The 72,089-nt window shown below is 38.9% G+C and overlaps 4 protein-coding genes across 4 annotated transcripts; 2 read left to right on the top strand and 2 right to left on the bottom strand.

The window, feature by feature from the left end:
* Nucleotides 1–10,171: 10,171 nt before the first annotated feature.
* Nucleotides 10,172–13,693, bottom strand: LOC141647237 (putative sarcosine oxidase). The gene is made up of 2 exons (XM_074455350.1): nt 13,527–13,693; nt 10,172–11,766 (listed from the first exon to the last, which is right to left on the bottom strand). The coding sequence occupies exon 2, from the start codon at nt 11,742–11,744 to the stop codon at nt 10,479–10,481; it is 1,266 nt and encodes a 421-aa protein (XP_074311451.1). The 5' UTR covers nt 11,745–11,766; nt 13,527–13,693; the 3' UTR covers nt 10,172–10,478.
* Nucleotides 13,694–29,871: 16,178 nt separating this feature from the next.
* LOC141645917 (uncharacterized) lies at nt 29,872–32,091 on the top strand. The gene is made up of 3 exons (XM_074454068.1): nt 29,872–30,185; nt 30,279–30,677; nt 31,565–32,091. Exons 1-3 carry the CDS (start codon nt 30,062–30,064, stop codon nt 31,606–31,608), a joined length of 567 nt encoding a protein of 188 aa, XP_074310169.1. The 5' UTR covers nt 29,872–30,061; the 3' UTR covers nt 31,609–32,091.
* A 6,810-nt stretch (nt 32,092–38,901) lies between these two features.
* On the bottom strand, nt 38,902–39,706 carry LOC141648687 (germin-like protein). The gene is made up of 2 exons (XM_074457409.1): nt 39,580–39,706; nt 38,902–39,460 (listed from the first exon to the last, which is right to left on the bottom strand). The coding sequence occupies exons 1-2, from the start codon at nt 39,704–39,706 to the stop codon at nt 38,904–38,906; spliced, it is 684 nt and encodes a 227-aa protein (XP_074313510.1). The 3' UTR covers nt 38,902–38,903.
* Nucleotides 39,707–62,480: 22,774 nt separating this feature from the next.
* On the top strand, nt 62,481–63,498 carry LOC141645918 (germin-like protein). Its single transcript, XM_074454069.1, has 2 exons — nt 62,481–62,632; nt 62,905–63,498. Exons 1-2 carry the CDS (start codon nt 62,509–62,511, stop codon nt 63,456–63,458), a joined length of 678 nt encoding a protein of 225 aa, XP_074310170.1. The 5' UTR covers nt 62,481–62,508; the 3' UTR covers nt 63,459–63,498.
* The last annotated feature ends 8,591 nt before the right edge of the window (nt 63,499–72,089 follow it).

Below are 72,089 nucleotides of genomic sequence, written 5' to 3' on the forward strand. Positions count from 1 at the left end.
AAAAGTGCTTTTCCACTAATTAAGCACAAGTTAGGCCAAACAATCAATTTTGAAGAAGTTTAAACTGCTTCTTTTAAACCCAAAAGTTTGAGAGCCAGAAGTAGAAGCACCAATTTATTTTAAAGATTTTTAATGCATAAATGACAAATTGTATGTTGCAAACATGTCAAAAATAAAATAAAATTAATACTTATTAATTCATATTTTTTCATTTTCTACAAATTGAGACCCATTTTGTTGTACTTTTCAACAAAAAATTTCATTTTTCATCCGTTTATGTAAAAAGTCTTGTTGAGAAGTCGTTTTTTTTGAAAATGTTAGGTCAAACACCAACAGTTTTATTAAGAAGTAACTTATTAAAAAAACTCATTTCTAAAAGCAAAAACACTTTTCCTATAACGAGGCCAAACACGCCCGTAGTATCTAATATCTCATTAATGACTCAACATTGTCAAACTTCCTTCCTGTTGCAATTAAAGAAGTATAATACTTTTCGTTTGTGGTTATTTGAATTTTCGATTTAATGTTATCTAATAAATTAACTATTGACTTAACATCCATAGGAAATTATTTTTTGTAAATGGCTCCACTCGACGTAAATGGTGGGATTTGAAATCACAACCATGTTACAGACTTACAGAAAAGGAGGCCTTATCTATCAAGTAGCGGCTTATCCTCCAATTTTACAATAAAATGAAAAATTTCTAACATAGAGTCATAGACCATTGACGAAAAATAGTTCAATTAGTCTTGCATAAGACTTAGATTATCCGTCTTATTAGTAAGACGGGTTATTTTGATACCATATTGTGTTATATGGGCCGTCTTCTAGAAAATGGATAGCATAGTGTCATTAGTTAGACAATTATAGGCTAGGCAGCACCAAAACGGACACAGACACGTGATACAACATTTCATGAAGTTTAGGACACGTGATACAACATTTCATGAAATCAAGGTGTAAACAAATTCCATGATTTTATCAAACTACTATAATTAATTTCTTTTTTGTCGCGAAATTAGTAATAACTGTTTATAGTTTAGTTTTGTACATAAGTAATAAGTATACATCAAATCATTCTCTCTTGAGATGTTCCGAGATGAAGGATGAGACCGTATACCAAGTCTGAGTTGGCAAGGATGGATATTATTGACTACAATCCTCTATTTACTAAAAGAACTAGTTTGAATGCCCGTGCGTTGCAACAGGGTAATTAACTTATTTATAATGCAAAAAAAAAAAACATTATAAGGGTTTAATGTTTACATTCTATGTCTAATGATTTGTTTAAATATTATTAAATTATCTCTTTCAAAAAAATAAAAGATTAATATATACGTGGGTTAACTCTTATTTATAATCATATAATCACCCAATCTTATACTAATTTTTCGATGTGGGACAATTCTACTATTTATAAGTAATATATTCACCAAACTTGGATTACTTTTCTGATGTGGGACAATTCTACTATTTATACGTAGTACTCCCTCCTATTCTAGATAAACCTCCCTATTCATGGGGGGCACTAGAATTAAGGAGATGGATTAAAATAAGGTAAAATATTATAGTGGGGTTAGGTAATTGGAGAGAGGAAAAGTATTGTGGGTTGATTAAAATAAGTATTGTTGTGGGGTAAATTGATTAAAATAAGTATTGTTGTTGGGTGATGTGGGATATTGTTGTGGGGCAAGGTGATTAAAATAAGTATAAAACTTTACTAAATAAGGAAATAAGGAAGGTATTGCGAATAGATGAAAAAGGAAAGAAGAAAGTATATGTAGAATAGGAGGGAGTATATATATTCATCAAACCTGCATTGTTTTTCAATGTGGGACAAATAACATTCTAATTACATCATCTTTTTTGCACTTAATTCGACATCCAACAAGATCCCGAATACCGAACACGGACAATTGCTAATCATTATATCTAATAGTTATTATATTTAAATTTAATAAAATGATCAAGTTCTCTCCATTAATATTTGTACGTTGTTTTTCTTCAATTTTTTTTTTATCATAATTGAGATACGAAAATTCCCCGTTGTACCCCTTAATTTTGTCAGTTTTTCCATGTTACCCATACTTTTAAGAATTTGCCTATGGTACCCTTGAGGTTCCATTTTTTTTGTCCATGGTACCCCATAATGTAAATGTTGTTAAATGGACGTTAAGTTTGATGGTGTGACAATAAAATAACAATTAAAAAATAATATTGTTTTATAATGTTTTATTATAATGTTGTTAAATGGTACCCCCTTTATTGTTTTATTGATACAGATATCTCTCTTTTAAATGAAAATTTAATTAACTATATCATTATAATATTGGAAATTTCTCATGGTAACTTTGATAGATTACACATGATAACCCTAATTTTAAGTTTCTACAAATGATACCCCTGTGTTCACTTTTTTCTTTCCCAGAATATCATTTGACAACTTCCGTCATAACGCCATTACTCCTATGACTTGTGACGCCTTTTTATTTTGTTATCTATTACACAAACACTTCATCAACTAATTCCTAAATTCATATTTTATTTAATAAACTAACATTTAATACCTAAATAACAAAACACAAATAACATGACATGCTAAATTACTCATCTAGTTACTCATAGGAGTAACGACGACCTTATGAAAAAAAGTAAACACAAGGGTATTATATGTAGAAACTTAAAATTAGGGGTATTATGTGTAATCTACCAAAATTCGAGGGTGCCAAGAAAAATTTCCGTTATAATATTGACCATTTTATCGCTCTTTCTCCCACCTAAAAAAATGTTACAACTTTAAAACTTAACATTTAATTCAACATTATGTTTAAAGTCTCTTATATAATAAGTATACTTTGAGAGATTCAATATATTTGGGGTAATACTAAGTTCCAAGGATAAATCCTATCTATAATCATGAGATCATCCCACCTTATGATAATCTTCTGATGTGAGACAATTCAACTATTTATACGTACTATATATTTATCACACCTACATCATTTTTCAATGTGAGACAAATAACATATTTAAAAGTACACCATATTTTTTGAACCTATTTCGACATCCAACCCGATTTAATAATAAGCAAATACTATATTATCTATTAATATTCATACATTTGTTTTCTATTTTTTTTATCATAATTAAAATATGTGCAAATGATATGAACTTATACTCTAATAATTTAATTTTTTTTAACGCAATTCTAATTATATTATTTAAACGTATTATATTTATTGTTCAATGTGGGCCATATAAAATCTATAGGTAGAAAATATAATGATATAAACTTTTAAGATTTTGGGTTGATGCCTAAGTTTCAAGGATGCCTCCTATGAAATACACCATCTTTAATATGTGTAAATTATATGAAATCTTTATATACTCTAATGATAGCATTTCTTACCATTAATCTAATAATATTATTTTCATAATTTTTTTACCGAGATTATTTTGCCAAATGAGATGTAAAAGTTTTTATATAAAAATTAGAAACATCACTTGAATATAAAATAAGAAATACAGATTATATATTATAATAAATAAAAGATTTCCAAAGGTTAACTTAGGTTAGAAATCATTATTGTAGAGACAGTAATACAAACTCTTTTAAGAGCTCTCTTTGACAATACTTAAGAGAATCAAAAGATTTTGGGTTATGACTTCTATTTATAATCATAAGATCACCCTGCCTTATGGTAATCTTCCTGGGACAATTTTAATATTTATACATAGTATTGATACCTGTCGATGTGAGTATCAAAAATAATATTTATAATTCCAAACTACAACTAGCAAGCGGTAGTAAGGGTCGATCCGCAGGGAGGTAGAGAGTTCTAATTGTCTTAATTTTAGTCTATGAATTTCTGGGGGGTTTTGGATTGGATTATAACTAAATCTAAATGCGAAAATAAATAAGCAAATAATGAAAATAAGTGTAAACTAATTATAAAAAGGAGCTAAGATGGTCGGTTCACTACAGCTACGATGACACATAATCCTAGGTAAGTCCGAAATACAGTCGTGTAGGATGGGTAAAACAAGTCCTCTCGGTCCAAGTTAACTAGTAGCTCCATTCGGCCTATACTACCAGTCCCTAAGTCTCACTAATACTAGCTCTCGCCCTGAAAAGTGATTCCTAAAGCCTAAATTACTTATCTTTCGATCTTAGCAATTTAGTCGTCTTAATTCATTAATTAATGCCCTTCCCTATATCTCGATCTACAGGTTGGTCAAAACTAAGCATCTAACAAATCTCCTCTCGGTCTCATTGTTAAATATTACACTTAACGAATCAAACGGTGCTAATCAGACACGAAGTCGGTCGATCGACCAGCTACCCCAATCGACCGACAAACCGGTTCAGTCGATCGACTAGATAAGTCAGTCGATCGACCAAACCCTAATGCGGGGTCACCAATTCTAATGCCATCTACGCCATAGATCCCCTACATCTTAGCAAAGGGTATTTAGCTACTCATAATAATTCTAACTACAACTACGAAAGCAATTAAAACAGTAAACGAAAGCATGATTAAAACGATTTAACAATAAATTCGCAATAAAGAAAATTCGGGCTTAAGGGAAGTAATCTAGCAATTCTAACTACGAGGATAATAAACTTAAAGACTGAAATTATGATTGAGAAATACCGAAACTGAAGGCAGAAAGGAAATCCAGATGCAAAAATAGCGAAATTTATTGAGAAACTAAAGTATTTGAATTGAATGTAAACTATGCTAAAATCGAGACCTAATGTCTCTGATATCCGATGCCTCAAACTGAATCATAGTCACGTTATATATAAGATACCACGCAACTCTTATTTCCTAAAAACCTAATTACATATGGGCTTCTTAGTCTCGTTGTAATTCTGCGCGTCAGGGTCGTGGAGTGGTCGATCGACCACTGGGACAAGTCGATCGACCACAGGCGCTGTACAGTAACGCATTCTGACAATTCCTGCAGCACGCACCAATCTTAAAACAGCCGCCACTTCTTCGTTACTTGGTCAAATCAGGCGTTCTACACGGCGTTGGGAAGCTAAGAGGATAAGCTTTCACCTCCAATTGGAATCACTCGATTATCAGCTCTATAACTCGAGATATAGTCATTTGAATAATGCTGCAATGTCGAGAAGTGCTTCTTTGCTTGTTAGACTCTTGTAACTCGTACGCACCCATGCTTTTGCTATCTTTAGGCCTTGAAACGCGCGCCAAAATCATTTCTCGAGTCAATACTTCATATAAATCCTATGCTAAACACTCGGGAACGGATTCGGCTCATTTTTCGCTAAAATCTTCACATTTCTGCAATAATACACAAAAACACGAAAGTAGACGGAAATAGGGAAAATAGTAGCATAACTACATAAATGAGCTCTGGAATGCGTGTAAAAGAGGGTGTAAAACATCATATTTTAGACACGCATCAAGTATATTCACCACACTTACATTATTTTTTAATGTAGGACAAATAACATACTTAGTACACCATTTTTTTCGCACCTACTTTGACATCAACCCGATTTAATAATAAGAAAATACAATACAATCTACACTCTAATGATAACATTTTTTTGTCACAATCTAATTATATAATTTTCATACGATACTTTTTTGTCAAATGAAATATAAAGTTTTTATATCAAAATTATAAACATCACTTTAATATAATATAGTATATATATGGGTCAGTTCTATTATTTATACATAATATATTTATCACACCTACAATATTTTTCAATGTGGGACATATAACATACTAAAGAGTACATATTTTTTATATCAAAAAATTTTGGGTTAATACCTAAGTTTCAAGGATGTCTCCTATTTATATTTATAGAATCACCCTACCGTATACTATTCTTTCGATGTGAGATACATAATTTAATTATTTAGACGTAGTATGTTCATCATGCCTACATTATTTTTCAATGTGAAAGATATAACATACCAAGAAATACATGTCTCTTCTTAAAAAAACCATTATTGTATAGTATTATTTTTCTTTGAAGGTAAAATCACTTAGTCTCGATCATTAGATATGGATCTCTATATCGTACATATAACGACTCATTAACGCTCTATTACTACATTCAGAAGACAACCGTTAGTAAAATATTTAGTTTTGTACTGTGTCAGGAGACTATCATTAGTAAAACCTTTAATTTTGTATTTTTTGATTTTCTTGGAAATATCACTTGAATATAATTTAGGAAATATATATTATAATAATTAAAAGATTTTCCACTTTATTTTTTACATCAAAAATTATTATTTATGATACTTTCCTAAATTAATTTTTGATATTGTGAACGCTCTCAGATCCTCGAAAAAACTCTCTTTTATATATATAAGATATAGATAGGTGAGTTTTTTTTCCCGCCTAAACCATATTTCCTAAAATGAAGTTTAGTATTTTTTAGCATATATTATAGGTATGGTAGGTGATTAATGACACAATCTTTTAAATTTAATATTTGAAACATTCCATATTTCACATTTTGCATAAATTTATCTCCATTCTCATATGATAAAAAAATTGTATACTTTTTTTTTTAAAATAATTGTACAATGAAAATTCATTGACTTTTATTGATAAGAAGTAGAGCTGGCCATCAGCACGGGCTGACCCGGCCCGGCCTAGCCCGTTATTTTATGCAACCTGGCCTGACCCGGCCCGGCCTGGCCTTAGCCCGTCGTCAACCCTGGCCTGGCCCGAGTCCTGAAATTTCAGCCCGGCCCGGCCTTGGCCTGCCATTTTAGCAAAATTAAAAAATAAAAAAATAAAATGGTAAGGTCCACCAGCCCGATCCACCCTTAGCACGCCTCTGGTCCTGGCCAGGCCAAGCATATCCCAGCCCGGCCCGGCCAAGCCTGCCCCTTCTCCCTGGCCTGGCCCGGGTTTGACCAGGAGAGCCCGACCGGCCCCCTGGCCAGTCCGGCCCGGTCCTAGCCCGGCCCGAGTACAGGTCTAATAAGAAGTTTCACAAAAATTGTTAATAGTAAAAAGATTCTAAAAATAGCATTATTAGTTTCTCGGTAAAAGAAGATGAAAAACATAAAAAATAACTAAGTTATCAATTTAAATCCATAAATAATATGTAGTACACTAAAAATTAAAATCTCCCTAACTACTAAGAGAATAAAAACTCTTAGTATTTTTCCCGCCAATGCTAAAAACTCGAAAATGGGCCACATCTAATTATTGGGCTATAATAATTTATTGGGCCATAATAAATAATTTTGACCCCACTAAAACTGATAAAACAACTTAGATTTGGTACTCAATTACATTTATTATATCATTACATATCAATATTAATATCATATCAAATTATCAATAAGTATAATTCCTATAAGGAAATAATATTTTCCATTATCTAATCGTGTGAAACCCTTCAATTTTCAACGCAAATCTGCAAATTTTATAAATCCTCCTTATACTAAGAGAATAAAATATTCTCTTATTTTTCCCGCCTAAACAATATTTACTCACAAATTATTGGGTTCCTTTCTAAATCCTAAACTATAAATAAATAATGAGCTACTTTGGTCTTCCACTATCCACACTTTTACAACTAGCCGACTATACATAAATTTTAGTCATATTATTAAATTATTAGCGTATATTTTTACACTTTTCCTTTATATTTGTTATTTCAAAAATTACAATAATAGTTATACACTTCACTGAAATATTTTATATGGATAAAAAAGAATCATGTGTTACTTATGTTAAGTTGACAATCTTAATTATAATAAATTTTTTTTTCATTAAAAAGTTTTAGTTCAAATATTTCTTAATTACATTCAACTATCAATTACATTCACTAAAAATGTATAATTTTATCTCTTCTACCTCTTATTACTACACATTATTAAAATTTGTTTTCATAATCAATTTAATTGTTAAATTCTCTATAAAAACACGATCTGAAAAACCGCGCTTTCACGCGGGATCTGCACTAGTTTTATAATACCGTGCATATATTGCACGTGATCTAAACTAGTAAAGTAACAAAAGAAGAGAGAAAAAAAAAAAAGAAAAAAGCCCGGATCGTGGAATAAGTGTTGTAAGATAGGCCCAATAAAAAAGACCGGCCCAGGTAATATGGGCGGCATAAGAAAACAACTTTCCATAAACCATTGACAGCTCGCATCAGTCCGTTATAATCCGAATTCCGAACACAAAATTACCGCGTTGCTCCGTTCATATAATTAGCTTTCTTAATCTCACACTTTCCTAATTTCAATCATCTTTCACTTGAATTTGTTTACACCTTGATCAACAAGTAAGTAGTAACCCTAATTTCCTATCTTCATCTTCTCTGATTCTCTTCCCTTCAATTTTCCCCAAATCCCATCTTCATTACAATTCATTATTACTCGAGTTATTATCACCACAATGACGAAATCAGCTGCCAAGTCAAAAGCCGGGTACATTGCTTACATCCCTGGGGAGCCTCTTAGAAAGGTTGCTCACCGTTCTGTTTCCACCTCCATGACGGTACTCCCACTCAAACGCCGTCGTTCTGTTGCAAGGAAATCTATACCGCCAAGAAAACTCAGTCTTAAAAAGAAACCAACATCAAGATGGTCTTCCAATTACTGTGTTTCGCTTTCTGTCTCTGACGAAGATCAATCTTCTGATTCTGACTCGGGTTCAAGTCCGATGAGTTGCTGTTCGTCAGAAGCTTCTAATGTTCCTACTTGGTCTTCCAGTTATTCTGTTTCGGTTTCGGAGGAAGAATACCACAATTATCAATGCTCTTCTCCTTTGTATGAGCAACCAACCGTCTATGTCCTCTGCAAACTTGTTAACGGTGTTCTTGTTAGGGTTTAATTAATTTCTTTGATATTATTATACATTTATGTAAATTGCTGAATTATGCCCTAATTTTTTGGGTTTACCCTTGTTTTTAGGATTTAAGCCCTAATTTTGTATGCGTATGCGATCAAGTGTAATAGCAGCGGCCTAATTGTGATTATTGTTATTGCTGCACACTGAAATTGGGAGTTATCTATGTTGATCCAAATTTTGTATTAATTGTCTGAATTATTGTATGATCATTAAATTTGTTACTAACTGAAATAATAAACTCATAATTAATCCGTATTTTATTGATGTTCGCCTAAATTATCTCATTGTCTAATTAAAACAATGTAAGAGTCGACAATGTAAAGCTGGGAAGTTCCATATGAACAACACCCACTTCCAAAGACAAAGATGGTAATAAAACAGATTCACTGCAAAGCCAACGGCAACGAGTTATAATAATATAATATTACCGAGAAATTTTATGGTTGGATCCTCAAAGAGACAATCACCAGTATAAATTGACGAGGAAAATGTTCCTGAATCGACCAACACACAGTGATCAGTTCACATTTGGGATCTTTGGAGTGTCTGTTGTGCAAGCACGCGTTCAAAAGTATACGTTTAAAGGAAATGCATATGTTATTCAATCCTATTCTGTACAACAGGAGCACCACAAAACTGACAGCGTATAGTCGCATACAAACATAGCATAAAGAAGAAGATGATCGATCACCTGTAACAAAATAAGCATTGTCATAATCTGATTTGAGAATGCCCAAAACATCATCCACCCTGGAAACCGACAATTCCTCTTTCTCTTTAGTCATCACCTTATCCATTCTAAATATTATCAACCCCGGAACAGAAGTTGTAGCAGAGGATAGTAGAATTACAGCGGGAACATGTCAGTTCCATTGAGTTTGGAGAGAAAGTTAAGGCAATGACTGCGAAAAAGCTGTCTATTACTGTGAGCATAGTTGATGAGCTGCACCGAATGTCTCAAGGTCTCCTTTCGGAAATTCAAGGCCTTCAATCACATACAGTTACAAGACCGTGATTCTGAAATTTCTTTTCTTAGGCAAGACGCCACCAGATGCACGAACGATGCTTTAGAAGCTTCAAAGATGTCTAAGGAGCAAAGTTATGCTGATCTTCACGAGTTTTTGACATGGTTAGATAAAACTGTCTCATGTTTTGATGCGTGACGCCCATGACCATGATGACGATGATATTTAGTAAGAATTATATATGCTGAATGCAAGGAGAACCTTGAAAAAGACATCACATCGATAATATCTCAATTGGAAGACTCACGTACGGATAGCAGCACAAAATAAGGATGCATTGTTACAAGCTGAAAGAAATAAGGTTGATGAGTTATCATGACGAAAAGTAGCCTGGAATTCACTTCAAGGTTCTGGGATTTCTGGGTTAGGAACCTCAGAAATCGTTTATTTGGTTCACTATTTTTCAGCCAATTATGAATTTATGCAAAACAAATAGTGACCAATGAACATATAAATAGTGACCAAGTTACCATAGCTATTGTTATTTACCCTGTGTAAACAGAAAAATGCAAGCACACGAATCAAACTCGGAAATATGAAACTGTCGACAATAGAAATGGGGTTTGTAGCGTGAACAGATCACACTAGTCACTATGCGCACGGGGTTGGGATGAAAGCCCAACTTGTTCTGCAAATCCCTTGACATTACCTTTAGGATTTTGGTCAAACCTGGCTAGCTTGAAGTAACCCATCTCTACTCCTTCGACATGCCCGTCAAGCACCAGCTCAGTCACAATTTTGCCTATCACTGGTCCCATCTTGAAGCCGTGTCCTGAAAACCCACCCGCAATCACCACATCCTCCCCAAACTCCTCTCCCAAGAAGTCTATCACGTAATCATCATCCAGAGTCATGGAGTACATGCATGACTGAGTTGACACAGGGCCGCCTTCATGCTCCACACGGCCCCCAAACCTTTCGCACACCCACTTCTTCAATAGATCCATCAACCCTGTTTCTGGTATCCAAGTCCGTTTATCAGGGTCACAGGGACGTCCCCCATGTACGGCTACCTTGATCAAGCCTGGATACTCTAAAGAAGGGGTGCCATATATGTAGGGTAATCCATACCCGGCAAATGAGGGAAAACCTCCATCAATGGAGTAGTCCTTCTCGTGGCCTTTTTTTATCTTCCAGTAACAAATGGTTGTCTCCAAGGGTTCTATGGGAATATCACGGCCGGTAACGTCCTTTACAAGTTTTTTCATCCATGACCCAGCAGTGACCACACATTTTTTACAGTAAAACATCTCCCCCGATTCTGTAGACACCACTAAACCTCCATCAGTGCGGTTTCTTTCAATGCCCGTAACTTTTATGTTGTCTTTCAGGACAACCCCATTACGAAAGGCAAGGGTTTGGAACATAGAGACGGCTTTAGTAGGCTTAATAACACCTGCTCCCTCGCTCACCACCCCAATCCAGTCCTCTGGCAGGACCACCCCACCACCGAACTCCTGTGCCATCTCAGAAGAGTTTAGTACTCGAAACTCGACAGAAGTAGAACGGCAGCTACTGATGATAGCCTGGAGAGCCATGTGAGTGGAGTGCCCAAAGTCGAGCTGTTGGGTGGGGTACAAGACCTTGTAGCCAACCTGGGACTGGGCTTCCTCCCAAAGGCGAGAGGATTGGAGGGCCATGGAGGAGTAGTAAGGCTCCGGGTAGGTTATTCGGATGGTGCGGGACTCGCCATGGGAGGAACCCCTATTGTGAAGAAAGTCGAACTGGTCGAGGAGGAGGGTGGAACAACCCCTTTTGGATGCCTCGTATGCAGTACAACTCCCCATGATTCCGGCCCCTATCACTATTACCTCAAACTCATTATCAGGCCTCGTCGGGTTTCCCATCATTTCTCTACCTCTTCTGATTTACCTAATAATATAAAAGTATCAACACTTTAGTCTCAGGCAATTCAGTACAAAATGATACGGAGTAGTATACAATTGTAGCTGGTAGTACAGTAGACATACAGCAGCAGGTAATGGAATAAGAAAAGAGAATTGTGTCTGTGTGTGCATACTACAGTATTTTATAAGGACATCAGCTAAGTAGAATTGTTTCAAAGTTCACACATATTTGCACACGTAATCAACCTCACTTACCAGTTAACACTTTGTTTCCAAGAATCTAAGTCAGTAACTAATTCATTACTCTCATCGCTCCACTAGATAGTTTACACTTGTTTTAAACAACAACTTGAAATAAGGAAGAAAAGTAATGATCCTCGCCCACATGGATTGATTTATTTACTAAAAAAATCCAATATTCTATATATTAAAGCAACCACAATGACAAAGTTAAGGTGTCGCTCTGTGGTTGAATGCGGACTTTTCACATAACAAAACAATTTTTTTGGCAAAATAAAGCTACCCACGTTCTATAGTGGATTTAATTTGTTTGATATATGCTAATTGCTACACTGCTATTTCATTAACATGCTTGGTTCATTAAATTAAAAATAACTCAATTATAATATACAAATTTTTATGTCATTCATCAATTAATTAATCACAAATTCTCACTCTAGACGGACACTGTTATAGACAGGTCAAATATCACACAACTTTAATAATAAGACAAACAACAAGTAAAATGTCACCACTTTGTCTTATTATGTAAGTGGTGACATTTTGACCCCGTCTACACTTTAGACAGATATACTCGTCTAAAGTGAGACTAATTGTTAATTAATTACCAATATATCATAAAATTAAATTATCTGGAATATCAATATCAATTTTATGATTATATAATTTGATATTGGGAATTAAATGAGGTAGATTTGAGAATAGAAATATACTTACAAAAAATATTAAATCTGGACCTTCTAAAAAACCACAGGGAAACTAAATAAGGCGGCGAAAAAAATTTGGAGTTGGAAAATTATGGAGGACTGAATAAGGCGGCGAGGGAAGGCAATTGATAAGACTGTGTAAAATCATACCGGGTGGTTCTTGAATTTATGTCAGGACCCGAGTGGCACACCATGTAATGTCAGAATCCAAATCTTGACATGAATAGTACAGGACTTATTACTCGTGCTTACTAAGACTAATGGACTACATAAAAGCAGTCCAAACAGGTATATGACATTACTGTTGGTGGTAATAAATACAATGAATTGATCAACATTGTGGAAAGGAATTTGCTTTAAGCTTCCATTACACCAATTTAATCTCACAAGTACACTCAAAAGAGCATTCCTAGTAATTTGTAACATTCTCAAAAATTAAAGCTAAAGCAATAAAGATTAGGGATGAGTAAGAGAAGGGGGAGAGCAATGTACTTTTGACATTAAACTACTCTTATATCATTTTTTCATAATTCATAGTTTCGAAAGAAGTTGGACAAACTTTATATGTATGTATCAAACTACCAAGTAAGTCATAGATCCAAAGTATAGAAAATTGAACTCAAATAACTGTTCTACAAACTGAAATTAATTGTAAGTAAGGGTGTGATTTAGGGTTTGAGAAAAATGATATAATTAACCACTCATTCAATCTAAACTAATACAAATCTACAATTATACAAATAGATTAACAAACTAATAATAGCAATTTAAAAATTAACCAATTAATATTCAATCAATCAAATTCTCAATAATCGAATTTGGAGAAAATTTAGCTTACCAATAGCGGCAGGTAGACCATAGACGTCAGGTGCACGGAGGAGGAGACCGGCGGACCGTGGACGGCAGACGACGGGGGAGTGAGGCGGCAGGTGGGAGTGGATGGTTGTATTTAGGGATTTGAAGCGTTTGGTTTTATTTTGTGTAGTTGTAAATTTGTAATTTTTTTTACTGTATCGCGTCTTTTTTTTTTTTTTTTTTTTTTTTTTTTTTTTTTCAGATTTTCGAATTTTTGTTTGTCTTAGTCCAACCCAAGCCCCCATGAGCCTAGCCCATAATCACTTGTATAAGAACACAAATTCTAATTTAAAACAGACATTAGCCGTCTTAAACTTACCACCAAATGGTAGTATTTGACCCATGTTAAGATTTTAAGACAAAAACTCTTTCTTAAGCAAGACTCCCCCAAAACAAGCGTTAAACTTAATGAAAACATCTTAAAATACCCAAACTTCTCTAATTCGCCTCTTTTAAATGTTTAGTTTATACATTTTTAATTGATTTTTCGACTATAATTTGTCATGTCATTAACATAAACCTGGTTTACTCAATCGTAACATATTTTCATTACAAATTTTAACTGAATAAAAACGTAATTTTTAGTAATTTGGGTATTTTAGAAACATTTTAATAACTTTAAGGATACCACTAATGTTTTCAAAAACGCAGGGACATCACGTAGAATTCGAAAAATACACGGGTATCACGTAAAAAAATCCAAAAAAAAAAAATACATGTAGTAGAGTATTAGCTCAATTGCAAATAAGCAAGTATATCAAAACTTGGAGCGAGAATTTTAGTGACTATAAAAACAGGCCCAACAAAAAAAGGTCGGCCCACTAAATAACAAAAAACATTCCATAAATCATTGACATCGCATCAATCCATTATAATCTGCACACAAAATTACCGTGTTGTTATGTTCGTATAATTTACCGCCTTAATCTCACTCTTTAATTTGTTTACAGCTTGATCAATAAGTAACCATAATCTTCATCTTCTCTTCCCTTTAATTTTCCCCAAATCCAATCTTCATTGCAATCTTACTTGAGTTATTATCACCACAATGACGAAATCAGCTACGAAATCGAAAGCCGGGTACATTGATTACTTCCTTGGGGTGCCTCTTAGAAAGGTTGCTCACCGCTCTGTTTCCGCCTCCAAGACGGTGGTCCTACTCAAACGCCACCGTGTTGTTGCAAGGAAATCTCCAAATAAATCAAGTAATTAGAAGTGCATCACGTTGTTGAAGGAAAATGTTGAAATGAAAAACAATGGTTGTTGTGAGTGTTGCTTGTTTGTCTTAGCAAATGAGGTTTAGGCTACAGACCATAAGTAACAGTGTTAGATCGCACACGGGTCTGGGCCGCACCCGTCGAGAAGGAGAGAGTGTCCAGTTTACAAGTCCAAGGAGGTTCCATCCCAAAACCAATTGGCAATGGGAGGAATAACCCCTTGGATTATAAACTAGATCACTCTTCTCTATTTCTCCGATGTGGGAGGCCTACATGTGATTCTTCACACGCCCCCTCACATGTAAGGTCTCCTCTTCGGTCGATCGACAGGAACGCCGTAGTTTTTCGAACCTGTTTCGTCAGGCGGGAACGTCGTCGCTTTTCGGACCCGCTAAATAGTGGCCCAGTTTTTCGTCAGACGGGAACGTCGTCGCTTTTCGGACCCGTCTTCGCCTCACAACCCAGGACTAAACCTTGGGCTCTGATACCATGTTAGATCGCACACGGGCCTGGGCCGCACCCGTCGAGAAGGAGAGAGTGTCCAGTTTACAAGTCCAAGGAGGTTCCATCTCAAAACCAATTGCCAATGGGATGAATAGCCGCGCCCCTTGGATTATAAACTAGATCACTCTTCTCTATTTCTCCGATGTGGGAGGCCTACATGTGATTCTTCACAAACAGTATTCAGGACCATTGTTAAAGGAAAACGCAAATGAAGTACAAGTAAAATAATTGCAGCGAAATCAAAAGTAACGAGAGATCAACACAATGATTTTTGAATTGGTTCAGCCAACGCTCTAAGGGCCTACGTCCAATCTTCTTTTTATTGATTAGTTAAGTGATCTACTCCGACTACTTAAAACCCTTACAATAAAAAGGACCAACAACCTACTCTGGTTGCGACAAGAGTTTAAAGACTACTCTGTCTAAGAACTCGGCACTCTAACTTAGAATGTTTACAAGATCAAGTTTCCTCAAACTGATTCAAGAAAAATTGATAAGGACAACATATTGATCAAACGATTCTAGGTAAGAGAACATGATACTTAAAGAAACGGTAGTAAAGACTGTTGTCACTTGAAGACTTAGAAAGATTTTGCAAATCAAAGAAATGCCTTGAGTTCTTTGAAAACAATTCTGCAAAACACTTTGAAATTCTCAGAAAAAAGTCTTAGTGAATGAAGGGAAGGAGTGCTCCTTTTATAGAGAGGCAAACTAGGGTTTTGAAGGTCAAACCTTTTGGTAGAGAACAAATATTTTGACCTTTTCAAGTTTGCACAAAAGGGAGCATTCTTCCAATTTCCAAAGGTGAAAGAAGAAAAGATGCTTTGTTATTATCCTAAAAGGTCTTTGTAAATCAGTCACAGAGTAAAGTTGACAATCAAGTGAGGACATTTTAGAAAAACAATTTTGGAAAGAAATAAGTTCTACTTCCCCAAAAGCCATGATAAAATGAATTGCCAATTTGAGTAAAGCCATTTTAAAAGATACCATTGAGATATTCTTTTCTTAATAAAAAACATTTCATTAAATTCAAAATATCATAAATGAACATTTCACAAATAGAAGTTTGTATTTGAAAGCTTGAATAATTTGAAACCAAAGACTCTCTTCAAGTGACACGAGCTAGAGCAACAGCCTTCCTTACTGTTGCCTCGATAAGCAGACCATTGTTGAACAACAATCTTGTTTATTGTTGCACCAGTAAGTAGACCGTTGCTTATGATAGTTGCTGTCTTGCTGATGCGAATACAAGGCATACTTGAAGCGACTAAAAATTAAATGGGTCATTATACAACTGGAGATATAAGATTAAACTAAGAGTTAAACAATTATGGCGGTTCCGACAATATGTTCGATTTTTTTGGGTCGTATATGAAGATTACCTTAAATATTTAAAGGTCTTTCAAAACTGAGGAGAACAATTATTCTTTGAGTTCTAACTCCACTAGGTATATTTTATGGCGCATAAGATGCAGAGTTATTTCCAAGGCAACACATTTCATTTTCACTAAAAACAGAAGGCTTAATCAATTGAGTTAATGTTTGTAACTCATGAAGTCTAAGTATCTCGCAAGTTTATTGGAAATAAACAAAGTACCTTTATTTAATGTAATAAGTGGTGTGCATTTTCATGTTTACGTACATTCATTTCCTAAATCACTATAAATAAGTGATTTTGTAATTCATTTGATGATCACATTTTTAATATAAATTACACATTGAAGTTCTTGTTGAATTTGAATATAAGAGTTGAGAAGTAATTCAATTCTATTTTGGTTTTCTAGTTGCGGTTGTTGAAATCAATCCTTTAATTATTAGGCAAGGTCGTCTAATATTAAGCACCCCAGTTTGTATAAATTCAAGATCGAATTTGTGCAATCATATCTTTAGTTTTTATTTTCTATTTAATTATAAACATAAAACCCACAAAAAAGTGCTTTATTTATATATTTCCACTTTGTGGAAACCATATTCTATTTAACTCTTCCGCTAACATATCATCTAGTATCAGAGTTTCGGCTCTTGATTTTATGAAATCACAGCGATCATGGGTGACAAACTGGCATTATTAGAAGATGCTTTTCGAAGAATGGAGCTTGCCAAACTGGAGCTATCATTTGCCAAAATGGAAATAATCAGAAATCGTTTAAAGGAGTTAAGTTGTAAGCCTCTTTCGACCGTGAGCTATTTTGATTGCAAATTTGATGCTAAGGAGGAAAGTCCTGATCCTAAAAATGAAAATTTGAAAGCTGTAGTGGTTGAATCAAATTATTTAAGCCAAGAATTAAATTTGGAGATTGTGGACGAAAAAGTTGAGAGTATTTCTATGCATTCTACTGTGGAAATTGTTATTCCTATTTTTCCAAAGTTAGATATTGAAAATTTTGAAACTAAAAATTTGTCAGAACTTATAGAGCACTGTGACACCCCCATACTCCAAGTGCCTTACCAGGACCACTCAGGTATAAGAACGTCACCATCTCGGTTTCCCGAGGCAATGATAATCAAATGACAATAACGAAACATAATTTAAATAGTAATAAAGTTTAAGTGATTACAATTCCAAATCCAAACTGATGAAAATACGATACATGTTCTCTTAAACCAAATGTCTCAAAACTACTAAAAAAGGACAGCGGAAGACTCTAATCAGCTCGTGGTGACACATCCCAGCTAGCCCATATGCCTCTAATCAAACCTGCTCAACAACTACTCACCATCCCCGAATGGATCACCACAGTTTTACAAAACAAAGACGGGGTCAGTACTAATCACACAATACAATCACAATAAGACAAGTAACAAAACAGCTCAACCATCACATCAACCCAAACTCCATAATCAACTCCTCATCACTGACTACACACTAAAGTGTGTAGCCCCCTGCAGTACCCATCGCAACAGGTACTCCACACCGCCAGTGGGGGACCGCAGCCGTTCCCACCTAAGCCCCGCTCATCTCCATCGAACGATAAACCCAAGTCCATTAATGTGCACATCTCTTCTGTGGCGGGTTCCACAGAAGGCGAATCATGGGCGTGAAGCCACTCCCGCAAGTGACTCCACTCAGCCAGGGACGTACCCCGAAGATCACAGACAGATACAATCAACAACAATCAATAATGATAAAATCCAACAACCGTCACAATACCAACATTATACTTATCAACAATCATAATCAAATCACCAATCCACATCATGTGACTAATACTGAGTAGGGAAACCCTACCTGGAATGCAACACACACACAATGAGACGATCTTAGCAATTTGTCTCAAAACCTCTCCTCTACGAATCCTCCTCCTATCAAATAATCATACAATTACTACATACACAACTAATCATAAAACCCCCAATCCCATAAATTAGGGTTTAAACAATCTTAACCAAATGCTATAAAATTGGTATGTAGGACTTACCCTTGACGCAAGGATCACAAAGACACAAAGAACAATGAAATCCGACCTCTCAAGCTCCAGGATTTTCCAATAATGCGGATGAGGAGAACAACGTAGTTTCAATCTCATTTATGAGTGTATTAGGTTTATAAAAGTGTTTAATAAAGATGACGACATAATATATATACTAATCCGCATTATTAACAAAACCCGTCAAAACATAACCCGTCAACTGAGCTACTCGATCGAGTAACTAACGTACTCGATCGAGTGCCAGTTACTCGATCGAGTACCAAGGCTACTCGATCGAGTACCCTACAGGCAGAATACTGTTTCGTAAATCAAAACACCCTTACTCGACAGATTAAGGCCCACTCGATAGAGTACCCAGAGACTCATAAAACCGTAGTATTACAGTCTTCCCTCTTTAAAAAGAACTTCGTCCCCGAAGTTCAAACCACAACAAACTAAAAACATGCTAACATAATCCCGACGCAACAACAAAAACAAAACTCAATATAAAAACTCCAACACATACTACTAACCCACTGTCAACCCGACTCAAGCCACTACTAACTATACCAAAGACAACATAAAAAGATGCAAAAACTCTTCGCGATCATCTTCTACCCCCCTAAAAGAAACAAGGTTACGTCCCCATAACCATACATACTTGATAAAAAAGAAACGGATAGCGCTCTCTCATGGCCTCCTCGGCCTCCGATGTAGCTTCCTCAACCTCATAATTAGACCAAAGAATCTTAAGCAAGACTGTCTCACCATGTCTAGTCTTCTTAACCTTCCGGTCAAGGATTTGCTTAGGCACCTCAAGATAAGATAAGGACTCATCTAGCTCTATGTTCTCCGCTTCTAACATATGTGACGGATCACTCACATACTTCCACAGCTGAGACATATGAAACACATTATGTACCCTATCCAAAGCAGATGGTAAGGCCAAATGATAAGCAACCTCTCCAACCCGGTCTAAGATCTCATATAGTCCTATGAACTTCTGACCCAGCTTGCCTTTCTTCCCAAATCTCATAACCCCACGCATAAGAGACACTTTCGGAAGAACCTTGTCCCTAACCTGAAACTCTATATCCCGGCGATGTAGATCTGCATAACTCTTTTGTCTATCCTAAGCCGTTCTCATCCTCTCCCTGATCAGCTTGATCTGCTCAACCATCTCGTGTACCATCTCTGGTCCTAAAACCACTGCCTCAACACTGTCGTCCCAACAGATCGGACTCCTACATCTCCTCCCATATAAAGCCTCAAATGGCGCCATGCCAATACTGGTGTGATAGCTGTTGTTGTAAGAAAACTCAATCAAATCTAACCTCTGTTCCCAGCTACCACCAAAATCCATTACACAAGCTCGTAACATATCCTCAAGAGTCTTGATTGTCCTCTCGATCGACCATCGTCGCTTGAGAATGAAATCTTTGTACTCATCTTCAATGTAGTTCCCAAGGATTCCTGCAACTCTTTCCAAAACCTTGAGATAAATCTCGAATCTCTGTCGGATACTATGTCTTTAGGCACTCCATGCAATCTCAACACATTCTTCCGATAAGCCATAGCTAATTGTGCCTTAGTCCATGTATCTTTCATTGGCACAAAATGAGCTGACTTGGTCAGTCGATCCACTATAACCCATATCATGTTGTTACCCTGCTGACTCTTTGGCAAACCCACGATAAAATCCATAGAAATGGACTCCCACTTCCACTCAGGTACCTCTAAAGACTGAATCTTACCTTGTGGTCGTCGCTGCTCCCCTTTAACTCTCTGACATGTCAAACAACGGGCCACAAACTCAGTTGTTTGTTTCTTCATCCCAGGTCACCATAAAGTCTTCTTTAAATCCTTGTACAGCTTGTCACCCCCTGGATGTACCGAATATGGTGTACAATGTGCCTCTATCATGATTGTCTTTTTCAGTTCCTCATCATTAGGGACACACCACCTCCCATCAAACCTCAAACTATCATCTGTATGGATAGAGAATCTAGACACTGTCCCTTTCTCTACTCCAGCTCTCCACTCCACCATCTTGGGATCCAACTCCTGTTTACCGTGAATATCATCATAAAGATCAGGCTGCACTGTCAAATCTCCCATGACATCCCCTTTCTGGATCATATGTATCCCAAACCTCCCAACCTCATCTCTCAATATCATCAACGATATAAAACTGTGCACAAAGAATGTACACTCTTCCTGCTCAAAGCACCTGCAACTACATTGGCCTTCCCTTCATGGTAGATAATATCCATGTCATAATCGTTAATCAACTCCATCCACCTCCTCTGTCTCATGTTCAACTCCTTTTGAGTGAAGATGTACTTGAGAGTTGAGACTCTTGTGATCTGAAAATACCTTAAAGGTCGCCCCAAATAGGTAATGTCTCCAAATCTTGAGAGCAAACACAACTGCACCCAACTCCAGATCGTGTGTAGGATAATTCTCCTCATAAGGCTTCAATTACCTAGAAGCATAGGCAATTACTTTACCGTTTTGCATCAACACACATCCCAACCCATTCTTTGAAGCATCTGTATACACTTCAAAGTTCTCACTCCCTTCAGGCAATGCTAATATTGGAGCTGTGGCCACACGCTCCTTTAGTGTTTGGAACGCCGTCTCACAACTCTCATCCCAACGAAACCTGTTCTCTTTCCTCATCAAAGCCGTCATAGGTCTGGCAATCTTGGAGAAATCTTTCACGAACCGTCTGTAATACCCAACTAAACCCAAGAAACTCCTGATCTCAGCTACATTCTTTGGTGCTTCCCACTTGGTAACTGCCTCAATCTTTGCAGGATCCACAGCTACCCCTTCCTTAGAAATCACATGCCCCAGAAAGGCAACTTTCTCCAACCAGAACTCACACTTTGACAACTTGGCATACAACTCATGCTCCCTCAAGGTCTGCAACACTATCCTGAGATGCTCCTCATGTTCCTCCTTAGTCTTAGAAAAGACTAAGATGTCATCTATGAAAACCACCACAAACTTGTCCAAAAACTGACTGAAGACTCTGTTCATCAAATCCATAAACATAGCTGGTGCATTAGATAACCCAAACGGCATCACCACATACTCATAATGGCCATACCTCGACGTGAAAGTTGTCTTTGGTATGTCCTCCTCCCTAATTTTCACCTGATGGTACCCCGACCTCAAATCAATCTTAGAAAAGACTGTTGCACCACTCAACTGATCAAACAGGTCATCTATCCTTGGTAAAGGATACTTGTTCTTCACCGTCATTCTGTTCAGCTCCCTGTAATCTATGCACAACCTCAAGCTCCCATCCTTCTTTTTCACAAACAGAATTGGTGCTCCCCATGCTGATACACTAGGTCTAATATATCCCCTCTCAATCATATCATCTAACTGCTTCCTGAGCTCCTCCAACTCCTTAGGACCTATCCGGTACGGTGCCTTAGAGATTGGCCCCGTCCCCGGTTTCAGCTCAACACTGAAATCTATCTCCCTCTTCGGTGGCAACCCCGGAATCTCCTCTGGAAAGACATCTGGAAACTCCCCCACAACTGGTATCTGCTCAACTGTCGGACTCTCCATCCTGTCATCTCTCACATGGCACAAGATCATTGGGCACGCATTTCTCAGATAAGACTTCAAGGTCACAGCTGCAATCAACTTAAGTTTGGGTTTGACAACAAACCCACGATAAGACACACTAATGCCCTTAGGACCTCTCAGAGACACTTTCTTTTGATGACAGTCTATCTTAACTTTGTACTTTCCTAACCAATCCATCCCGACTATCATCTCTAAACCGTCTAAAGGAAACTCTAGCAAGTCTACAGGTAGATCGACTTGCCCAACTATCATGGATACATCTCTATACAACCTCCCACACGATACAGACTCACCCGAAGGTATAAAGACTTCCTCCCTTACAGACTCATACACTCTCAAACCCAACTGTTTAGCATGACTCGAAGATACAAACGACTGAGATGCCCCCGAATCAAACAAAATGAAGGTATATACACCATTAACAAGAAAAGTACAAGTGATAACATGAGCATTGTCCTCAGTTGCTTTCTTCTCCATCATAAACATCTTTCCACTGGTCTTCTGCCCACCTCCTTGGACAGTACTGGCTGAGGTAGTCGGCTTAGCACCCGACCCCTGGTTATTGTTGGTGTTCGTAGTTGGCTTCTGATAAGAATTACCGCCATTGTGGTTACCCCCACCGTTGTTGCTCTGTCCTCCCCTGTTGTTCCATGACCCAGCCGGTTTGTTGCTCGCATAACTCTGTGCCGGTCCCTGTGAAAAACTTCCCTGTCCCGGCCTCTGGAAACCCCAACTCACCGAAGTGGTGTACTCATGTCTCTTGTGGCCTACACCGCCACAGTTAAAACAGGCCATCCCCCAGCTACTACTACTATTCCCATGGCCACGCCCATAGGAAGCCCCAACACTAAACCCCGAGCTAGATGAATATACTCTAGCCTGAGTGTGGTTGCCCTTCTTGTAGTTAGATTGGCCTCCACCCTCGCTCTCAGCCTTTCTTTTCTCAGCACCTCTCTCTCGGGTCATCTCCACCAACCTCTCAGCTCTCCCCGCTCTCTCATAAGCTTCCTTAACATCTGTAAGGACTCCCACAGGTAGCTTCTCTATTATCTTGGGGGTCAACCCCTTCTCAAACCTCAACGCCAGGTTCTCCTCACTCAACCCCATATCCTCAGCGTACCTAACCTTCTCATTAAACTGTCGGTAGTACTCAGTCACCGTCATATCAGATGCCATCTTAAACCCATCAAACTCCTCTCTCACCTTACTCCTCACATGCTCCGGTACAAACTCTCGCCTCATAGCCTTTCTAAACTCTTCCCAAGGAATAGCAGGTAACCCCTGCTTCGCATACATATCTCTAGCATTCACCTTTACCTTATCCCACCACTCTCCTGCCGCCTCCCTCAAGTAGAACGCAGCTTGTTCCACTTTCATCTCATCCGGGTAGTGCACCAACTCCAGAATGTTCTCCATCTCTCCGTGCCAATTATCTAGAAGAATTGGCTCCCCGGTCCCCTTGTACTCTTTCGGGTTAAACCTCGCTATGTAAAGACTAATCTTTGAATGTTCAACCTCCTTATCCTTCCCCACTCTCTTCAACGCATCTGTGAAAGCATTTTGGTGCTCCAACATCTTTACTATGTCATCGACTGACATACTCTCAGCTCTAGCATAAAGGGCGTTTCTCTTTGGCGGCATCTTGTAACTATATAAGAAAAGGTAGATATAAACACGCATACTATAACCCAAAACACGTATATAGCCTGCACAGACCCCACTCAATTGAGTACCAGAACCCACTCGATCGAGTTGAGGCTGCTCAATCGAGTGCCCAACCTACTCGATCGAGTGCCTCGACTCCAGAACCTAATCAGACCTCCTGATCATAAACATACTCGACCGAGCTGACCAGCCGCTCGATCGAGCGTCTCCTACTCGATCGAGTGCCCCTATGTACTCGATCGAGTACCCAAAAACACGATTCTGACCAGAAAAATATCAAACTACCTACTCGACCGAGTTACACCCACTCGATCGAGCACCTCACCTACTCGATCGAGTGTCCCCCCCCCCCTACTCGATCGAGTCATGCAGACTCGCATACACTACCCGCATGTTTATCTCACTTTCCCAACATAATATACAAGTTTTATAATTTCAACAAAATAACCATAACTACGCATGCATTTCTACACAACTCCTTAAAAATCAACAAATCAATCTACTTCATATTATCAAAATGCCATATTATAACATACATCAAGCTTTTCATCCATTTTAACATACGAATCACACATCTTTCATCTTCTACTCCATATTTCCAATTTTCCACATTCAACATCCAACGATTCATTACACATGCCACTATGTACACATACAAACCAAAAGACAACACATACGACCCTGACACATACCCCATGTGACCGGTTCAAAATTGCAGGGCGAGTTCGCGGCTTTAGGACGTCTCCCAAGCCTTTGAATTAGCTCCTACAACTTCTACCCCGGGTTCATTTTAGTTGACTCCCTATGTTCGTTAGATTCATTAGTTATAGGTTTCAGGATCGTCGTTCTGATACCACTTTGTGACACCCCCATACTCCAAGTGCCTTACCAGTACCACTCAGGTATAAGAACGTCACCATCTCGGTTTCCCGAGGCAATGATAATCAAATGACAATAACGAAACATAATTTAAATAGTAATAAAGTTTAAGTGATTACAATTCCAAATCCAAACTGATGAAAATACGATACATGTTCTCTTAAACCAAATGTCTCAAAACTACTAAAAAAGGACAGCGGAAGACTCTAATCAGCTCGTGGTGACACATCCCAGCTAGCCCATATGCCTCTAATCAAACCTGCTCAACAACTGCTCACCATCCCCGAATGGATCACCAAAGTTTTACAAAACAAAGACGGGGTCAGTACTAATCACACAATACAATCACAATAAGACAAGTAACAAAACAACTCAACCATCACATCAACCCAAACTCCATAATCAACTCCTCATCACTGACTACACACTAAAGTGTGTAGCCCTGCCAGAGTACCCATCGCAACAGGTACTCCACACCGCCAGTGGGGGACCGCAGCCGTTCCCACCTAAGCCCCGCTCATCTCCATCGAGCGATAAACCCAAGTCCATTAATGTGCACATCTCTTCTGTGGTGGGTTCCACAGAAGGCGAATCATGGGCGTGAAGCCACTCCCACAAGTAACTCCACTCAGCCAGGGACGTACCCCGAAGATCACAGACAGATACAATCAACAACAATCAATAATGATAAAATCCAACAACCGTCACAATACCAATATTATACTTATCAACAATCATAATCAAATCACCAATCCACATCATGTGACTAATACTGAGTAGGGAAACCCTACCTGGAATGCAAACACACACAACAGACGATCTTAGCAGCTGTCTCAAAACCTCTCCTCTACGAATCCTCCTATTATCAAATAATCATACAATTACTAAATACACAACTAATCATAAAACCCCCAATCCCATAAATTAGGGTTTAAACAATCTTAACCAAATGCTATAAAATTGGTATGTTGGACTTACCCTTGACTCAAGGATCACAAAGACACAAAGAACAACGAAATCCGACCTCTCAAGCTCCAGGATTTGACAATAATGCGGATGAAGAGAACAACGTAGTTTCAATCTCCTTTATGAGTGTATTAGGTTTATAAAAGTGTTTAATAAAGATGACGACATAATATATATACTAATCCGCATTATTAACAAAACCCGTCAAAACATAACCTGTCAACCGAGCTACTCGATCGAGTAACTAACGTACTCGATCGAGTGCCACTTACTCGATCGAGTACCAAGGCTACTCGATCGAGTACCCTACAGGCAGAATACTGTTTCGTAAATCAAAACACCCTTACTCGATAAAGTAAGGCCCACTCGATAGAGTACCCAGAGACTCATAAAACCGTAGTATTACAAGCACGGGGAGAATGACAAGAGTTTAATGTGTTTTCAAGACATAAAGATTCAAGTCCAAAGCAAGATTAATATATCTTTGGGTTATTTCATGGGAATAATCCATCTTATGCCCAATATTCTCATACTAATATATCCTCGTGTTTAACTGAGAATAATCTTATCTTTGACGTCATTTAACTTCTAGTAGACTCAAGCCATTATTTACCTCTTATGACCGGTTTCTCAACAGGTCATTTTTTTTCTTTGTTTTTATTCCTGATTTTTATATCTTCTTTCTCTTTTATTTTATCATTATTCATTCTCTCCTAAATCCTGATTCTTCATTTTTCTTAATCATTCTTTTATCATCATCATCATCATCATCTAATCACAAACCAAAACACTGTGTATTATCCTCTTTTTACTCAATTTACTACTCAATTATTATCAACCCCACCCTATTACTCTCCTTTCTTTCAAACTCAAAATCACCAACCCAGAATCACCACCATCACTTGCCTTACCCTAAATCCTAATTACTCAAAAACCTGGTATTATGTTGCCAGTGGCTGTTAATCGTTCTCTATTTGGACAAGGAGAAATATAGTGTAGATGGATATTTAGGTCTACCCAGTCATTGTTGTATAACCTAATTCAAGTACTGCTTCACTATCAGCGGCGTCACATTCTTCAAGCAGACCATGAATCAAACACTATAATCTCAAAATTTAGCAAAACCCCAGAAAAATCCACACTAATCTCACATTTAATCACAAACCTAGAAACATTATAATAAAAAACCCAGAAAAAACTAATTAAACAATTAACAAGGGGGAAAGTCATCAAATCGTTGGATTGGTTTTACCAATCGGTGGATGAGTGTGGCGGCGACGACATTTGAGGGTTTGTTCATGTTGGTCATTAGATGGTGGTAGGGGGAATTTGGTGAGCCTAACAAGCAAAAACTGATGATGATGATGAAATATGAGTAGCAGGTGTTCTAATCTATTCATTACGAGCCCAATTTGTTACGATTTATCTTTGATTAATCTTTTTTGATGATTTTTATTATGGGAAATAAAATTAGGGTTTTGATTACGAGCCCAATTTTGATTTAGTTGATGATGATGATGAAAGATGAGTGGAGTTGGTAAGAGTTTTGGGAAATAAAATTAGAGTTTTTCTTTTAAGAATAAATGAAGAGAGTTGAAAAGTTAATTAGGTTGATATATAAGGAAAACCGGTTGTCTAGGTAACCGGTCTATTGGTCTAATACAAGTTAAATGACGTCAAAGATGAGATTATTCTCAGTTAAACACGAGGATAGATTAATACGAGAAGATGAGACATAGGATGGATTATTCCCATTAAATAACCCTATATCTTTATTCAATGCCTTGATGTACGCACCAAATTTGTATGACCCCCGATTCGAGAATTATAAAACTAATCAAACGTTCTATATGGTTAAAAAATTCTGGTATGCATCATTCGTTTTTGATCCCGGAGGATTTATATAAGCTCTAAGAATTGGGACAATTCTTTTCTAAGAAGAGGAGTATGATGCGAATACTAGGCGTACTTGAAGCGACTAAAAATTAAATGGGTCATTATACAACTGGAAATATGAGATTAAACTAAGAGTTAAACAATTGTGGCGGTTCCGACAATATGTTCGATTTTTTTGGGTCGTATGTGAAGATTACCTTAAATATTTAAAGGTCTTTCAAAACTGAGGAGAACAACCATTCTTTGAGTTCTAACTCCACTAGGTATATTTAATGGCGCATGAGATGCAGAGTTATTTTCAAGGCAACACATTTCATTTTCACTGAAAACAGAAGGCTTAATCAATTGAGTTAATGTTTGTAAGTCATGAAGTTTAAGTATCTCGCAAGTTTATTGGAAATAAACAAAGTACCTTTATTTAATGTAATAAGTTGTGTGCATTTTCATGTTTACCTACATTCGTTTCCTAAATCACTATAAATAAGTGATTTTGTAATTCATTTGATGATCACATTTTTAATATAAATTACACATTGAAGTTCTCGTTGAATTTTAATACAAGAGTTGAGAAGTAATTCAATTCTATTTTGGTTTTCTAGCTGCGGTTGTTGAAATCAATCGTTTAATTATTAGGCAAGGTCGTCTAATATTAAGCACCCCAGTTTGTATAAATTCAAGGTCGAATTTGAGCAATCATATCTTTAATTTTTATTTTCTATTTAATTATAAACATAAAACCCACAAAAAAATGCTTTATTTATATATTTCCACTTTGTGGAAACCATATTCTATTTAACGCTTCCGCTAACGTATTAGTTGCTTAGTACCATATTTCCTTACCCTTACATACGTGACTCTATTTCAACACAAGTCTTGGGTAGCTTCATCAACACTTCTTGACTTTGAACATTGGTTAATTCTTGATTAGGGAAATGAGCTTAATCCTGAAATGGAACACTTTGAATCACAATTAAGGCATATCATCATCAACAATTAGGTTCTAACATGGGTACTGTATAATATATATAAAACTCGATCACAAATTCACATAATCGATCAATTACTCTAATATACGACCATACGAGCTGATTACAAGATAGCGTTTAACCAATAAATTTAATTTAATAGGGATGGGGAAGATGTTAGTCTCTTTGATGATACACAAATTCTCATTTGTGACGGATGTTATCCGTCACAAACTAGAGACAGAGTGGATAGTAGCATTTTCTAACAATAAGGGCCGGATACACCGAGCAAGTGTTTATTGTTTATTGTTTGTGTAATTGTAGGGAGTATAATAGAGTAATATTATATCATGTAGGGAACAAGTAGCCCTTGCATTAAAAACACCACTACATCACAATCTTTCATTCTTTTGATGTGATCTATCATCTTCCTCCCTACATCCATGCTCCAAAATTCAAATCTTTACCTTCCAAATCTTTATATTTTTCGTAAAATCTTCATCTAAAATTGAATCATCAACAACACCAACAAACATAGATACAATTCTCAACTAAAGTGGTCACCTTTTCTACACTAACACATATGTCACCATGTTGAGCAATTTATGTTAATATGTTAAGATTTCATAAAGTATTATGGTAATACAATTAAGCATATGTACATTTTTAATAAAGGTGATCACACTTGAAACACAATCACATGTCACCATATTTACTAAAATATGTTAACATGTAAAGATTTATTTAAACCTCAATTTAATTAAGGTACATTCTAAATATAGTCATATTACTCTGATAAGGTAGTCACATTTCAACATAAATAAATATGTCACTATTAGATGTTATCATGTTAAGTTAAGGTCATTACATTTTCTAATGTTCAACAAATATAGGTACAATTCTCAATTAAGGTGGTCACATTTTCTACATTAACACATATGTCACCATGTTAAGTAATTTATGTTAACATGTTAAGATTTCATAAGGTATTATGACAATACAATTAACCATAGGTACATTTCAATTAAGGTGGTCACACTTAAAACACTAACACATGTCACCATGTTTACCAAAATATGTTAACATGTAAAGATCTATTTAAACCTCAATTTAAGGTAAATTCTAAATATGGTCGAGCTAGTAGGAGATGGAGATCATTCGTAGGAGATGAAAATTGTATTTTGCAAAATAGAAATAACAAAAAGGGGAGTATTATTGTCAGTCAGGGGTAGACAATTGCATGGGGAAAATCCCCCCCCCTCTTTTTAATTGTCTAGCTATCAAATCTCCTTTTTGTTTAATTAATACACAATATGGGCCACTTTTACCTTATTAACACAATGTGGTATGTATCCGTTCCGTCACTAGCTTGTGACGGATAACATCTGTCACAAGGGAGACAGATTGTTGATGATATGTGTTCTCTTAATTACGCCTATGTACGGATTAGGAAATCTTACAATCATTACTGGCATGGTATTATGTAACGCGTGCAAAGACGGGGTGGTTTCTGTGTATGACTACCCTCTCTCAGGTACGCGTCTTCTTCTCGTAACCCCCTATCTAGCTAGTTACATCCATATTTCGTACCTACTTTAATTTATCTTGGAAATATTCATTGGTGTAGGGATCAATGTCACAATGGTCTGCCCTGGCGTAGATTTACCAACACATTTCAAGACAGACGATTTTGGGATTTATGGCATTGCGTTTGAAGGCACGCCTGAAATGGGAAAATGCAACGCTCATATATCGCCGAGGAAGAATGCAACCGCTTCAAACAACTTTTGTATGGCATCTACTGGCCCGAATAGATTTCCAAAACTATTAACTCTCATTACATCCGAGTTGGGTACATCCATATATGATTTTGATCCTTTAATCACTCAACCTATGAAACCATTATCTACTTGTGCTGGCTCTTCATCTCCTCAACCGCTGCCACCGACTCCATCTCTTGCCAGGTTGATTCTTGGAGTACCTCCATTTCCTAGTATGCAAAAACCCCGATCTTTTGAAAGAGCGAGTATGTCCATTCAACTAAGTTTAATTTCTCTATTATTCTTACTCTTTTTTATAAGGATTTATTTTATATGCTTGGGCAATTGGTAATTACATGCAATGTTATGCGTTTCATCAATTCCTTTTTTGATTATTTTAACTAACTTTATATGCTTGTAGGGCCGGATATGAGAACATAGAGTCCGGGGTGTAAAAAATCTGAGGCCCTTTTCATTAGGAAAAAACCTTTTATGTCTAAGCATAAAACTTAAAAAAATAAAATAAAAAAATCATCATTATCTTCAGAGACAAAATCATCATTATCTCCAGCATTTATAATTCTCACTATATATTCTTTTAATTTTAACCTTGCTAACCATTCAATCTATCTTAAATGATTGTTGTCCGCAAATAAAAATATTGATACTTCAACTTTGAGAAACTTTTTTAAGTTCAATTTATTATGTAACTCAAATGTTTTCAATGAAATAAAAATACATACTTTGAAAATTTTATTATTTTTATAGAAGTATAATGATAAAAAAATAAAAAAATCGACAACAACAATAGCAAAAATAACAATAACCGTGGAAAAACACTAATAAATGTAACATTAATCATAGCAAAACACTAATAAATATACAATAGTCGTTGCAAAATACTAATTTAGTAAATTGTGGCAATATATACACAATATAAATAGACGTTGACAATATATTGTAATAATATACATATTGATTATTGAAAACTTTTTTACGAGCCCCTTTTGATTACGGGATCAGTGCGATCGCACTTGCTACATTGGGTCAGATCCGGTCTTGCCTCCTAGAGTTTAATTATTTACCTTTATAACTTATATAATTGAGGTGGATGTTTACAATTTTGGTTTGAACATAAATGTTGGCATGACAGATACTGGAAAAAGCCAGAATACCATTGTTACTGGAATATCCTGAAACCAAACATGATTGTTGGTTATGTCTTTGGTCCGCCGGCCGTGATCAACGATGTAACATTGCTCCGGGCATTTTGAACTCGTACAACTTCTGTGATCCCGCTACAGTTTGACAATACATTGGTAGGGCCCAATCAAACCGTCATGCTTACCCCTAAGCGGTTTAAAGAAGCCAACTCTGCTAAATGCAACATCATCAAGCTCTGCTTTCCTGCCTGCTAAAACCTGTACTAACATTATTTCTTTAAATTAAATAAGCTCCATTCCAATAATTTGTAGGTGTTGTTTGGCCCGGCTTTTAAAAGTGCTTTTCCACTAATTAAGCACAAGTTAGGCCAAATAATCAATTTTGAAGAAGTTTAAACTGCTTCTTTTAAATCCAAAAGTTTGAGAGCCAGAAGTAGAAGCACCAATTTATTTTAAAGATTTTTAATGCATAAATGACAAATTGTATGTTGTAAACATGTCCAAAAATAAAATAAAATTAATACTTATTAATTCATATTTTTTTCATTTTCTACAAATTGAGACCCATTTTGTTGTACTTTTCAACAAAAAATTTCATTTTTTATCCGCTTATGTATAAAGTCTTGTTGAGAAGTCGTTTTTTTTTTTTTTTTTGAAAATGTTAGGTCAAACACCAACAGTTTTATTAAGAACTAACTTATTAAAAAAACCCATTTCTAAAAGCAAAAACAGTTTTCCTATAATGAGGCCAAACATGCCCGTAGTATCTAATATCTCATTAATGACTCAACATTGTCAAACTTCCTTCCCGTTGCAATTAAAGAAGTATAATACTCTTCGTTTGTGGTTATTTGAATTTTCGATTTAATGTTATCTAATAAATTAACTATCGACTTAACATCCATAGGAAATTATTTTTTGTAAATGGCTCCACTCAACGTAAATGGTGGGATTTGAAATCACAACCATGTTACAGACTTACAGAAAAGCAGGCCTTATCGATCAAGTAGCGGCTTATCCTCCAATTTTACAATAAAATGAAAAATTTCTGACATAGAGTCATAGACCATTGACGAAAAATAGTTCAATTAGTCTTGCTTAAGACTTAGATTATCCGTCTTATTAGTAAGACGGGTTATTTTGATACCATATTGTGCTATATGGGCCGTCTTCTAGAAAATGGATAACATAGTGTCATTAGTTAGATAATTATAGGCTAGGCAGCACCAAAACGGACACAGACACGTGATACAACATTCCATGAAATTTAGGACACGTGATACAACATTCCATTAAATCAAGGTGTAAACAAATTCCATGATTTTATCAAACTACTATAATTAATTTTTTTTTTGTCAAGAAATTAGTAATAACTGTTTATAGTTTAGTTTTGTACATAAGTAATAAGTATACATCAAATCATTCTCTCTTGAGATGTTCCGAGATGAAGGATGAGACCGTATACCAAGTCTGAGTTGGCAAGGATGGATATTATTGATTACAATCCTCTATTTACTAAAAGAACTAGTTTGAATGCCCGTGCGTTGCAACAGGGTAATTAACTTATTTATAATGCAAAAAAAAAAACGTTATAAGGGTTTAATGTTTACATTGTTTAATGATTTGTTTACATGTTATTAAATTATCTTTTTCAAAAAAATAAAAGATTAATATATACGTGGGTTAACTCTTATTTATAATCATATAATCACCCCATCTTATACTAATTTTTCGATGTGGGACAATTCTACTATTTATAAGTAATATATTCACCAAACTTGGATTATTTTTCTGATGTGGGACAATTCTACTATTTATACGTAGTATATATTCATCAAATCTGCATTGTTTTTCAATGTGGGACAAATAACATTCTCAGAATTACACCATCTTTTTTGCACTTAATTCGACATCCAACAAGATCCCGAATACCGAACACGGACAATTGCTACTCATTATATCTAATAGTTATTATATTTAAATTTAAGAATATGATCAAGTTCTCTCCATTAATATTTGTACGTTGTTTTTCTTCAATTTTTTTTTATCATAATTGAGATACGAAAATTTCCCGTTGTACCCCTTAATTTTGTCAGTTTTTCATGTTACCCCTACTTTTAAGAATCTGCCTATGGTACCCTTGAGGTTCCATTTTTTTGCCCATGGTACCCCATAATGTAAATGTTGTTAAATGGACGTTAAGTTTGATGATGTGACAATAAAATAACAATTAAAAAATAATACCCCCTTTATTGTTTTATTGATACGGATATCTCCCTCTTTTAAATGAAAATTTAATTAACTATATCATTATAATATTGGAAATTTCTCATGGTAACTTTGATAGATTACACATGATACCCCTAATTTTAAGTTTCTACAAATGGTACCCATGTGTTCACTTTTTTCTTTCCTAGAATACCATTTGACAACTTCCGTCATAACGCCATTACTCCTATGACTTGTGACGCCTTTTTCTTTTGTTATCTATTACACAAACACTTCATCATCTAATTCCTAAATCCATATTTTATTTAATAAACTAACATTTAATACCTAAATAACAAAACACAAATAACATGGCATGCTCAATTACTCATCTAGTTACTCATAGGAGTAACGACCTTATGGAAAAAGTAAACACAAGGGTATTATATGTAGAAACTTAAAATTAAGGGTATTATGTGTAATCTACCAAAATTCGAGGGTGCCAAGAAAAATTTCCGTTACAATATTGACCATTTTATCGCTCTTTCTCCCACCTAAAAAAATGTTACAACTTTAAAACTTAACATTTAATTCAACATTATGTTTAAAGTCTCTTATATAATAAGTATACTTTGAGAGATTCAATATATTTGGGGTAATAATACCTAAGTTCCAAGGATAAATCCTATCTATAATCATGGGATCATCCCACCTTATGATAATATTCTGATGTGAGACAATTCAACTATTTATACGTACTATATATTTATCACACCTACATTATTTTTCAATGTGAGACAAATAACATATTTAAAAATACACCATATTTTTTGAACCTAATTCGACATCTAACCCAATTTAATAATAAGCAAATACTATATTATCTATTAATATTCATACGTTTGTTTTCTATTTTTTTTTTATCATAATTAAAATATGTGCAAATGATATGAACCTATACTCTAATAATTTAATTTTTTTTAACGCAATTCTAATTATATTATTTAAACGTATTATATTTATTGTTCAATGTGGGCCATATAAAATCTATAGGTAGAAAATATAATGATATAAACTTTTAAGATTTTGGGTTAATGCCTAAGTTTCAAGGATGCCTCCTATTTATAATCATAGAATCACCCACCTTATACTATATTTCGATGTGGGAAAATTCTATTTTTTATATGTAGTATATTTGTCACACCTATATTATTTTTCAATGTGGGACATATAACATACTATGAAATACACCATCTTTAATATGTGCAAATTATATGAAATCTATATATACTCTAATGATAGCATTTCTTACCATGAATCTAATAATATTATTTTCATAATTTTTTTACCGAGATTATTTTGCCAAATGAAATGTAAAAGTTTTTATATAAAAATTAGAAACACCACTTGAATATAAAATAAGAAATACAGAATATATATTATAATAACTAAAAGATTTCCAAAGATTAACTTAGGTTAGAAATCATTATTGTAGAGACAGTAATACAAACTCTTTTAAGAGCTCTCTCTAACAATATTTAAGAGAATCAAAAGATTTTGGGTTATGACTTCTATTTATAATCATAAGATCACCCTGCCTTATGGTAATCTTTCTGGGACAATTCTAATATTTATACATAGTATATTCACCATACTTACATTATTTTTTAATGTAGGACAAATAACATACTAATTACACCATTTTTTTCGCACCTGCTTTGACATCAACCCGATTTAATAATAAGAAAATACAATACAATCTACACTCTAATGATAACATTTTTTTGTCACAATCTAATTATATAATTTTCATACGATACTTTTTTGTCAAATGAAATATAAAGTTTTTATATCAAAATTATAAACATCATTTTAATATAATATAGAAAATGTATATATATGGGACAGTTCTATTATTTATACATAATATATTCATCACACCTACAATATTTTTCAATGTGGGACATATAACATACTAAAGAGTACATATTTTTTATATCAAAAAATTTTGGGTTAATACCTAAGTTTCAAGAATGTCTCCTATTTATATTTATAGAATCACCCTACCGTATACTATTCTTTCTATGTGAGATACATAATTTAATTATTTAGACGTAGTATGTTCATCATGCCTACATTATTTTTCAATGTGAAAGATATAACATACCAAGAAGTACATGTCTCTTCTTAAAAAAACCATTATTGTATAGTATTATTTTTTTTGAAGGTAAAACCACTTAGTCTCGATCATTAGATATGGATTTCTACATCGTACATATAACGACTCATTAACGCTCTATTACTACATTCAGAAGACAACCGTTAGTAAAATATTTAGTTTTGTACTGTGTCAGGAGACTATCATTAGTAAAACCTTTAATTTTGTATTTTTTTATTTTCTTGTTCATGTTCTTAACTCTTTCTCGGGTAGTTCCCACCGATTTCCACTTTAATTTTTTACATCAGATCATATCGTAGATAATGATAGAAAATCTTAAGTGCTCTTTAAAACAATATTTATGAGACTCAAAAAATTTTGGGTGAATACATAAGTTCCAAATATGCCTCTTATTTATAATCATAAGATCACATCACCTTAAACTAATCTTTCGATGTGGACAATTCTACTATTTATATGTAGTATATTCACCACACCTACGTTATTTTCCAATGTGGGACAAAACATACTAAAAATTACACAATTTTACATAATAAGAAGTTTTAATATGTGCAAATAATATGAAATCTATACTCTAATGATAACATTATTTACCATGAAGCTAATTATATTATTTTAATAATTTTTTTAACGATACTTTTTTGCCAAGTGAAATGTAAAAGTTTGATATAAAAATTGGAAATATCACTTGAATATAATTTAGGAAATATATATATTATAATAATTAAAAGATTTTCCACTTTATTTTTTACATCAAAAATTATTATTTATGATACTTTCCTAAATTGATTTTTGATATTGTGAACGCTCTCAGATCGCTCGAAAAAACTCTCTCTTATATATATATAATATATAGATAGGTGAATTTTTTTTTCCCGCCTAAACCATATTTCCTAAAATGAAGTTTAGTATTTTTAGCATATATTATAGGTGTGGTAGGTTATTAATGACACAATCTTTTAAATTTAATATTTGAAACATTCCATATTTCACATTTTGCATAAATATTTTACATTTTGCATAAATTTATCTCCATTCTCATATGATAAAAAAATTGTATACTTTTTTTTTTTAAAATAATTGTACGATGAAAATTCATTGACTTTTATTGATAAGAAGTAGAGCTGGCCATCAGGACGGGCTGACCCGGCCCGACCCTGGCCCGGCCTAGCCCGTTATTTTATGCTACCTGGCCTGACCCGGCCCGGCCCGGCCTTAGCCCGCCGTTAACCCTGGCCTGTCCCGAGTCCTGAAATTTCAGCCCGGCCCGCTCTTAGCCTGCCTCTGGTCCTGGCCCGGGCCAAGCATATCCCAGCTCGGCCCGGCCAAGCCTGCCTCTTCTCCCTGGCCTGGGCCGGGTTTGACCCGGAGAGCCCGACCCACCCCCTAGCCAGCCCGGCCCGATCCTAGCCCGGCTCGAGTACAGGTCTAATAAGAAGTTGCACAAAAATTGTTAATAATAAAAAGATTCTAAAAATAACATTATTAGTTTCTCGGTAAAAGAAGATGAAAAACATAAAAAATAACTAAGTTATCAATTTAAATCCATAAATAATACGTAGTGCACTAAAAATTAAAATTTTATAAATACCGTGCATATATTGCACGTGATCTAAACTAGTAAAGTAAGAGAAGAAGAGAGAAAAAAAAAAGAAAAAAGCCCGGACTGTGGAATAAGTGTTGTAAGATAGGCCCAATAAAAAAGACCGGCCCAGGTAATATGGGCGGCATAAGAAAACAACTTTCCATAAACCATTGACAGCTCGCATCAGTCCGTTATAATCCGAATTCCGAACACAAAATTACCGCGTTGTTCCGTTCATATAATTACCTTTCTTAATCTCCCACTTTCCTAATTTCATTCATCTTTCACTTGAATTTGTTTACACCTTGATCAACAAGTAAGTAGTAACCCTAATTTCCTACCTTCATCTTCTCTGATTCTCTTCCCTTCAATTTTCCCCAAATCCAATCTTCATTACAATACATTATTACTTGAGTAGTTATATTATCACCACAATGACGAAATCAGCTGCGAAATCGAAAGCCGGGTACATTGATTACTTCCCTGGGGAGCCTCTAAGAAAGGTTGCTCACCGTTCTGTTTGCTCCTCCAAGACTGTGCTCCCACTCAAACGCCAGCGTGCTGTTGCAAGGAAATCTATACCGCCGAGAAAACTCAGTCTTAAGAAGAAACCAACAGCAAGATGGTCTTCCAATTACTTTGTTTCGCTTTCTGTCTCTGACGAAGATCAATCTTCTGCTTCTGAGTCGGATTCCAGTGCGATGAGTTGCTGTTCGTCAGAGGCTTCTAATGTTCCTAATTGGTCTTCCAGTTATTCTGTTTCAGTTTCGGACGAAGACTACCACAATTATCAATGCTCTTCTCCTTTGTATGAGCAACCGACTGTCTATGTCCTCTGCAAACTTGTTAACGGTGTTCTTGTTAGGGTTTAATTAATTTCATGGATATTATTATACATTTATGTAAATTGCTGAATTATGCCCTAATTGAATACGATTATGCCCTAATTGTTTGGGTTTACCCTTGTTTTTAGGATTTATGCCCTAATTTTGTATGTGTATGCAATCTAGTGTAATAGCAGCAGCCTAATTGTGATTATTGTTATTGCTACACACTGAAATTAAATTCCATTTACTTTAATTGGGCGTTGTCTATGTTGTTCGATCCAGATTTTGTATTAATTAATTGTCTGAATTGTATGATCATTTAATTTGTTGCTAATTGAAATAATAAACTCATATTAATCCGAATTTCATTGATGTTTGCCTAAATAATCTTAGTCTAATTAAAACAATACAATCAATTGCATTAGAATGTGAAAGAAATAATTTTAACATGAATTACAAATCGGTATCATACATTAAATAATAGTAGAGTTAAACATATGCTAAGTAGTCGAGTCATCAGTCTTCGTTAATTAGGCCGCCATGAAGAACTTGGATTGAAGATACTTAACAAGGCCAGCGTCAAGCTGGAAAGCCTTGGACAGAACATCAACAGAAATAAGTGGGTCGGAACCAAACACCGCGTTAGGAATAGTTACCACACCCGGGTTTTGGCTACTCAACCCAGAGAAGGCAACTGCAGGGGTTTTGCCAATGTTAAGCTGAAAGTGAATAAGGCCTTGTGGGAAGACAAACACGTCACCCTTGTTAAGCACCTTTGTGAACAACTTGTTGCCTCCATTGGCCTGGTTTGAGGTGACAAAACCCACGTAGATAGTACCCTCCATGACCGTGAAAACCTCTGTGGCGCGAGGGTGAGTGTGGGGTGAAATGAGCCCGTATGGTGCAAAGTCAAGCCTAGCAATGGATATGCCAAGGGTGTTGAGTCCGGCGAGGTTCATTGGGTTTACTAGAGTCACGCCGGATCCAAGCCTGTTGTTAGTGTTGGCCGGAACGTCTAGCCCTTTGAACAAAAAGTCATCGGCTGTCGCCTCATTTGGGTTCTTGCATAAGAGTCCATTTACAATCACTAGAAAAAGTAAACAACAATGTCAGTTATATTATCGACACAAATATTTGGAAATAAGATTATTTGGAATCAGTAAACACAAATTCAACCGATATAAATATTTGAAGATAGATTATTACCTGCTTTATTCGGGTCATTTGTTGCGACACAAAAGTCTTGTAGTTGAGTGGGATCAGTAGCACAAGCAAGTGATATAAGTGCAACGAGACAAGTAAATGCTGAAATTATACGATTTTGAGGTGCCATTCTTCCCAAATTAAATTATACGGTAGTTGTTTTGGTAGTGTTTATGTAAGTTGTTATATTATCGAAATTTGAGAGTTGATACTACTGTAAGAAGTTGAATAATCTGTATTTATAGTTTGAGATGTTAACTATTGAGGAATTGAACTGGTCGCAAAGTGATTAAAGTCGAATTACCGTGTGAAAAAACGTATACGGAGTACTTCGTTCATTATTTTTTGGTCTTTGATGACGAAGTGAATTGATTTACTTATAGTAGGTAATGACTAATGACTATACGGAATGAAGAAAATGTTAATTAATTAACACATGACTTGACTAATTCTTCTACGTACATTATTTTTTTTTTTTGATTTGGACATTATTGTTACTATGGTATATGATCCTCATTCCTCTCTCGTGGATTTGAGGACTTGTTCTACAAGAAAGAAAAATAAGTCTACTCACCTCCATTTCGGTCAATAGTTTACACTTTTCTCTTTAAGGTATGTTTAATGTTGTTCCGGGTGTAATTCCAGAGCAAGTATTGTTACCACCCGTGGTTTGTAGAATGATGTCTTGAGTTGAATCCTTCTTGCCTTAATCGTTCCTCTCGGCCTCTCCTGCAACAATAAACGAACTGAGGGCTTGACTTTGTGCCAAGCGTACTCACTCCGACGCTCAAGTCAGTAAACTTAAAGGATTAAGTTGTGTTACTTGGCTAAGTATGTATTGTAGAGAGATAAGGAAGATATTACCAGATGAATAGTGTATTTAGGTTAAGTTGTGGATCCTTTCCTCAATGAGGATTGAGGAGTATTTATAGGCTTTCACCTTTTGTCACGTAGTGGCCAAGTGGCCAAGTGGCTAGCAGGTGGAAAGACCGTTATACCCTCGGCCGATGGAACCATGGCAGGCCGGCCGAGGGGCTTTGGATATGAGTACGCGGATATGTGTCCCGGCTGGCTAGTTGCCTGGCCGAGACCCAAGAGACAGGCCGATGGGCTGCATCGGCTAGGCTGTCTAAGTCGTTGACTTGCTGTGGATATCTTTGACCTTGCTCGATATGTTGACTTGGTCAGCGGTGCAGAATATGCCCCATCAATTTGCCCCCAGCGTAGTCTATGCCGTGGTATGGGCTCCGATGTATGTTTGAGCGTATATTCTGCGCAAGTAATTTTGCAAAATTTTGTTCCATCGGCTTCTTCTATTGCTCCGGCCTCTTCTACCTTGGCTCGATTCTGCTTAGGCCGTACCATATCCCCCCTCCACATGGATGTGTAAAGGGCATCCGATGTGGAAAAGAAGGTGACGCTGGCCGAGACCAGGGTATAGAGTGCCGGTTGTTTTTGATTGCCCCCGGCCGGTGCTACCTAGCTTGGTTGATTATGTGGCCGGCGGAGAACAGGTGCTTGGGAATTCGTTGAGGAAGGTGAATAGGCAAGGAGGTATGAATAAGCGTGTTGAAGACGCTTGGTCACTGTTGCATTGATTGACGTTCGACTGTTGCAACGATTGACATTCCATGGTTGCATGTCCGACACGTGTCTGCCCGCTAATTGGCTGACGCTTCATGGGCTGTGCCCTGATTGGTCCTTTTTCATGGGCTTTTCCCTATAAATAGGGCAGTTAGTCCGTGAAATTGGCCACCAATTTCATTCTCTCCAAAATTTTCTTCTCTCTAAACTTTTAAGGGCTTCTTTGTCTTCTAATTTTCAGAGTTGTAACTCCGGCGAGTGTTTTTTTTCAAGGTAAACAAACAAACTTTCCAACTTTTTAACTTTGTAAGTTTTTGCTGTAAACATGTCTTCTGCTGGTGCCGGTACTAGTCAACCGACGCCGGGGGGCCCTAGGTCTCCTTCTCCTGAAGTTGATCCTCAAATTTTGGAGGAATGGGAGGATGAAGATGATGTTGATGATGACTTTGGTGATGATGCTGAAAAGGCTCGTCCTAATGAGGGGAGGCAGTACGTTATGGATCACGGCGACGCCTGTAAGGTCCGCCTTGACCGTGCTTGGACCCATAAGCTCGCCAGTTGTTCCGGCGAGACATTTTTCGAGGGCCATTTCTTCTTTGGCAGGGAATACAAAATTGTTATCCCTGAGGAGGGTCAGGCCGTCTGTTGCCCTCCACCGGGCTACACCGGCGTATACATGCGGCACTTGGAGTACGGGCTCCGGTTTTCGCTGAATGAGTACGTTATGGCTATCATTAGAGCCATGAACGTTGCCCTTGCCCAATTGCACCCGTTGGCAATGAGGACCATAGTCGGTTTTGTCTGGCTGTGTCTCTTCAAGGGAGAGGCCCCAACGGTGAATTTATTCCGCCGGCTTCATCATCTCCGGCCATCAATATCTGGCCGTGTCGGATGGTACAGTGTGCAAATGGAGCAGGGTTATGTCTCTGTTGACAAACTTACTTCTTGCAAGGATTGGAGAGATCGGTGGGTGTACGTTAAGGTGCCGGATGACTATCCGCTGCCCCGCTCCTTCCAGCACCAAGTTAATTTGCGGTGTGAGACTAAGGCGGAGCGTGACAGATGGGTCTCATACAAAAAGCCCAAGATGGATGCCAGCAGGGTCTACCTTAAGGAGGATGAGAAGCTGGCGATGAGGCTTTTTGAGGCGGATAAGAGTGGGGTGCCGAGAAGATGGATTCCCCCAACGCAGATCATTCTTCAGGATGAGCCGCTCTGCTATGTCGGCCTCATACCGGCCCTGGCACAGGGTGAGTGGGGTCGGTGTGAGGCCCATCACCGCTCTCAAAGTTCCTGTTTGAACTTCGATTTATTTCTTCTACTTAAATTTTGCTTTGTTTCCTTCGCAGACTACTTTGGACCGGACCTGTCTGAGGATATCCTCCGGCGAATGGGGCTGCACAAAGATAAAACCGTTGCTAACTTGCATCCCAAGGCTCTAACCCATGACCGCAGGACGTCGCCGAATGATCTCATGGATCAGCAGCTGAAAAGCTTGAATGTGGTGGAGTCCCAGGCGAAGGTTGTTAGTAACATGCCGCGCCGTACGCGAAAAACAAAGTCTTCGGCGACGGTGGCGTCGACATCAGCTCCACCTTCCATCCCCCCTGTTCAGAAGGAGACGGTGGAGATCGTCGATATCACCGATGGAGGGGACTCTGATGAGGAGGGATCTCCCCTTGTCCGTAAGAGAAAGGAGACAGCCTCTACTGCTGCGGTTTCTTCTGCTGCCGGCAAGGAAATGCGTCCTCCGGCCAAGAAGGCCAAGCACGGTACGGATCTATCCTGTGGCTCAGATTTTAGCCGGTTCATTATGCTTTTGATGACAGGCTTTTTGGTATGTCTATACATGTTGACACTGATGCTTTCATTAACTTTTGTAGATCAGCCGCTGTCGGCCGCCGCTCTTATTGGGCAGCAAGTGGGGGAGAACCCCGTGCAGGCTGGTGATCAAAACGTCATCATTGAGCCTTCATCCCAGAAGGCTTCTCCCTCCCAGCTACAGGCTGGTGATCAAAACGTCACCACGGACTCCTCATCCCAGAAGGTTTCCCCCTCCCAGCTTGTAGCGGAAAGCGCGAGGTTGATCAAGAGGCTGGCGAGGTGGAACGAGCTGGCCGGTGCTCATATTATAGAGCAGGAGAAAGCCGTGGCTCAATCCGCTTTTGAGCTTAATGCCACTAAGAAGGTGGCCGTGAAGGCGAAGCTGGATCTCCTCAATGAGCAGAGGCTTAGGGGGATCGAGAAAGCGCTCTTGGCCGAGAGAAAACTCGGGGAGGACCGAAAAGGAGGTCCTTGCCGAGAGAGCCAAGGCGAGGAGCTGCTTTGTGGCCGAAGTTGCAAAGTCTTTGGCGAAGTGTGACCTTGTTCGAGGCACGCCGACCTTTATTTCCAAGCAGAGGAATGAATTCGGGGGACCGGTTTCGAGATCCGGGGAAGGTGATTCGGAGCAAGGAGGCCATCATCGACAAAAGGAGGAGGACATTGAGATGCTCCAAACCGTCATGCTCCCTAACATGTGCGCCGAATTCGGGATCCGGCCGAGATCCGCCGGGGAAGTGATTGGGAGCTCTTCCCTCTTGATGGTTCCTTCCGTGGGGCAAATTTAATGAGCTGTTTGACGACAAGCTCGAAACTAAGGAGGCGGCCGTGGCGGAGAAGGCCAAAGAGGCGGTGAGGGTGAAGGTAGAGAAAGAGGCGGCCGCGGAGGAAGCAGCTCTTGCTGAGAAGGCTAAGGCGGCCAAGGAGGAAGCCGAGAGGGCAGGGGGCATTTGAGGCCGCCGAGGCTAAGGCCGAGGCCGCTGAAGCCGAGGCCGCTAGGAAAAGCTATTTGGGTTGCCCATCGAAGAAGATCTTGCTACCGCCGCCGATGGCAAGCAAACAACGAGACATAGGGAGACGGGCGGTTGTCACCGGGCTCACCCGGCGTTTCGGATGGCTTCAGCTGTTCGGGAGCCAACTATTAAGCCCCTCCTCCCTGCCATCTTTTGGTGCTCCAAATGACATACTTGTAACTTTTTGCTTTTCTTTTCCCTGTACTTGTATAACTTTGGTAGGTTGTGTTTTGGCTTATCCCTATGGGGACGGCCGTCGTCTGCATTCTCCTCGCTTGTAACCTGTTATTTCTTTTAATAAGAGTTCGTTTCTTCCGCCTCCGGCTTTGGCCGAGGTCTTTACCTTATTTCTTTTTCTTGCACTAATAGTTGAGCGTCTCAGCTGTATTTAGCGTTTTTACTTTGCCTCTGGTTTGGCCGAGGTCTTTTCTCGTCTTCGTCTGAGTTGTCTTCTTACGCTATTAATTGAGCGTCTCTTTTGCTCCCGCCTCGGCCTGGCCGAGGCAGTCTAGAGTGCGTACCTCAATTGTGTTTAACGCTTCCAAGGCATTTTGATCGTTTCAGTGAGTATCAGCTGCGCGGGTCGTGACCGTCGCGGTGTCTGCTTCCTGAGGGTGACTGCCGCTCTTGTCGGTATGACAGTGTGAGCCGGCGTCCGCTTGCTGACAGAGACTGCCGTGGCGTCTACCACTTGGAGTGACTGCGACGGCGTCACACCTCTTGGGGTGACTGCCGTGGCGTCTACTACTTGGGGTGACTGCGACGGCGCCTGCTTCTTGATGGAGACTGCCGTGACGTCTACCACTTGGAGTGACTGCGACGGCGTCACACCTCTTGGGGTGACTGCCGTGGCGTCTACTACTTGGGGTGACTGCGACGGCGCCTGCTTCTTGATGGAGACTACCGCTCTTGTCGGTATGACAGTGTGAGCCGGCGTCTGCTTGCTGATAGAGACTGCCGCTCTTGTCGGTATGACAGTGTGAGCCGGCGTCCGCTTGCTGACAGAGACTGCCGTGTGTGGACAGCGGGCCGCCCACGGGGGCGCTTGGTGAGAAACGAAACACAAGCGTTTGCATTTTGTATGGAGTCGCCACCAATTTTTATGGGAAATTGGAACCGTTCGAATACCTCGTGTCATGTCAAGACACAAAGTAGTGACATGAACACTAAGCAATCGTTACCCTTAGCATTCTATGTCTAGAATGACTCTCGTGGATGCCAATGAACACGGGTGCTCACGGAGATCTGGAGTAAGGGGTGAGGGTACGTATTAGGAAGCTCTTTTGATCGAACACCTAATCCCGCCCGCCTCGATAGCGGCCTCTACTAATGATTAGGGAAGTTATTCGTACTTGATATATCGTCGGCTATATGCATGCAATGCAACATCCATAGATTAATCCTAGCATGTGAGAATTTAACTAAGTCGGTGAACAATTAATTAGCATGCAATTAATGTCGAAGTTGGATTTAAGTTCAATTATATGTGAAAACATACAAGAAATAGGATAAATACAATAAAAGAAAATTACAATAATTACATTGGAATAGGCGATTTATGTCGAAAATACCTTTAAAACGGATAATTTGATAAAAAAGGAATACAAGAATAAAAATAAAAAGAATCAAATAAATTAACGAACAGGAATTAGCGTGATAATACGGATATTAGTTAATTAATACGTAGCCTAATTAATTACGTCAAGGCAGAAAAGGAGTTCAGAGGCGTAACCCATCTCGAACAGCGCAGCAGATCGCGCCCTCGGAAGAGGCGCGACAGACGCGCGTCTGTTTCCAAGGGTGAGTTCTGGCCGTAGAAGCCGAATCGCAAACCGTTAATGTCGATTGGTAAATTTAATGATTGATTGATAATATTTACTCGGATGAAAGTGATTAATAGGTTATTTGACATATGAATGGGTCATAAAAGCAGTAAAGCATGAATGAGACGGATGCAAACGAATTAATTACATGATGGAACGATGTTAATGAATGAGTCCTCTATTGAAATCGATTAACTAGTCTAAACATGATGATATATGACGAATATAATAATAAACGGATGAAAACTATATCAAAGACGAATTCCAGAAACTCAATATGAACAAATTGAATCTCTACAACCCGGAATTGAATTTAATGACGAAAACCCGCAAATATTGGATTATTTGGGATTTAAGTCGGATTTATGATGATAAAAACATATTAATGAATGATGAATTATAAGATACAATATACATGTGAATTATCAGTGATGATTATATCAAAGAATTAACGGACAAACAAATAACAAATAAAAAGAAGCGAATTACAGAGGACGAGGAAGAAGAAAAGAAGCGAGAATCGCGGCAGCCTCACGAAGAGGCGCAGCAGAAGCGCGCTCCTTCGAAGAGGCGCAGCAGTTGCTGCGTCTTTTCTCGACGGTCAGTCTTCTGAAAATCCGTAAAAAGGGTTTTTAAGACGGTTTTAGAAATCGGTTTTAATGGTGTTTTCGACGTAAATCTTACAATGATGATACAATAATAAAATACAATAAATAAAAGAGAGATTATACACCCTCAGACTTACATGTTGACGAAACGAGAAGGACTAAGATATCGATTAGTGATGCTCGACGCGAATGCAAAGAGAGTGCCCTCGTGAGAGGAAAACGATTGATTAATTAAGGTTGATTATTGGTGTAGTTGGTCAAATTGGTCGGTCATGCAACGGAGAGGCTGGTACCCGGAAGATCCGAGCTTACGTGGTCGGAAGTCCAAGCACGTAGGCGCCAATTAGTAAGAACGAAGTCTAGAATGCAAAGGGAGAAGAGAAGGGCGGACACTCGCGTGAGAAATATGAGGAGCGAAGGCTCCTATTTATACTAATCACGCGACGGAATATGGTAAGACTAGGATACGGAAGGAAAGATCCGGAAATAACCGACTTAGGTTAAAACACGGAAACTTGGACAAAAAGAAAGCCCTGGGAAAAGGCGCAGCAGGTGCTGCGTCCCTTGGAAGAGGCGCAAAGACTTCCGCGTCCTTTCCCGGGTAGGTTCCTCTGCGCGTAGAAAACGCGTTTGACAGCCTGTCGTATTTTAGGCATAACTTTCTCTACAAGACTCGGATTAAGGTGATTTCGGTGGCGTTGGAAAGCTAAAAGAAAGATCTAGAACTTTCTATGAAATAGGCCTGACCCAAAAAATCCGTTATGACCTCGTAAAACGGGCCTAAAGTTTGGGTTGTCATTTTAGCTAAATGAAATGCACATTTTGTAATGTAAACTTTAAGATTAGACTAATGAGGTAACATGAGACTCAAAATGAGATATAATCTCAACATTTTATGACATCCCAACCTTAGGTAGACAAGCACATTGCTTTGACTCGGGATTTGACGGTTTTAGGAAGTGAAGACGGTTTTTGACCCGGACTCCAAATGTACTCTAATTACTGCCAAAACGACCGTAATGACGCGTAGATGACAACTAAGAGGTAGACATTAATGTTTGAGCAATCACTTGACGATAATCTTACGAACTGTCACAAATCGTTCCGCGTATCAAACATGCGGCCCAATCATCACCGGGTGGTTTGCGAGGGGTGCAGAAACGAGGTGTCTACATAGCCCCCACTTTGACTGAGGCTTGGACAAAGCGAAAGTCAAAGTATAGCCATCAGGTCAATCGAAGATTACAACCTGACGACTATGGCGACGCGAGGCGGCTCAAGGGGTCTGAGCCAAGGACCTATCGTCGGGAACATTTTAGAGTCTGTCGACTATCGGGGAGGGTCGTTTAAAGTCCATTAGACTACGTAAGGAGGCTCGCCAGCCATAAGAGGAGACCATACCTGAGACTTCTTTCTCGAGATGCTTCCGGAGGTGCGTAGGAGCTAAGGTTAAGCGTAGGAGCTAAGGGTAAGACCTAAAGGATATATAGGGATTGTGCTAGGGTATGGGGCCCTAAAGGAAAGCATCGACGGGAAGGAGGCCTAAAAGTAAGTTCAACTTAAGGGGTAACCAAGGTTTGGGTATAGGAACTCTAAGGAAGTGATGATCCTAAAGGAATATGATCCTAAGGGGTATAAGTATATGAACTTTATGGATTTTGGGAACTTAAAAAGAAGCTATGTGTGCGAACCTGGGTATATGAACCTAAAAGGACGGCTGGTATGGGAACTTAAAGGCTTGTGAACCTAAGAGGATTTGGGATCCTAGGGTTAAGTTTAGGAACTACTGGGTTACTAATTGTTGTTTTGGACACATGCATCCAAGCTTTCTGAGGTATGAGAACTCCAAAAGGATTTATGGGTTTATGAACCTAAGGTCGTTGGTGTGGGAGCTTAAAGGTTTATGAACCTAAAGGAATGGGGATCCTAGGGAGCTTAAAGGTTTATGAACCTAAAGGAGGCCATTTTGGGATCTAAGAATCTAGGGGTAAGAATCCTAACTTTGGGTTTACGAACCTAAGGAAGGAGGCACTGGTTTGGGAACTTCTGGAGAACAACACCATTGCCGAACTCCGTGAGGAAACAATAATATTGAGAGGGTAGCAGGACGTCGGTAGAAACTGCTGGGGAATCTGCTTGCGTTGGTCTCAAGCGAACTCTGGCAAAAACTCGAGGTTGAATCTGCTTGTGTCGGTCTCAAGCGAACTCTTGTTGGGGAATATATTGACGATTAGGAACATCTTGATCGCCATGGAATAAATCTTGAGTGAGCAACATCAGTAAAAATATCTGCTACTGGGACAAATATTTTGACGACTAGGAACATCTTGATCGTCATGGAATAAATCTTGAGTGAGCAATACTGTAAAATACTGCTGCACTGGGGACAAATATTTTGACGACTAGGAACATCTTGATCGTCATGGAAGAAATCTTGAGTGAGCAAATCGCAAAATATTTCTGCTACTGGGAGAATGAAGACTTGGGTGAAGCCCCAGTTGGAGTGAGCACTGCTTCTGATACTTACCTGCATGGATATTAGCCACACAAGAATGCAATCTAATATGCAAATAGAACATAAACACATATGCACGTAAGCAATTATCACATGGACCTCGAATGAGGAGACACATAGGTTTTGTAAAAGTTGTTTATTCAAAACTTGCTCAAATAAATTTGTCGTTTGTAATGCGTTATGCATATTCAAATGGGCTTTAGAAATAGTTCTTGACATGACACATACCATATATGGACGTGATGCGAAATGTAGACTTAGATTTGACGTGACACAGGGATGACTCTGACAGACTTTATTTAAGTATGCGCAACCCCTAGCCAAGTGTGGGTGACAATGCGTATCGATTCCAAAGGTAGAAGAATTGCAAGAATGATGAAGGCATATAAAGGCAAGGCATGAGCCATGGATCATCTGTCTACTAGGACTTCTTTCACCACCGTTTGCTGTAAAAGAGACCCCTCTTGAGGCACGATAACTTGAAGAATCGATCTAAGACCTTTGTCATTGTCCGGACCGAGTACTAGCTAGACTTAGAGGAACAAAGGAAGGGTGGCATCTTGGAAGAGAAGCCCCCAGGATGAGAAGATGACTCTGGACTTTTGGTAAAAAAGAGACTGGGCGACAATAAGGAGCCCCCAGTATAGAGGTGTTGGTTATTGATGGTTGAGGTGGTTGATAATTGAGATTGAAAGTTGGAAGTGGGGATGGTTGTGTCCTTGAGGACTGCCTACGTATTCACGTAAAGTGAAATCAAACCAGATCGTAGTTCTGAGGTTTGGTTAATTTTGTTTGGGTGTTGTGGTTGTATCCTTCTTGGGTAAGAAAGGACTGCCTACGTATCCACCTGAAAAGGTGAAATCAAACCAGATCGTAGTTCAGGTGTGTGCCTAAGCTATGTTGTTAGGACCTTAAAGTGCAGGGGTCACAAGGGTAATATTCCTTTGGTGACTCGAAGAATCGATTTGAGATAACTCCCTTTGATGATAGACCAAAGAGGTGTAATTAAGTTTGTAAAAATTTCCTTGTCATGTGAGCACACATAGTGGACCCTAAGGATGATATGGGTATGTCCCGTCCTAGGTAGCAAAGTATTTGAAGACTCCGTGTATGGGTCAAGGTGAAACTGGATTGGATATTTGGAATGTGGAGCTTGGTAATAAAAGGCTTTGATGAACAAATCTCTGGAGCTTGATTTTGTGGAGTTAAGGCTTGATGAGGTTATGGCTTGTAATGTGGCTTGGAAATGGAGTCTCTTGGCTTGATGTAGCCTGAGCACATAAAGGTAGGTTAAAATGACGTGGGATCAAGTTTCCATGTCTTGGCCCTAAAGGATGGGTATACTTGACAAGCTTTAGAGGATTCTCAAAATTCCTAACTATCTCCCTGTAACGGTCTCGAGAAGGACTTAGGGTGTGTGATGTGTGAAAGGCTAAGTGGGGGTGCTAGATGACCATCTTGATCGATGTCTCCGATTCTACCTAGACTTCAGCAGCATTCTGTATAGCATTTGATTCCAGGCTTGTTCTTGATTCAGACTTGGATTCTTGGTCTAGGGTATATCTTGGGTTACTGCTCAGATTTTTGATCAGGTTTTGAAGGATAACGTTGTCGTTGGATATTGACATGCTTGATCAAACTTTGTTCTTTTGACTCTTTCATCTTGGATATTGCTCTTAGTCATTTCTCTTGATTGAGCCTTTTGTCTTTGATCATGGCTCGTATCATCTTGGACTTTCTTGTTACCATGTATTTGGGTCAGACTAGCACCTTTGGCGTGAAATGGGTTGTTCTTTTAGTAACACGGGTTGTTTATTGTGGGGAATGGGCTTGCCTTCCGTCATGGATTGTCAACGAGGGAGACGGTCTGGATTTGTCCTAGAATCTCTTGAGATATGCTCGTCCTAGACTAGGGTTATGTTGTGGTTTCTATTGCCAGACAGGGAATAGGTAAGAAAAGAACACGGAGTTTCCGGTCCTCTACAACTTAGAATGGAACATCATATAAGTGCACTCACATTGACTTGGCACGTGTTGTTATTGTCATTTTAAAAACAGTCTCAAACCAATTCTTGTTGTCACAGGAAAAGGGTAAAGGAAGAGACAGGATAGAATATGTGGATTGAAAAGTGTATTTTTATTGAAATGGATAATAAATGTATTAACATAGACTCGAGAAGACATGTGACTCGTGGGACAGCCCCCAGGTTGTCACTAGAAACGGAAATGGACACGAAGAAAGTTACTAGAACAAATATGAGATAGAAAGCCTAAGACTCGGACTCGGACTCGGACTTTGACTCGATCCTAGAACTAGACTCGTAATCATCGGCCCACGCTTGAACATTTTCTCTTCCAGCAACGGGCTTCGACATTTGACTTTGAGCATTCACCCATTTGAGCACCCCATCCTCATCATTAGGAATATTGGAAGGATAATAGTCAAGAAGAGTTTCTTGATAAGTGGTATATCCATGAGGATTGCCTAAGTTGCCTTGTGGGCTAAAGTTTGAGAAGGACAACTTCCCCGTCTTCGATCATATCCTGAATGACATGTTTTAATTTGTAACATTTCTCTGTATCATGCCCTTTGCCTCTATGGTACTCGCAGTACGAATTCTCATCCCAGAATTTGGATTTCCTTTCGGGTTCGGGAGTAGGTCCTATAGGCTTCAACATTCGTTGTTCCATGAGTCTCTGAAGGGCATCAGTGTATGTAATACCAATGTTGGTAAATTCCCTAGGAGATGTGCCTTTATTTTCGGAAGCCTTTGTGAATGACCTTGAAGGGTTGTTAGGTTTCTTCGACGAAGGATCCATGAGGATGCCTTTATTAATTTTGATTCCTGGATGAGAAGAAATAAGAATAGGTTGCCCACTCGTTGCTTTAGGATTATTAAGTTGAGGGTTTGTCTGGACACTTTTCATTTCGAGAGGTTGGGCATCAAGCTTCTTACCCATTTCAGCAAACTGTTTCTCCATCTTGGAAAGCCGAGAGCTTAGGCTATCAATAGCTCCTTCTATTTTGGAAAATTTGTTGTTGAAGGCCATGGAAAGCATGAGCATTCCACTTTGGATATCTTCGTCTTCGAGGACATTGATTTCCCCACTACCATGAGGAGCGAGGAGGTGAGAACAGTCTAGGGATGATTCTTCGTCATGTTTAATGATATTAGACCCAAGAGGGTCGATCTTCTTGGATTTCTTGGCGGAAGGTGGCTTAGGAAGCTTGCCCTCTTCGATCATATCTTCGATGGTGTGTTTCAAGAGAAAACACTCTTCGATATCATGACCTCTACCTTGGTGATATAAGCAGTATTTGTTGCCCTTCCAGAGGTTCACTTGTTTCTCTAAAGGTGGATCCGGAGTCGGTCCTATTGGATGCAGCATGCCTTGGGCAGAGAGTCTCTTCAAAGCATCGGCATAAGACATGCCTAAATCGGTAAGCACCCTTTGACGCCTCCCAGGTTTCCTTTCAGCTATTTTCGACTTTCTAGGACGATGGTTATTGCAAGAGGTAAGTTTTGGATGACCTAGACTAGAGGTTTCTCTAGTTGGGATGTTCTTTTCCACCATTCCATTCTCGAGGGTGAGGACGCGAATGCTCAAATTTTCCAGTGTAGCTTGAACTCGTAGGACCATGGCATAAACTTCTTGAAGAGACACGGTGATTGTGGCTTGAACTCCTTCGTGACCTTGCTGACTGACGGAGCTTGCCAGATTCCTACTCGACAGAAATGACGCGCATTACAACTTGATTTGACATGGGATCACGCATACTAAGGCAACAAACAAAGGAAGGGATAGGATGACAAATCTAGACTTGACTTGTGAACTCGTGAAATGTCGTGAGCAACATCTCGTGTTTGGACTCACGGTGTTTGACCTTGACCTTTAGACTCGAGTGTTGACTTTGACGGAGTGACATTTATACAGTTGACCTTATTGACGGGATTGATGACACGTGTTGATTCTGGACTCGAGGTTTACTTATAGGTGTTAAGAAGACTGTTGTAGTTTAGACTCAAATATGAGGCCCATTGAGACTCGTGTATTGAGCCTCGAAACGTGTGACTCGATGTGTCGAAAATGCTTAGATCCTAACTGAATTGGGGTAGGGAGTCCAAAATGACGGCGTGACGCCTTAGGACTTGACTTGAATTTTGAAGAGACCCAAAATGTAAAGGAAGACGGGTTTATGACTTGACAGAGTTCCGACTAGGACATAGTCGGTTTGAACTTTGACTCTAACTTAGCCCAATTGAATTTACATATTTACATGTTGGAAAATATTTTGATCAAAATCTTTTTTTTTTTTTTTTGGTTTTTTTTTTTTTTTTTTTTTTTTTTTTTTTTTTAAACGTTTTTTTTTTGGACTCTTTTTTTTGTTGTTTTAAAATGGGTTTTAGGCCCGACGTTTGACTCGACAATACGGACAGAGTTTTGACCGGATTTTGTGCTAATTGAATGGCCTATTTCGAAATTCTTGTTTAAAAAAAAAAAAAGGGTTTTGATTTTTGAAAATTCGTCATGGTTTTGTTTAGAAATGGTGATCACGTAAGGTACAAACATATATACAAGCATTATAACGGGATGCTGAGTGCATTTAAAAGGGTTTTGGTTTAAAGGGTGGGTTGCCATACCGAACCATCAAACCCGAAGTCTGTGGAGAGGCTCGTGCCAAACAAGAGTAAGGCCGATTCCTAGTCCATTTCCTCAAGTAGTGAAGGCCTTTGATACAAACAAGAGTAAGCATCATGGTATGGATGACGTCAATCGCTATCCATCCTTAGGCCCCAAATAAGAATTAGGACCGTTTAGACGGGACGATTGGTCGAATGGGTTGGGTTGGGCCTAGGAAGGCCGAATGAAACGGTCTAGGAAGACCGAGTTATGAAAACCGACAATTGTCTTGTACAAACTTATTCCCTAACCTTGTTCAAGTTTCACCCTTAGCTACACGTAAGTGTATTATCCCCAGCGGAGTCGCCAAACTGTGGACAGCGGGCCGCCCACGGGGGCGCTTGGTGAGAAACGAAACACAAGCGTTTGCATTTTGTATGGAGTCGCCACCAATTTTTATGGGAAATTGGAACCGTTCGAATACCTCGTGTCATGTCAAGACACAAAGTAGTGACATGAACACTAAGCAATCGTTACCCTTAGCATTCTATGTCTAGAATGACTCTCGTGGATGCCAATGAACACGGGTGCTCACGGAGATCTGGAGTAAGGGGTGAGGGTACGTATTAGGAAGCTCTTTTGATCGAACACCTAATCCCGCCCGCCTCGATAGCGGCCTCTACTAATGATTAGGGAAGTTATTCGTACTCGATATATCGTCGGTTATATGCATGCAATGCAACAACCATTAGATTAATCCTAACATGTGAAGAATTAACTAAGTCGGTGAAACACGTAATTAGCATACAATTGGGTCGAAGTAGGATTTAACGTTGATTTACATGTGAAAACATACAAGAAATAGGATAAATACAATAAAAGAAAATTACAATAATTACATTGGAATAGGCGATTTATGTCGAAAATACCTTTAAAACGGATAATTTGATAAAAAAGGAATACAAGAATAAAAATAAAAAGAATCAAATAAATTAACGAACAGGAATTAGCGTGATAATACGGATATTAGTTAATTAATACGTAGCCTAATTAATTACGTCAAGGCAGAAAAGGAGTTGAGGCGTAACCCATCTCGAACAAGCAAGAGAGCGCGCCCTCGGAAGAGGCGCAGCAGACGCTGCGTCTGTTCCAAGGGTGAGTTCTGGCTGTGAAGCCGGAACTGCAAACCGTTAATGTCGATTGGTAAATTTAATGATTGATTGATAATATTTACTCGGATGAAAGTGATTAATAGGTTATTTGACATATGAATGGGTCATAAAAGCAGTAAAGCATGAATGAGACGGATGCAAACGAATTAATTACATGATGGAACGATGTTAATGAATGAGTCCTCTATTGAAATCGATTAACTAGTCTAAACATGATGATATATGACGAATATAATAATAAACGGATGAAAACTATATCAAAGACGAATTCCAGAAACTCAATATGAACAAATTGAATCTCTACAACCCGGAATTGAATTTAATGACGAAAACCCGCAAATATTGGATTATTTGGGATTTAAGTCGGATTTATGATGATAAAAACATATTAATGAATGATGAATTATAAGATACAATATACATGTGAATTATCAGTGATGATTATATCAAAGAATTAACGGACAAACAAATAACAAATAAAAAGAAGCGAATTACAGAGGACGAGGAAGAAGAAAAGAAGCAGGAACTGCGGCAGCCTCACGAAGAGGCGCAGCAGGAACTGCGCTCCTTCGAAGAGGCGCAGCAGTTGCTGCGTCTTTTCTCGACGGTCAGTCTTCTGAAAATCCGTAAAAAGGGTTTTTAAGACGGTTTTAGAAATCGGTTTTAATGGTGTTTTCGACGTAAATCTTACAATGATGATACAATAATAAAATACAATAAATAAAAGAGAGATTATACACCCTCAGACTTACATGTTGACGAAACGAGAAGGACTAAGATATCGATTAGTGATGCTCGACGCGAATGCAAAGAGAGTGCCCTCGTGAGAGGAAAACGATTGATTAATTAAGGTTGATTATTGGTGTAGTTGGTCAAATTGGTCGGTCATGCAACGGAGAGGCTGGTACCCGGAAAGATCCGAGCTTACGTGGTCGGAAGTCCAAGCACGTAGGCGCCAATTAGTAAGAACGAAGTCTAGAATGCAAAGGGAGAAGAGAAGGGCGGACACTCGCGTGAGAAATATGAGGAGCGAAGGCTCCTATTTATACTAATCACGCGACGGAATATGGTAAGACTAGGATACGGAAGGAAAGATCCGGAAATAACCGACTTAGGTTAAAACACGGAAACTTGGACAAAAAGAAAGCCCTGGGAAAAGGCGCAGCAGGTGCTGCGTCCCTTGGAAAGAGGCAAAGACTTGTCGCGTCCTTTCCGGTAGGTTCCTCTCGCGCGTAGAAAACGCGTTTGACAGCCTGTCGTATTTTAGGCATAACTTTCTCTACAAGACTCGGATTAAGGTGATTTCGGTGGCGTTGGAAAGCTAAAAGAAAGATCTAGAACTTTCTATGAAATAGGCCTGACCCAAAAAATCCGTTATGACCTCGTAAAACGGGCCTAAAGTTTGGGTTGTCATTTTAGCTAAATGAAATGCACATTTTGTAATGTAAACTTTAAGATTAGACTAATGAGGTAACATGAGACTCAAAATGAGATATAATCTCAACATTTTATGACATCCCAACCTTAGGTAGACAAGCACATTGCTTTGACTCGGGATTTGACGGTTTTAGGAAGTGAAGACGGTTTTTGACCCGGACTCCAAATGTACTCTAATTACTGCCAAAACGACCGTAATGACGCGTAGATGACAACTAAGAGGTAGACATTAATGTTTGAGCAATCACTTGACGATAATCTTACGAACTGTCACAAATCGTTCCGCGTATCAAACATGCGGCCCAATCATCACCGGGTGGTTTGCGAGGGGTGCAGAAACGAGGTGTCTACACCGTGGCGTCTACCACTTGGAGTGACTGCGACGGCGTCACACCTCTTGGGGTGACTGCCGTGGCGTCTACTACTTGGGGTGACTGCGACGGCGCCGCTTGTCGACGAGAGATCGCCGTGGCGTCTACCACTTGGAGTGATGCGACGGCGTCACACCTCTTGGGGTGATCGCCATGGCGTCTACTACTTGGGGTGACTGCGACGGCGCCTGCTTCTTGATGGAGAGGCTGCCGTGGCGTCTACCACTTGGAGTGACTGCGACGGCGTCACACCTCTTGGGGTGACTGCCGTGGCGTCTACTACTTGGGGTGACTGCGACGGCGCCTGCTTCTTGATGGAGACTACCGCTCTTGTCGGTATGACAATGTGAGCCGGCGTCGCTGGCGATAGAGACCGCCGCTCTTGTCGGTATGATGATGTGAGCCGGCGTCGCTACTTTCTAGCGACCGTGGGAAAATGAACATTTTGATGGAAGACTTGGACGATTTTTCATTTAGATAAAAACATGCGTCGGGGTGCCCACAGCTGTTTTGGACACCTCCGTCGCTACAAAAATTACACCCGAGATTACCAGCATCCTAATGGCTCATCAAAGGCACACCTTCCCAGTCAGCCGCTAGTTGCATCCATGAGGTCGCCCTCCTGTTGTAAGGATGAACTTTTCCCTTTCTCTGATTTCTTTGCCACTTTGAGGGATTGCATGTTGCATCCTCTGGCAGCTATCTGGACGTTGACCACCTCGTCCTTCTCATCCTTGGAGACGAGCTTATGCGCTTCCCCCCGGTCCGAGACATACATCAGTGTTAGGGCCCGGATGGACATTACTGCGTCGGCCTCGCTCAGAGTGACTCGGCCTATGAGAACGTTGTAGGCGGACGAGCCGTCAATGACCACGAACTCAGCTAGGACATTCTTGGCCGCATTCCCTTGGCCGAACATCATCGGCAGTCTGATTGACCCGAGTGGTACCAGGCCGGCCCCAGAGAAGCTGTACAGTGGATTGGTGCAGGGGCTTAAGTCCTTGACTTTCAGACCGAGGCTGAGGAAGCACTCCCTGAACATGATGTTCGTGTAGGCACCTGTGTCTATCAGGCACCTCTTGACCAGGTGGTTGGATATGTCCAAATTGACTACAAGTGGGTCGCTGTGAGGAGAGATGACTCCCTCGTAGTCCTTTCTCCCAATAGTCATATCGGGGATGTTGGAAGCGGGGATCGCTGTGTTGGGCACAAAGTTGATGGCCTGATATAGCTCGTTCAGGTGCCGTTTGTACCCATGAGCGGACCCTCCGTTCTCGTTGCCCCCGATGACAACATGGATCACTCCTATCCGTTCAAGACGGATTTCCTATCGAACGCCGGCGTCGAGTCTTTTGGCCTTTGGCAACGTACTTGCCGAGGCTCCCCTTCCGGATCAGCTATTCAATGGCATTCTTCGATGCCGCGAGTTGTCGATAAGGTGACCGGTGTGGCCGTGGTACTCACAAGATCTTGGCTCGTGTCACCGTCTCCCTTCGGCTTGGGGGGCCTTTCCCACTTCTGGCCCTCGTTTTTGCTCAGGGCGAAGACCTCGGCGGCTGATACGACGAGAGGGGTTTTATCATTATACCGCCTCTGGTGGTACGTTCCCGAACTCCACCCGGCGCCCGTCGAGTCCTGTTTCCTGGCAGATTTATCAGACCGTGACCTATTATTGTCACGGCGTCGTTCATCGGACCGTGACCCATTGTTGTCACGGCGTCTTCCATCCGGGTCGTCCTCCGGCGCTCTTCTTTTCGAGTGCCCGGCCTCGCCGGGGCCTACCTGTGTCTTGTGGTAGTCCTCCACCTTAATGGCTTGATCGGCCATCTTTCTGGCGGAGTCTAGTCTCTGGCCGCCGCACTTGATGAGCTCATTTTTCAAGTCTCCTCTTGGGAGACCTTTCATCGCGCAAGGCGGCTGGGTTCATTGTTCGGATCCCGAATCGCGAACCTTGGCGTCGAACCTCTTCACGTAGCCGGAGAGTCTCGCCCCCCTCCGCTTGATAGTCGGGAGGTCCGATGTCTCGACGGCCCTCCTCTTATTGCGGGAATATTGGGCCAAAAATCTTTCTCTCAGTCGCCATACCCGTATATCGACCCGTCGGGCAGTCCTTTGTACCAACTTTGTGCCATCCCATGTAAGGTCGTTGGGAAGACACGGCACGGACCTCATCATTTTGTTCCCATACCGACATGTGAGACTCGAAAGCCTCAGCGTGGTCGGTTGGGTCGCCTTCTCCTGTGTATGATATGGGTGGCAACTTTAGCTTAGTTGGCACCGGGATTTCTAGGACGTAGTCGCTGAGGGGCTGTCTGACCACGTGTCGAACGACACGCGGCGATCGGCTCCTCACATCCCTAGTCCGGCTCCTCTCTTCGTGACGGGAAGGGCTTCTTCCCTGACTCTGGCGAGTCGGACTTCTTCTTCTCCGACTCTGACGAGTCGGACTTCTTTCGCTCCTCTGAGGCTGGCCTCGTCGGTCGCATGGCGACTCTGTCCTCCCGCGGGTGCGGGAAGGACTTAGGTCTACCACGGCACTGGGGCTCCTCCGGCGACTCGACAGGCCGACTTCTTCCAAAGTGCTCCATTCAAGTCTCTTGGAGTCACATTCTCGGGCCCCGGTCTCCGGACGGGTTCCGCCGCTCTTGTCGGTGTGACGGTGTGAGCCGACGTACTACCAATGAGGTCCAGGAGTTGCTTCGGATTTTGCCACGTCAACCACATGTCCCATGATGGTGACCTGGTTGTGAGCGTGGCGCGCATCGGTATTATTGGCATTCCGTACTCCGGTTGAATTACTTGACCGGCGGAGGGTTGCACGATTCCAGATCTGTGGATGGTGTCATCTTGGTAGAATTCGGTTTCGTCAGTTACGAATACCTCTTGCTGTTTTGACATCTTCTTAGCTTTTTGGGTGGGTTTTTTTTTTTTTTTTTTTGTTTTTAAGGGATTTGATTAGCTTTTAGTATCTGTTCCCCACAGACGGCGCCAATTGTTCCGAGTGTAATTTCAGAGCAAGTATTGTTACCACCCGTGGTTTGTAGAATGATGTCTTGAGTTGAATCCTTCTTGCCTTAATCGTTCCTCTCGGCCTCTCCTGCAACAATAAACGAACTGAGGGCTTGGCTTTGTGCCAAGCGTACTCACTCCGACGCTCAAGTCAGTAAACTTAAAGGATTAAGTTGTGTTACTTGGCTAAGTATGTATTGTAGAGAGATAAGGAAGATATTACCAGATGAATAGTGTATTTAGGTTAAGTTGTGGATCCTTTCCTCAATGAGGATTGATGAGTATTTATAGGCTTTCACCTTTTGTCACGTAGTGGCCAAGTGGCTAGCAGGTGGAAAGACCGTTATACCCTCGGCCGATGGAACCATGGCAGGCCGGTCGAGGGGCTTTGGATATGAGTACGCGGATATGTGTCCCGGCTGGCTAGTTGCCTGGCCGAGACCCAAGAGACAGGCCGATGGGCTGCATCGGCTAGGCTGTCTAAGTCGTTGACTTGCTGTGGATATCTTTGACCTTGCTCGATATGTTGACTTGGTCAGCGGTGCAGAATATGCCCCATCAAATGTTTTACTCTCTAATTTATTTTTAATAATATTAAAAGTAATTCCTCTCTCTATCTACCTTGATCTTAAGCATATATATAAACATTTCATTGCTGAGCCAAGTAAAAATATAATGTGTGATGATGTCATGAATTATTAAAAGTAATTCCTCTCTCTATCTACCTTGATCTTAAGCATATATATAAACATTTCATTGCTGAGCCAAGTAAAAATATAATGTGTGACGATGTCATGTTACAATGACTAGGTAATAGTCACTACTACAAATTCAGGCAACTACAACGCCCCTTTAACAACGCTTATTCACGAAAATCACAATAGACGTTGTAGAATGTATGGCGCGAATTTTACTAAAATGAATTACAACGGGCATGGTTATAAAAATCGTTGTTATAAGTATTAACAACGGGTAACACATGCACAACCGTGGTTAATAATTTGGCGCAAAATTGACGCAAAGTTAGTGAAAAGTAATCACAGCGGTTACTTTTGAAACCCGTTGTTAAAACTTATTTGACAACGGTTGTTGTTTAATAACCGTTGTCAATACCTTCCATACTATAAATCACACAAACACAAGTCTGCTACAGCCACAAAACACAAACCTTAATACACAAACACAAACACAGCAGACAAACACAAACACAAACACAAACACAAAACACACACTTTAATTTCTCTCTTTCTCATCGTCTCTTGCTTTCTCTCTTTCTCATCGTCGCTTTATCTTCTCGCCGTCACTGTTGATTTCATCGTCTAATTATCAGGTAAATCTCCCCGTCACTGTTGGTTTCATCGTCTTTCATCGTCATTATTTTCTTTTCCTAATTATTTCATTTGCATGTGTATGTGTTTTTATCGACCATTATGTTATTTCTTTAAGTATTATTCGCTTAATTAGCTAGTAAAACAAATTAAATAAACTAAAACAAAGAAGAAGCAAGATGATAGAGAGGAATGCATGATAAACATAATTAATATATATATATATATAATAAATACATAAATTAAAAAAAAAAATTTCATTAATAAAAATGCAATTCTTATATTTTCATAGAGAATCTTATTCTCCTCTATCATATCCGTCCTCTCCTCCTTGGCTATTTGGAGGTTCCGTTCAGCAGTTGCTATATCGTCATATAGCTGCAACTGCTGCTGCTCTGTCAAGCCATCTTCTTTGGCGTCCTTCAGTATGGATCGAGCATCCGCAAGGTAGCTCCTGAAACTTTCCTCAATGTGGAGCAACCGGCGGATGAAACTGTTGTTGTTCTCGATCATAGTAAGAGTCTTAAGGATGATATCATTCATTTTGTTGGAGTTTGGAGTTTGTTTTGAAAGATTAAGTAGGGTTTATTTGGAGTTTGTTTTAGCAGTTAGGGTTTGGAGATGTATAGTGAGATAATGGAATGTTAGTTGAGATAATGCATGTATTTATACTAAGCAATGTGTGGTTTGAGTTGTTTTTTAATTAATATATATGTTAGGAAGTTGTGCCATAATCATCATCATATCTCTCTCTGCTGCTTCAAATCTTATTACTAACCCTTCTCATTCCATATTGTCCGTTCATATGCACAGGGATGGCAGTAATAATGCATGCATCGGAATTATAACGGTAATTATCCATGCATCTAGTAATATTTAATTTTTTTATTTTTATTTTTTAAGAACAAACAACAACGGTTATTTATAAAAACCCGTTGTCTTTAGTTATAACAACGGTTTTGTATATTACAACCCGTTGTTATAACTTTCCCCCCAAAATTGAGTCACATTTTCCACAACGGGTTTTTATACTTAAAACTGTTGTTAATAGTTTTAACAACGAGTTCCTTAAGAAAACCAACCGTTTTTAAAACCTTTTACAACGGACGCTTTAACAACGTCCGCTTTTTTATATAACAACGGTTTTTAACCGTTGTTATAACATGTATCTGTAGTAGTGAGTGTCTTAGCTAGGAAGGGATCAACTTGAGCATATGCCTCGTTATTGGAATTTTAAAACGGATTCAATTAGTAGGTAAAAATGGTGTTATCAGACAATCCTGTTTTACGATAGATGTGTGTAAAAACACCACCACAAGTGTGTAGTTAGTAAGTCGGCCTGGACATTCATGATTCCTAATACACGCCCCACCATTATGAAAAAAATAGTTATTATTAATCCTAAGTCATTACCTGCTTAAAGACGTATTTGGTGATACAACCATCACTATTAGAGACTTTAATCACATAATATATTTCGTCAAATTAAATTCTACGACCATTTCAACCCTTAATACATTAATTTATCATATCCTTATAGCCTATAAAAGCCCAATTTTGTTATGTTAAACAATCATCAAAAACCACCATCAAACCAATAATCACCTTACTAATTATTCAAAATTATCATGGCATTTCCTAAGGTCTTTGCACCCTTAACCCTTTTGCTCATAAGTTTGTCCTTGGTCTATGCCACTGATCCTACCCAGCTCCAAGATTTTTGTGTTGCCACAAGCGATCCCCATAACGCAAGTAAGTACTTAATTTCGACTTATATACGTGTGTGTAGGTCCGTGTTTAGAAAATTACTCGGTAGTGTTTTCGTTCTTAGTTAGGGTGATGTAACAATTACTAACGTACATGGTAAAGAGTCCAGCTTCTGACTTTGTGGTAAATATCATTGTAAACCCTCTAAGAGGCCGGTGGTCTGTCCTGCCTTGGACATAAACTTTCTTGTACCAACACAAAAAAAAATGAAAAATTACTAACGTATTGTTGTATGTGGTGAAATGTTATTATTGCAGTATTCGTGAATGGACTATTTTGCAAGAACCCAATGGACGCGACACCCGAAGATTTTATGTTCAAAGGGCTAGACGTTCCGGCCCCATTAAACAAACTTGGATCGGCTGTGAAACTAGTGAGTCCAATGAACTTACCCGGACTCAACACCCTTGGCATATCAGTTGCTAGGCTAGACTTCGCGCCATATGGTCTAATCTCACCCCACACCCACCCTCGTGCCACTGAGGTCTTCACCGTCTTGGAGGGAACCATATATGTTGGTTTCGTCACTTCAAACCAGGCCAATGGGGGTAACAAGTTGTTCACAAAGGTGCTTAACAAGGGAGACGTGTTCGTGTTCCCACAGGGTTTAATTCACTTTCAACTCAACATCGGCAATACACCAGCTGTTGCATTTTCGGGATTGAGTAGCCAGAATCCCGGTGTTGTTACTATTTCCAACGCGGTTTTTGGTGCTGAGCCTCCGATCAACGTTGATGTTCTATCCAAGGCATTTCAGCTTGATGCTAATGTGATCAAGATGTTGCAATCCAAGTTCTCTACCGGAAATTAAACTTTTATTGCCTATTGTTAGATGCACAATTATATGTACGTGCTATAGTCGTAATAAATTGGAGGCAGTTTTGTCGTTCGAAGAGTATCTTTGTGATAATAATATACGGAGTATTATTTTTACTTATCGCGATAATTCTATACCGAGTACCTTGCACTGATCCTCCCGTAAATTCGACAACCAAAAGTACCCGCAAAGTCAGGCATTACAATGAACTGAAGCTTTGATTGAACAGCATCAGAAAAGACGGTATGGTACACTGCCGCAAAGCCATCTCTGCCTCTAACAACTGAGCAAACGCGCATATTTAGTCAGTATTCGACTGTGGCAAAATCATAACCCAAATATCCATTGCTAATCTCATGTCCTTCACTATCCTTCAAGTTAAGTTTCACACCAAAATAGTCCCCATCGTAACAACGACCAAGACATTTTAGCGGAACACGTTCAAAAGGAGAGTAAACAACACAAGAAGGACCTGAACTATGGTCTATGGAAAATAATAGATTTAAGGACCTCAATTATATTTGAAAGTTTTTGCTTAAATGGGGTTGAAATGCAAACTATTTAATAAAATGGGGTCGGTTTCAAACTATTTACCAAAAATGGGTCCACCTCACTATTTCCGGATTTTTTTTTTGGAGGAGTTCTTAGTTTCTCGCTGTCCTGGACAGCGAGATATTGCTTAACATATTACGGTGATAGACAAGCTAGTTTCGTCCTCGCCGTTCTCCTTCCTCCGACCACTAAATAACAAAATATCACCACAATTCTCTTCGTCACACTTCCCTTATCATACACACATCTTTGTTTGAGTTATTAGCTCAATCTTTTGCGCAAAAAATGACCTGCAATATCACTATCCACTAACGATTTCGGTTTCGCGGTAACCCATTTATATTGTCTCAATCATCTTTCTCTTGAATCCGTAGAAGTTGAAATGTGACAAAAACTAGCAAACGTAAAACGTACAGTAAGGATTAGCCAATAAACCTGGAGTTCAACTTCACTACAGTAGAATTTAACAAAACTCAACTCTGTCAAGGTTGTGAACTATGGGGATTTGATATAAATGGATTGTCGCGAAACCGAAATCGTTAGTGGGCGGTGATATTGCGGGTCATTTTTTGTGCAAACCATTGTGCAAATAACTTAAACAAAGATGTGTGTATGATTAGGGAACTGAGAAGAAGAGAATTGAGGTGGTATTTCGCTATTTGGTGGTCGGAGCAAGGAGAACGGCGAGGACGAAACTAGCTTGTCTATCACCATAATATGTCCAGCAATGGACAGCGAGAAACTAAGAACTCCTCAAAAAAAAAAAAAAAAAAGAATCCGGAAATAACGACGTGGACCCATTTTTGGTAAATAGTTTGAAACCGACCCCATTTTGTTAAATAGTTTGCGTTTCAACCCCATTTAAGCAAAAACTTCATTATATTTGTGAGGCTTTAAGGACCTGGATGTACTATTTTCCTTTCATCGTTAACTGCCGTTAACTCAACATCACCCTAGTTTCTCAAATTGCAAAAAAGTCTCGTCCTATACCTCTAATCCTCAATCTAAACATCTCTCATACTAAATTCATTAAATTTGTTGGATTGTTTTCTCTTAAAATGCTCTTCTTTACTTGTGACTCACTCACTATCGGGTCAACGGATCGAGTTCGGGTTGGGTCATTTCGGGTTTCTCAAATTTTCGGGTAGGATCGTGTCGGGTAATATTGGGTTACGGATTTGTTTCGGGTTTGTTGGTCGGGTCTATTTCGGGTCAAGCAACTATGGTTATTTCGGGTCGGGTAATTTTCAGGTCAATGATTAAGAGAAAAAAAGGTATTTCAAGTCTTTTTGCGTCAATTAAAGTTATATTTTGTCGGGTTATTTTCGGGTTAAGTGGTTTCGGATCGGGTCTGTTACGAGTCCATGAAAGCTCAGGTCATTTTCAGGTCGGATCGGGTCAATTCTGAATTCGGGTGTCATTTAAGTGCAGCAGTTCGGGTCGATTTCGGGTCTCAGGTCGGATAAAATCGGGTCGGGTTGAGAACTACAACTATATGCCATATGTTAAATGGCAAATGATGTCAAATGAATAATGTGTAGTTGTGTATCTCATTTTTTTAAAAATCTATTTTAGCCCGGTCAAAAATCCGTTTAATTAAATAAAAATTACTTTACTTTAACCTATCGTGCGTGTTATGGGTTCAGTTATTTCAAGTTCGGGTAAAATATGAATTTGTTTTGAGTTTGTACGGGACGAGTTTGTACGAGTTTGAAGTCGTATTAGGGTCATAAATGAGTTATATTTCAGGTCGGGTTGGGTGACAAAGTTTATTACTTTGGCTGATTGACAAAGTTTATTACTTTCGAGCGGTTCGGTTGAGTTATTTTCTAGCGGGTTTCGTACGGTTATTCGGGTCTGATCGTCTTTTGAGAACTCAATGTTAAGAAAGTTGTCTTTGAATAAATGTTAAAATATTAAAATTTATTTAATTTAATTGTAAAATGTTTATAATCAATCATCGTAAAAACGTCTTTCATAAAAATATATTTAAATATTTAAATTAGTAATTATTTTTGGAGTCAATGTTAGGAAATGACCCGACCGAACCCGAATTACAGATTCCGAGTTTCACCTCACCCCGAACCCAAATTGACTCGACTAAATATAATCTGACCCGAAAGTTTATTATTGCGAACAAATTATTTTTATTAATAACTTGATAATAGTTGACCGAAAATGAAGCAAAAAATGAACCAAGCCCGAAAATAATCTGATTACTTCATCGGACCCTGAAAGAAATTTTTTTTAGACAAGCCCCTTACGGATCAAACATGGTGAATGAGAGCATTGACAAACCTTCCACTGGTCAATTATATTGTGTTTGAATTAATTGTGTCAATATTAGCGAGGATCCGGAGGCCAAAACTTGTTTGACTTTGGGGTATGACTTTTTGAGTTAACAGTTAACTAGATAACGGAAATAGTACTTTCAGGTCTTTAAAGCCACACATTTATAAACGAGGTCCTTAAATTCTTTTTTTTTTTTTTTTTTTTTTTTTTTTTTTTTTAAGGAAACTAGATTGATTAAAAATCAATCTATACCATCCTTGCGGATGAGAAGGGTAAGAAAAAATCAGAGATTTTCAAATTACCAGTAGTAAGCATTAAAAGAGGGCAAAAATCGAAAATTCTCACAAGGAAAGAAAGTTACCTTAAAGCCCCAAAAAGAATAAAAGAATAATATAAAATAAAATAAAAAACTTAAGAACTAGTCTACAAAAATATTGCAAAGAAATTGTAAATAGTTCTAAAAGGAAACAAATGAATCTAGACCCCAATGGCACAGGTAAGAGAAATGATCTTCAGATTTCAATTGAAATCAAAAATAAAATACTGTCAAACAAATAAACATTCAATTAGGCATTTAGTTACACAACAGTCAAATGGCGATGCATTAAATCTCCATATTATGACATAAATTCCGATATTGAGCATCTCTCAATTTTCACTGTTTCCGTATGAGCATACTAGAATAAACCTCATTTGAGGTTTGATGTGCAAGAGGTCAAATACATTATCAACAAAGATTTCTTGAAAAATTGATATTTAATCTTTGATTTAAACTTTCTTTAACTAAGACATGTGACTAAAAAAGAACTCTCCTAGGCTAAAATGGAGAGTAAAAGGTCCTTAAAGCTATTGTTCTCCAAAATTGAGGTTCTTAAAGCCACACATTTATAAGCTGGGATTTTTTCTTGCTTTCATTGAAAGTAACAAATTTTTCCATTCCATCATAACACAAAATTGTGCCAGAGAGACCCGACGTAGCTGAATCGTTTAAACCATACAAGGAAACTGAATTGAATAATAACGCTAAATAAGAACAATGAATTGGGTGATTGTGCGATGTCAGATGAAATACACAAAATCTCATTGAAGACGGCGATATCCGTCACAAGCTTGTGACGGATACCGTTTCCTCTCACAAAATACCCATGAAAGGTGAGTGGGGAAGCACATGGGGGGTGCCCCACTTTGTCTCCTCTCCCTTTTTGTGAGAGGTCTTCAGCTTGTGACGGGATTAGCCCGTCACAAGCAAGACGCTTTGGATGAAATAAGGGGTAACTGTTCAACGTTTCTATATTTTTACAACGGTAAATCTTGCTTAAGAAAGTGAAGTAGGATTACCGTGCTGGTATAATACCCCTCCGTCCCGTTTATTTGTTTATTTATTCGGAAAATTTACGTAGTACCCTCAAACTTTGCCATTTTACACTGGTACCTAACTTTTTAAGTTTGTGTACATAATACCCTCCATATTTAATTTTCATGCACAACATACTTTTTTTATCGTTATAAAAAAAACTCAATTGCGCATAACTCCTAAACCGGAATTCAGAATAGTCCAATCTTTTTTTTTCCTAAAATGAAAAAAAAAAATTGTCGACTGACATTTTATAGGGTTTTTTAACGCAAATATCAAATCAACCATATGTCCATATCTTCGATCTTCAATTTCCAAATAACCATTTTCGTTTTATCAATTTATAGATCTCGAAAAGATAATCAATCTGGAAAAAAAATTAGTCAATTCCGATTTCTGGTCTATGATTTATGATCATTTGAAAATTTTAATAACGATAAAAAATGCACGTTGTGCTTGAAAATCAAATCTCAAGGATATCACGTGCACAAATTGTACCACGTAAATTTTCTGTTATGTATTTATTTTAAAGATATTCTACGTGGTAACCTCGTGTTTTCTTATTTTCTACATGGTAACCTCGTTTTTAACAAAAACACCTTTGACTGGCCATAACTCACGATCAAAACATCTGAAAGCAGTGATTTTTTTTTCAAATAGACCAGCTTTAGTGCTTTACAAGATCTTTGATCTTGAAAAAAATATTTCAATTTCTGAACTCGTGGCAAGAATTACGGCCAGTCAAACTTTAAACTTTGACTGACCGTACTTCTTTGTAGCGAGTTCCGAATGCAACATTTTTTTTTCAAATTGACCGCGTTTATGATATATTTGATTTGAAAAAAAATCGTCGCTTTTGGAACTCATGGTTGTGAGTTATGGCCAGTCAAAGGCGTTTTTAGTGAAAATGAGATTGTCATGTAGAAAATAAAAAAACACGCGTTACCACGAATATTCCTTTATTTTATTTTAGGGTGTCTTGGTCAATTTTTTACCTTTGTATTTTAGGAATGTCTTTCATTAGCAATATAATCCCTCCATACATATAATTTAGTCTACTTATCATTCAATAATTGACCTCCTCATTTTTTTTTTAATATTTGTGTCAAAATTAAAATTAAATAAATAATCGAAACGAAAAAATAATTTAGAATTTTCACTATTGTTGGGTGTTTGATGACGAGGTCAATTGATTTACTTGTAGTAGGTAGTGACTAGTGACTATACTGGATGAACAAAATGTTAATTACCATTAATTAATTACGTTAATTTGTCCAAACACATGACTTGACTATTTCATCTACAATTCTAGAAAAGTGAACAAAAATATACAATACGAAATCATATTATTATGACTAGGCAATAGAGGTATCTTAGAAAGGGATTAACGTAGAGTTAGTGTCAGAGATATTATCTCATGCAAATCGTCTCAAGCAACTGATCCTCCACAATTGTAGCATAGTAGTTGTATCTTATAATTATCTATATCTCTTTGCTATTCTGTTACCTTGTTTATCTCCCTTAATCAAGGGATTGCCTCTTAGCTAAATTAGGTTTGTTGACTACATTAGGTTTTATGTAATTACTATAAATACTCTTGTAATTATTCATTCTGATATACAATTCACAATTAACCTCAAACTCTTATATGGTATCAAGGTCACATCGATCCTCATACCCGTCTTTCTTCTTGCTTCCGTCATTTTCAACCTACCCATGGCATCCAACCACAACAACCTTATTCCTAACACCGACGAACCGTCCAAACCTCTCGTCTCCCTTCACTTTCCGTCATGCACCCTCCTCACCCCTACTACCTATCGAACATGGCGTTTCCAAATAACCTGTCTCCTTCAAGGGTATGGTTTATTTGCCTACCTTGATGGTACCCTCACCCCTCCACCACAAACCACCACACCGGCTGCCACTGATGCCAACCCTAGCCCACAACCCGTAACCAACCCAGCCTATAATACCTGGTTTCGCCAGGACCAACTCATCTTAGGAGCCCTTGCTGCCACCCTTCATGAAACCGTAGGACCGATCATTCTCAATGCCACCACATCCCATGATGCTTGGCAACTTCTCGCCACCACCTATGCCAATCCTTCCCGCGGCCATATCCTCCAAATTAAGGATAGGCTCAAAAACATTACCCTCGGTGATAAGTCAATCTCCGATTATCTTTTGTCCATTAAGTCGTGCACCGATCAATTGGCTCAACTTGGCAAGCCTGTGGATGCCGAGGACATCACCTCGCAAATCATTCATGGACTTGACCAAGCACTTTATAAACCCGTCATTGATGCGGTGCGCGCTCGCGATACTCCGATATCGTTTGAAGCCTTGCATGAGAAACTAATCCAACACGAAATCACTGTCAAAAATCAATCACCCACCACTCCTTTCACACCCACGGCCAATGCAGCCACTCGCCACTACCACCAATCCCACACTTCTCGCTCCTATCAAACTCCCAATCCCACCCGCACCTATACCACACCCAACACCTCCTATCCACGCAACTCCTCCTCCACCTCCCACCCTCCCAAACCATTCAAGGGAAAGTGCCAGTACTGTCGAGAAGTCGGGCATGTCATTAGTGACTGCCCTGCCTTCAAACGTGACTACCCTGATGTCACTTTTCCTCCTCCAACCCGCACCTATCGACCCCAAGCCAACACAGCCACCTTTACCTCCACCCCTTCCTCTTCTTATCTAATCGATAGCGGCGCTTCTCACCATGTTGTCAACGATCTCAACACCCTCTCCCTCCATTCGGCTTATGAAGGACCTGATGACCTGGTGATTGGCGACGGGTCTTCCCTTCCAATCACTAACACTGGTTCATTCTCCTATAACTCTCTTATTTTTGATAATGTTTTAGTTGTTCCAAATATTTCTCGTAATCTTCTTTCCGTATCTCAATTTTGCAAAGACAACTCTGCCACTGCCTTTTTCTCACATGATTCTGTTTGTTTTAAGGAAACCTCGACGGGCCGACTACTTCTTCGCGGTCAATTCCATGAAGGCACCTATGAATGGCGACCTTCCTCTTCTCCGCAAGCTCACACGGTCAAACACACCTCCAGTTTGTGGCACAACCGTCTAGGCCATCCCTCCACTGCTACTCTTAAGCTTCTCAATAGTTGTTTTAATTTTGGAATTTCGATTTCTCTTGACTTGTACTCCATGCCTTATTAATAAAAGTCACAAACTCCAATTTTCCGTTTCAACCTTACGTTCTACTGCCTCTCTCGACCTCATTTACTCGGATGTTTGGACCTCCCCAATCCTCTCTTATGATTCATTTAAATATTATGTTATTTTTGTGGATCATTTCACTCATTATATTTGGCTATATCCACTCAAAAATAAATCCGATACTCATACAACTTTTACTCGATTTAAAGCAATAATCGAAAACTTCTTTCAAAAACAAATAAAATGCTTTTACTCCGACAATGGAGGCGAATATAAAAAGCTAAACCCAACACTTCTCGACAGTGGCATAACTCATCTCACCTCTCCACCGCACACTCCGGAACACAATGGTTTTGCCGAACGACGACATAGGCACATTGTGGAAACGGGTCTCGCCCTTCTCACCCAAGCCCGTATGCCCATGACCTTTTGGCCTTACGCATTCGCCACGGCAACCTATCTTATTAATCGTCTTCCGACCTCAACCTTAAACAACCTTTCTCCTTATGAAAAATTATTCCAGCTTAAACCCAATTACCACAAACTTAAGCCCTTTGGTTGTCTTTGTTTTCCGTGGCTCCGACCTTACACAAATCACAAACTCGATCCCAAGTCCGCTCCTTGTGTCTTCGTTGGGTACTCTTTGACCCAAAGTGCATTCCTCTGCTTCGACCCATCTATAAACAAAACCTACACCTCTCGCCATGTCCGATTTATCGAAACCGAATTTCCATACTTAGAATTAACCAAGTCTGCCTCCTCGTCTCTTCCCACGCCTGATAAATGGTGCAGCCTAACCATACCATTACTTCCTCCTCCCATTGCACCCACCGACCCACAACCGAACCCTCCACCCGACTCTCAGCCTACCTCGACCAGTGAAGGCTCTAATGCACCCAGCACTCCTTCGTCCTCTCCCTCTACTACACCTGCTACCACTCCCACCTCTCAATCGCCTACTACACTGCTACCACTCCCACCTCTCAACCAACCCGTCCACCGCCACCACCTCCACCTCCCGACCGTGTCATAACTACTTTGTGTAACAATATTGTAAAACCAAACCCCAAATATGCTAAAACAGCCATCCTACCCGCAAGCCATGTCACTCCTACCACAACTAAACAAGCCTTAATCGATCCTCGTTGGCGAACAGCGATGATCGAAGAACACAACGCCTTACTTCGAAATGAAACTTGGACCCTCGTTCCTCGAAACCTAGC

The sequence above is a fragment of the Silene latifolia genome, chromosome 3 (genome assembly GCF_048544455.1).
Source record: "Silene latifolia isolate original U9 population chromosome 3, ASM4854445v1, whole genome shotgun sequence".
Lineage (NCBI taxonomy): Eukaryota > Viridiplantae > Streptophyta > Magnoliopsida > Caryophyllales > Caryophyllaceae > Silene > Silene latifolia.

What these genes read in the sequence shown, in the direction of transcription:
- LOC141647237 (XM_074455350.1), bottom strand. Translation starts at nt 11,744, where the DNA reads ATGATGGGAAACCCGACGAGGCCTGATAATGAGTTTGAGGTAATAGTG.
- LOC141645917 (XM_074454068.1), top strand. Translation starts at nt 30,062, where the DNA reads ATGATATGTGTTCTCTTAATTACGCCTATGTACGGATTAGGAAATCTT. An exon ending in GTATGACTACCCTCTCTCAG is followed by an intron (nt 30,186 to 30,278) that starts GTACGCGTCTTC and finishes TCATTGGTGTAG; the next exon opens with GGATCAATGTCACAATGGTC. An exon ending in CCGATCTTTTGAAAGAGCGA is followed by an intron (nt 30,678 to 31,564) that starts GTATGTCCATTC and finishes TTGGCATGACAG; the next exon opens with ATACTGGAAAAAGCCAGAAT.
- LOC141648687 (XM_074457409.1), bottom strand. Translation starts at nt 39,706, where the DNA reads ATGGCACCTCAAAATCGTATAATTTCAGCATTTACTTGTCTCGTTGCA. An exon ending in AAATGACCCGAATAAAGCAG is followed by an intron (nt 39,461 to 39,579) that starts GTAATAATCTAT and finishes TACTTTTTCTAG; the next exon opens with TGATTGTAAATGGACTCTTA.
- LOC141645918 (XM_074454069.1), top strand. Translation starts at nt 62,509, where the DNA reads ATGGCATTTCCTAAGGTCTTTGCACCCTTAACCCTTTTGCTCATAAGT. An exon ending in AAGCGATCCCCATAACGCAA is followed by an intron (nt 62,633 to 62,904) that starts GTAAGTACTTAA and finishes TTATTATTGCAG; the next exon opens with TATTCGTGAATGGACTATTT.